This window comes from Brugia malayi (genome assembly GCF_000002995.4).
Source record: "Brugia malayi strain FR3 genome assembly, contig: Bm_v4_Chr1_scaffold_001, whole genome shotgun sequence".
NCBI lineage: Eukaryota > Metazoa > Nematoda > Chromadorea > Rhabditida > Onchocercidae > Brugia > Brugia malayi.
In genome coordinates, this window is record NW_025062475.1 from 11,894,618 (window position 1) to 11,966,706 (window position 72,089).

The 72,089-nt window shown below is 26.9% G+C and overlaps 7 protein-coding genes and 1 further gene across 11 annotated transcripts; 5 read left to right on the top strand and 3 right to left on the bottom strand.

Moving 5' to 3' along the window:
- Nucleotides 1–8,519: 8,519 nt before the first annotated feature.
- Nucleotides 8,520–11,727, top strand: Bma-egl-5 (homeobox domain containing protein; the record flags this gene model as incomplete). 2 transcript variants are annotated; one of them, XM_001893170.2, is made up of 3 exons in its annotated part: nucleotides 8,520–8,889; nucleotides 9,901–10,289; nucleotides 11,495–11,581. In XM_001893170.2, the coding sequence occupies 3 exons, from the start codon at nucleotides 8,520–8,522 to the stop codon at nucleotides 11,579–11,581; spliced, it is 846 nt and encodes a 281-aa protein (XP_001893205.2). The 2 variants fall into 2 exon arrangements, with proteins under 2 accessions (XP_001893205.2, XP_042933498.1); XM_043077564.1 differs by lacking the exon at nucleotides 9,901–10,289 and having other exon boundaries at nucleotides 11,495–11,727.
- A 2,323-nt stretch (nucleotides 11,728–14,050) lies between these two features.
- Bm8220 (uncharacterized protein) lies at nucleotides 14,051–32,090 on the bottom strand (the record flags this gene model as incomplete). Of its 2 annotated transcripts, XM_043077566.1 has the most annotated exons (26): nucleotides 14,051–14,185; nucleotides 15,021–15,144; nucleotides 17,211–17,272; nucleotides 22,080–22,290; nucleotides 22,478–22,909; nucleotides 23,069–23,190; nucleotides 23,415–23,543; nucleotides 23,890–24,001; nucleotides 24,309–24,451; nucleotides 24,541–24,622; nucleotides 24,791–24,889; nucleotides 24,981–25,079; nucleotides 25,360–25,477; nucleotides 25,809–25,993; nucleotides 26,328–26,615; nucleotides 26,747–26,916; nucleotides 27,114–27,941; nucleotides 28,048–28,140; nucleotides 28,350–28,438; nucleotides 28,940–29,029; nucleotides 29,157–29,246; nucleotides 29,783–30,089; nucleotides 30,613–30,714; nucleotides 30,977–31,059; nucleotides 31,495–31,573; nucleotides 31,707–32,090. In XM_043077566.1, the coding sequence occupies 26 exons, from the start codon at nucleotides 32,088–32,090 to the stop codon at nucleotides 14,051–14,053; spliced, it is 4,656 nt and encodes a 1,551-aa protein (XP_042933500.1). The 2 variants fall into 2 exon arrangements, with proteins under 2 accessions (XP_042933500.1, XP_042933499.1); XM_043077565.1 differs by lacking the exon at nucleotides 30,613–30,714.
- A 1,676-nt stretch (nucleotides 32,091–33,766) lies between these two features.
- Bma-hut-1 (UDP-Glc/Gal endoplasmic reticulum nucleotide sugar transporter, putative) lies at nucleotides 33,767–35,692 on the top strand (the record flags this gene model as incomplete). Its single annotated transcript, XM_043077567.1, has 5 exons — nucleotides 33,767–33,924; nucleotides 34,067–34,286; nucleotides 34,530–34,724; nucleotides 35,083–35,316; nucleotides 35,444–35,692. The coding sequence occupies 5 exons, from the start codon at nucleotides 33,767–33,769 to the stop codon at nucleotides 35,690–35,692; spliced, it is 1,056 nt and encodes a 351-aa protein (XP_042933501.1).
- A 439-nt stretch (nucleotides 35,693–36,131) lies between these two features.
- Nucleotides 36,132–41,765, top strand: Bm13691 (Periodic tryptophan protein 2 homolog, putative; the record flags this gene model as incomplete). The annotated part of the gene is made up of 18 exons (XM_043077568.1): nucleotides 36,132–36,149; nucleotides 36,381–36,493; nucleotides 36,605–36,699; nucleotides 36,889–36,988; nucleotides 37,085–37,231; nucleotides 37,352–37,490; nucleotides 37,830–37,963; nucleotides 38,220–38,372; nucleotides 38,631–38,844; nucleotides 39,027–39,175; nucleotides 39,253–39,446; nucleotides 39,709–39,845; nucleotides 39,921–40,060; nucleotides 40,170–40,317; nucleotides 40,383–40,566; nucleotides 40,695–40,913; nucleotides 41,155–41,386; nucleotides 41,702–41,765. The coding sequence occupies 18 exons, from the start codon at nucleotides 36,132–36,134 to the stop codon at nucleotides 41,763–41,765; spliced, it is 2,580 nt and encodes an 859-aa protein (XP_042933502.1).
- Nucleotides 41,766–43,902: 2,137 nt separating this feature from the next.
- Bma-mls-1 (CG11202-PA, putative) lies at nucleotides 43,903–48,379 on the top strand (the record flags this gene model as incomplete). Its single annotated transcript, XM_043077569.1, has 4 exons — nucleotides 43,903–44,279; nucleotides 46,604–46,746; nucleotides 46,999–47,129; nucleotides 48,230–48,379. 4 exons carry the CDS (start codon nucleotides 43,903–43,905, stop codon nucleotides 48,377–48,379), a joined length of 801 nt encoding a protein of 266 aa, XP_042933503.1.
- A 2,211-nt stretch (nucleotides 48,380–50,590) lies between these two features.
- Nucleotides 50,591–51,545, bottom strand: Bm17411 (Uncharacterized protein; the record flags this gene model as incomplete). Its single annotated transcript, XM_043077570.1, has 3 exons — nucleotides 50,591–50,620; nucleotides 50,801–50,855; nucleotides 51,454–51,545. 3 exons carry the CDS (start codon nucleotides 51,543–51,545, stop codon nucleotides 50,591–50,593), a joined length of 177 nt encoding a protein of 58 aa, XP_042933504.1.
- A 3,854-nt stretch (nucleotides 51,546–55,399) lies between these two features.
- Nucleotides 55,400–55,472, top strand: Bm15590. The gene has a single exon (XR_006227975.1). The product of XR_006227975.1 is annotated as a pre-microRNA Bm15590 (primary transcript).
- Nucleotides 55,473–61,847: 6,375 nt separating this feature from the next.
- Nucleotides 61,848–65,410, bottom strand: Bma-ceh-13 (Homeobox domain containing protein; the record flags this gene model as incomplete). 2 transcript variants are annotated; one of them, XM_043077571.1, is made up of 3 exons in its annotated part: nucleotides 61,848–62,054; nucleotides 64,436–64,593; nucleotides 65,044–65,410. In XM_043077571.1, the coding sequence occupies 3 exons, from the start codon at nucleotides 65,408–65,410 to the stop codon at nucleotides 61,848–61,850; spliced, it is 732 nt and encodes a 243-aa protein (XP_042933505.1). The 2 variants fall into 2 exon arrangements, with proteins under 2 accessions (XP_042933505.1, XP_042933506.1); XM_043077572.1 differs by having other exon boundaries at nucleotides 65,044–65,077.
- Nucleotides 65,411–72,089: the final 6,679 nt, after the last annotated feature.

The following is a 72,089-nucleotide window of genomic DNA, read 5'->3' on the forward strand; positions in this document are numbered from 1 at the left end:
AATAATTTTTAGAAAGAAGGAAAAAGAAAAAAGTGGAATAATTTCTTTTCTTTCTCTCTCTTTTACTTTACTAATTTTAGTTATTTAAAAATTAATAAATTTTCTTTTCCATTCCTTTTTTATTCTTTTTTCTCCTCTCTATCTCTCTATTTATAAACATATTTTTCTTTCTTTTTGTTCTTATTCCTTTTCCTTTTTTTTTATTTTTTAATTTATTCCAAAAGAAATATTATAATAGAATGAATTGCATATGCATATGCAACGAAAATATATTCAAAATTGCTGTTGCAAACAGGATTTATCCCATTATCTTTTTCTTTCCTTTTTTTCTCTTCTCAACTTCATATTTCAATCATTTCTCTCTTCATTTATAATAATTCCGTTTCTTTCTTCATTCTTCTTCTTCTCAATCATTCATTATTTTCATTTTTATTCTTTTCATGCTAATTTTCTACTCTTTTTCTATTGTTCCTCCACTCCCTCACTCTTGTCCCCTCTCTCTCTCTCCTTCTTTTTTCTCTTTCATTTTCTATCAATATATAGATATATTTATTAGGTCATCAAATTTATCCCTTCTTCTTTTACATTCCACTTTTTTTTTTCATGATTTGATAAGAAATACAAAAGATTTTGAAATTTCAAAATTTCATTTTTTATATTAAATGTAAGAATGGGAAAAAAAAAGAAAAAGAAAAAAGAAAAAAACCATTGTCATTTGAAATTATTAATTTTAAAAGAAAATTTAATTTTAAGACAGATCTCTTATTTTTATCTCTACACTTACTCAATTGACGGTATTTATGATATCTGTAATACTTTTAATTGAAATGATCATGTCATAAGTGAAAGTAATGTGATTTTCGTAAATGAAATTTAAAAAACTTATTGATTGTCGTAACCAGACATACTACTGTATCATACTATATTGCAACAGCAATCAGGGAGAAAGTACTGTATTTACCTTATTAGGTTAAACGAGTTGTTTTCATATTTAATTGCTAAAAGTTAATACTTAGTAGGAATGATTATGTTTAATACGATTAAGCTGAAATAATAATTAAAATAATAAAAAACATATCTATTATTGTAATATTAGATTATTCAATTACTTATTCCATACAATAATTAATATTGGAATCATTTAAGTTGCTAATTAATATTTGCAAAATGTTTTGGTCAATTAAAGTAAGTAAAAAAAAAAAAATGAATGAGGCAAGAAAAGAAATACCATTTAAATTAGAATATTTTATTTATTATGTATTAAATATCTAAATTCATAAAATACTTGTAAAATTAACTTAAAAAAGCAGAAAATGAAAAATTCAATTACATTTCAAGAATGTATGAGAAAATAATTTATAAAATTTTGATAACGAAATAAGACAGTAAATTATTTTCCTATAAAAAATAACAAAAAAGGAAGTATATTTTTCAAAATTCCTTTTTTTCTTTTTAGCAAACTAGTAGATTAGAAAAAGAAATTTTAGCTATAACATATATCCATTCAAAAAATAAAAATTTTTGGCTCCCTCAAAAAACTTTTTTCCAAACCAATGAAAAATTCGGGAAGAAAGAGAAGCGGGGGAGAGAGAGAAAGAGAAAGAGAAAGAGAAGGAAGAAAAAAAGGAAAAAAGAATCGAAAATGTTGTAAAGCATACAATCTTTTTGGTTAAATGTGAACAATGAGATAACAAAAAAAAAAAGAAAAAGAAAAAATTGAAATAGCACGAGAGGAATTATGCTTATTTTTCAAGGAAAACATAAGAAAAATAATAAATAAATGTTTGTGTTACATCACCATATGCCTCGGCTTGGTTCGAACTAATTTCTACTATTTGGGTGGTCTCAATTAGTAGCACTTCGGGTGGTCTATTTTTTCTATTTTCCGCCTAACCTCTCCTCTTCCCTCCTTTTTATCATTAATAAAAGATACTTGTCTCAAGAGAAATATTCCCTAGATGTAGTTGAAAATTTCAATAAATATAATTTTGACATTATTATCATCATCATGATCATCATTATCATCATCATCATCAAATGAAAAGATTATTTATAAGCCTCAGTAGAATAATAAAATGATCTACAAAAATTTTTAAGCAATCACAAAATTCTGAAGTTTATATTTTAGTTTAAATTCGTTAAAAATTTTTATTTTCAAATTTTAAATATAATAATATTTTTATAGATTTTGAGCTAGTCAGAAATAGAGTTGTAATCATAAATATCATTATTGTTACAGGAATCTCATAGATCATGTAAAATACCGATTAAAGGAAGGAAGTATATTTGATTTTAATAATATTCAAAATAATTGAATAGTCTTGAAATACATATGCAATAATTAAATAATTTTTAAAATATTTAACAATAGTTTGTAATATTTAAATTTTGGAAACTACTTTGATGTGATTAGGCATTATAGTTAAAGATGAAAGTTAATGTCTCAAAGATACAAATTTAACTTTAAATGAAGAGATGCTTTGGATATTTTAAATGAGATCTATGATATACTATTTGAATATGAAATTAAATTCATTAGTACAATAAAGTGCTGCTAGAAGCTTTTACAATTAGAAGGTATCAAAAGATGTAAAAAAATTAAAATAGTTGTTTTTTTTAATAAATTTATCTTTGCTAAAACTTCAGATGATTTTAGATGAAATCCACGAACATTATTTTTTTTTAAAAAAAAAGTCAAAATCACAATTATTTCTAGAAAACTTCAAAAATTTTTAGAAATTAATAATTGGAAGAATTCTGAAAATCATTTTCATGCTTTTACAAAAATTTTCACAAAATGTATCAAAAATATCACTTTTAAATTGAAAAGAAAATGTCATCAGTGAATTATTTCAATCGTTTTTTGTAAATCTTTGCATCAAAAATCTTTTTTTATTATTTTTATTACTATCTTTTTTTTAAAGAAAGACGAGCTGATATATATTTTTTCATAAACAAATGTAGGAAATTGTTTTCAGAAGCAATACAAATCTCTCTAAATGATTTATTTTTCAATTTCGGATCGGTTCTCGTTTCAGGATTTTGCTTTAATGGATATTTTTTTGCATTTAATACGTACAATTTTTCAATAAAAACCACCATCCTATTTTTTTTTTTTATTTTTTGCTTTTCAATTTCTGGCAAAATTGATATTTTCTTTTTTTCTTTTTTTTTTTTGGTTGTAAAATCTGATATGAATTCTTTTGGTTTACAAGAAAGTATGCTAAATTGTTTTTATTCTACTAATATTGCATTATCATTATATGATATCTATCGTAGTAACAGGAAAATATTTAGTAAATTGAGCGTAATTGGTTATATTTACTGCTTGCTTAGGATTAGTTAGAAAAAAGGCAATTGATTTATGTTTAATAGAGTAAACTAACTAAGATTTACTGTATATCAAAATTACTAAGATAGATTAAAAGTAGACTTACTGATTATTTAAGCCTGGAAAGAGTGCTGATAAACATTATTAATGAATGTTTCAAGATGATATTATTAATTTATCAGGAGTTAGTTTAAAAATTTGTCAGATAATTTCTATTGGAGAGAGAGAGGGAGAGAAATATCATTCTTAAAAATATGCAATATAAATAAGTATTAGTTACTGTTGCAGTAAATTAAATATTATGAACAAGGTCAACTGATATGATTTAGCATAAGTATTCATCGAATATTACTAGATTTCATTAATCCACTGATAAAAATAATCATAAGAGTAAAAATAGAGCAGCAATAGCAAAATGCTTGATGAGAATAAAATAAGATGAAAGAAGAGAGGTAATACTATTGTGCCGATCATCAGGGGAAGTATGCTGGTGAAGTGAACTGGTTCGAAATGATATGAAATGAAATGGATTAGAATGGAATGGAATGGAATGGTATCAAAATGAATGGAAAATATGAGGCAGGCAGCAAGCAATACTCATAAAATACCCATTTTCGTTAATGCAACTGCACCGGGACCAGTAGTAGGGGGTAATATTATATGGGCAAATTATATGGGCAAGTGATCGCGCAACGGGAAGAGAAGGTAGAAGCGAGAATTTGAGAATCCAAACAATGCTTAAGGGAGTAACGAATTGCTATCGTAACATTTTGATGCTCACCTGATAATAATAATAAGAAGAAATGATGATGATGATGATGATGGTAATTTTTGGTAATTCAGACGATGATAAGGATGATGATGATAACAATAATGATAGCATTTGATAATAATACCATTAAGAATAATGATACTAATTAGAATTAATCTGATTGGTTTTCGAAAAGAACAAAATTTTGTTGTCTTTTTTGAAATTTCCATGCACACATTAAGGGGTGATAACAAATAAAATATCAATTATTATTGCTTTATAAAATTCATCTAGCAATGAAATAATTATAATTTTCATATTAAATGCAATTTGAGAAATGGGAATAGTTTGTTTTGTTTGATTTTGCATTACTCATATATCACTGATTATGTAATTGCATTTATTAACTAATAATTGTACTTAAGAATAGGATATTTCTATGATTTAAATTGATCAGATATACATTGTGAAATTATCAGTTTTTTCTTACACTGAAACATTTCAAGTCAAAATAAATCTTCATGCTCTTCATGCATATTCAATTTTATCAACTTTTCCTATCAAACTTATCATTATGACTAGCAACTCAACTATTGAAATGTCCTATTTAGTTTCATTAATTTGAACTTTTTCTAGTTCCCTGCATTTTTTCTTTCTATAATTATTTAATTGCTTAATTACTCATTGACTCTATATTTTATTCAAATTCATAAATCATTATCAAAAGTAACTATAGAAAAATAAGTTACATTATAATATATTTGAAATGAGATACAGGAAATGGAACTTATGCATTTAGTATGATTATTTTACATCTAAAAGAAATTATCAGTTGGCGATAAATGAATTAAAGAGATACTGTGGTGATGTCAAACTTCATTAACCGGATGTGTGAGAAATAAAATGAAAAAGCAACAGAAACGGAAAATGTGACTCTCTCACAATATTCGATTGACAGGGTCGATGATTCGTTCATTTGCTAACCATTTCCTGTATCTCATTTCAAATATTCAATCCGGTGGGTTTGACTGAAAGGCCATATGCGCATCGTCTTCGTGGCGCCACTATATTCTACTTATTTCTTACTTCTTCATTTTTCTTTTCCATTTATGTTACTCATATCATTGTCAGTCTAACAAAATTAAATTTTCTTCTTGCCGAAATCAAAAATTTTTGGCCTGGACTTTAAGGCGCCAAAATTTTCTCGCTTTTTTTTTTTTTTTCTCCTTTTAAAATTCTTCTTTTCAGTGCTTTTGTATAAAACTTTTTTTTAGCAAATCAAAAATTTTTCCCAAAAATTGTACCATAAAATCCATTATTGCATTGTTCGAATCTTTTACCACTTTCAGTACAGACACACACACACACACATACACACCCATACCTGCTGCAAATCAGGGTGCGGGGATCTTTCTTTCATCCTTTTCCTATTTTCCGATTCTATGCCACATTTCTCCATCTGCGCACATGGAATTGGACAGAGGAAATGTTTGTTTGTATGCCTTTCAGTTCTATCCTGAATTAAAATTTTTTTTTTTCGTTGAATATACCCTATTTATAACCTATCCATGTTTTTGTTATAGTAGTGAATCAATCCTTCCTCTATAATTTGTTTCTTTTTCCTCTTCACCCATTACCCATCAAATTCACAATTTGTATTTATATTATTTTGATGATTTAAGTCTGTTATACTTATACTTAATCGAAGATAAAAAACACTTGCAAATTAATTATCTTTCTAATTTGATAGTTTTACAAAAATTTATTATTGCATTTATATTTCTAAGATGTTCATTGCTGTTTATTTAATTAAATTTAACAGACAAAATAAATTACTGAAACGATTTTTTTAAATGACTTTTAGATGAGTCGTTAATTTTGTAACAAAATTCTCAAATTACCAGACATTAAATCCAAATCCATCTGCTAAGCAAATCACATCGATTATTTTATTCACTATTGTAATTAGACACAATATTGATTTGCATTAAAATAATTCGTTGTTTGACTACCATTGATTAATTAAATTCAATTAATAATTTCAGTGATAAAAAAGTTAGTAAATAATATTAAAATTATAGCGAGTTTTTATGCTGAAATTGTGATTGGTCAATAAATTGCTAACTAAATTAAGAGCATAAAAAAGTGTGCTGACAATTTTTACAGTAACCAATGAAAATATTAGTTAGAAATATTTATAACTTAACTAGCTCTAGTAATGATATCACCGATTATATTGAATTTGTATTAATTCATACAGCTGATGGTTACAGAATGCAATAGTTTCCCCTAACAACGGTTAGAAAATTTTCCATCTGCACCTGCTTAACATGAACATTCAATTCTTGTGGCCCTGAAAATTGAATTTTTCTGATGCATTGATTTTTAAAATGATTTCGGCTTATTTTATGGTTGCAATTGAATGTGAGAACATTCCAGACGATGCTGCTAGTTTTTAAATTATCAACTTTTCTAATTATTATGAATTTTGTTTTACAAAACTTTTTTTTTTCACTTAAAATTTTTAAAATAATACGATTTTCATTAATAAATACGAAATATTTGGAATTTAATTAAAATGTTTTTGAAATTAAAGTGTAGACATACAGTTTGGCTAAAGCATAAGCACATAGATCAATACAAATATAAAATGACCTCATAATGATATAAAGGATTCTTCTGGAGGTGTTCTAATTTATTAGCCTACTAGAATGGACTGAAAAATTGTTATCTATCAATGGCTCATTCATTTGAATTGTAGCCATAAATTTTACACAATGCCAAATTATTCAGTAGTATACTAATCATTTCTGACCATCATTTAGACTATTCGTACGTTAACATTCAGAATTTTGAGACTGATATTTTGCTTTCGAGTGGAAATTTTCTGCCAAATATTTAATTTGAGCTCTCAAAAAATGAAGGAAAAACTACTTCGTTATATTTAAAATTATATTTAATCGTAATCATGCATTAAACGAAAGAAAAATAGATTGATGAAAGTTGTAAGTATCTTAAGTTTACAACACTAAGAAATTAAATAGCTGATGCTAATACCAACAAATTTTGTTAACAGAATGACTAAAGAATTCTTGTTGTCTTCCTTTTATAATAGTTTTAAAATACCGAATTAGAATAATAATAATTTAACCATCAAATAAAGTATTAGCAACAAGACTATTTAATTTATTAGTTTGGATGTAAAGAATTTTTTTAATTAGTGTCAGAATTACAACAATTGTTAACTTAGAACAAAAATACAGGATGCATTACACGGATGGCATATAGATGATCTCATTTTCTTTTTTTGTTTCTTTTTTTTTTTTTTTTTTAAAAAAATGATCTTATTTATTTGATCTCTAATTTTCATTTCGTTTGATTTGCTAAATAAAAATTTTATGCATGAATGAAAGGAAAAATAACGAAAATTTGATGAATAAAAGCAATCAAATTTTAATAGTACATTAAGCGCCCAATTATTATAAGTAATATTGCTATTGCTATACGTTATTGACGCTTGAGCTATTTGAAAGACAACTAAACTGTTCAAATGGTCAATTTTATTAGAAAATTTAAAGCGTAAATTTCTTGCCTTTTCTGCTACCTTTCTTTTCTTTTCTTTTCTTCTCTTTTTTTTTTTTTTTTCTTTTTTCATGCTCTAATATTTTAATCTAATATTTGTCGCTATAATATACATTCATGTATGATGATAACATTTCTAATCAGGAAAATGCGCTCAAAAATATATTTGATGTTAACTGATTGTCCTCCTTTTTCAGTGACATCTTACAATCATGTAATTCTGATTTGATTTTTCAGGCGATTTAACCAATCAGAATTTCATTAGTGAACGCCCACAAAAGACTTTCTAAGTTTGTTCATCTCATATCAACAACCAAGAGGAGTAGTAAGAGAGAAGAGAAGTGGAGCAAAGCAAAGCAGAAGATTGGAAAAGAACAGCTCCGCCTCTTTGGTTTGGAATACGGTATCTTGGGCTGTTGGTATTGCTGCTACTGCTGCTGCTGCTTTTACTACTACTACTACAGCTGCTGCTGATATGGTGTGCATGCCTTGCTTGCAGAAGAAGGTTATGCATGTGTATTAATGGCTAATTGCATTTGTGCACTTATGGTAGCAATATTCAAATGTGCAAAGGAGCAGTAGCAGTGCTATTTTATGTGATAGCAAAAGAAGAGGAATAAGAACAAAGTGTGATCTAATCGATTCAATTCATCCGATCAATCGATCCATATTAATTCAGCTGATTTATATTCATTCAATTCAATTAATCCTATTCTATTATCTCTTACTGATCAACTATTTTCATTTTTTCATCTCTTTTGTTTCTTCGTTTTCTTTTGCTGAGAATTTATTGTACATGGTAAAGGCAGCCATAAAATAACGAACAGCAACATGAATGCACCAACACTTTCAGCGATGGGTTTCGAATTTCCGGCTTCCGGTTCACGAACTTTTCAGGATGCGGCAGCAACAGCTGCAGTAGCTGCTGTTATTCCAACAGATGATCATCTACAACGGCTTGCACAAATGACTCAAGGTGTTGGTCATACTAATTCATCTTCAACCACTACAAAATCTTCTGGTTCCTCCGATAGCAGTGACCCAAATTCAACTACCACTCAACCGGATCCAACCTTATATCAGAGCGCTGCTGCTGCATATGTACAGCAATATGGTAATTGGCCTAATTATTATCAACAATTTGGACAGCCGATGAATCCAGCTGCGGCTGCATTTTCTGCTTGGCCAGCACAATGTTATGCACCTCCACATTGGCCAAATTATGGTAAGTTTAAATTTGATGAAATGTTTATGATGGCTATATGGCATTTTAATTCAATTTTCTCGCTCAATCATTTTTGTGTATGTTTGTCCAACTATTCGTCTCTAAGGGCCAATTTATGGGTGTATACACACTGCTAATACTCATTCTCTCTTTTTATTTTATTTAATTGTCCATAAATTTTTATTTAATACTCTTTTCACTCTCTTTTTAATGAAGCATTTCATTAGGCTCCATTAGATCATTCGATTATTGGGTTTAATTCTATTAGATCACTCGATTATTAGACTCAACGATCCATTTACATTTAAATACAATCTTTTTATTTCATATAATTCAACTAATAGCTCAACAGCTAAATATTAAAAAGTATTCATAGTTCAATTCATGTACTGAACTTCTGAAACATTTCTTTATGGTTATTATAGGTGTCATTCTATAGAGAATCTCATCACATCATCTTTTATTTAATGTCCTTTTATCATTACATTATTATTGTAGTTTTGTTCATTTGTTGACTAATGATAATCCTCATTACAGTTAATTACGGCGATAAACATTACATTGTCGCTTGCTAACTGATCAATTCTTTAATTTAACTAATTTGATGGAACGTGTAATATTTTAAATAATCACCAATGAGGAATTACCTTTTATAAATTTGTGAAATTTTACAAAGTAGTAGCAATTTTTGAAATTGAAATGAATTCGAAATTTTGTTCTTAAAATTCGACATCCTCCATTTTTCCCCTTAAGATATTCATTTTAATTAACAAATTAACAATATTTAATCTTCTTATTATTTTATGCCTTTTTATGAATCAGTTTTCCTTTTGAAATTCTCTTTTTATTTTTTGATAATGATGATAAATTTCAAAAATTGTTGAAAATTTGAAAATAAAATTTATGTAAATTTTGAAATTGAAATAAAATCCCAAAATGATAAAAGTGAACGAGTTCGAAAAAGGCTTTACGAAAATTTTTGGGAGAATTTTGTTTGAACTAAAATTGCAGCACAATCGAAGAAGGGTCGTCAAACATATCAACGTTATCAGACATCGGTACTCGAAAGCAAATTCCAGCAAAGCAGTTATGTGAGTAAAAAGCAACGTGAAGAGCTTCGACTACAGACCAATTTGAGTGACCGACAAATCAAAATATGGTTTCAAAATCGTCGAATGAAAGCCAAGAAGGAGAAGAATCGATGCGAGGAGCAAAATGAACATTCTGCTTTACTTCCAGCAAATCCACCTAAGCAATTAGTTGTTGATAGTGCAGCTGCAGCTGCAGCTGCAGCTGTAGCAGCGGTTACAACTGATGAACGTGTGGATAAGAAGGTAGCAAGTGGTGCAAGTTGGTGCATGCCAACAATGCCAACAATGCCCCAACCATGGCCTAATCAGGTACCACCTCATCCAGCATCCTATGTACCCTATCCTATTTGTCCACCAAATATATGAAATCTAATTTTAATTTTTTTTTTTTCTTTATCTTTGTGTATGTGTGCATTTTTCATGTTATTATAAATGCATTCAATCAATCAATCAATGTTTCTCTTTATTTTATTACCGGTGATTTTTATTGATTATTGAAAAGAAGGAAAATGCGACAAACTGATGCTAATTTACTAAAATGAATGATAAAAAAAATATATTAAATGAGAAAGCAATCAGTTTGTTTCGTACAATTAGCAAATAATCTTATTTTTAAGTGATTATTGTATTAATTAAAAAAATATTGCTAGCAAAGAAAAAAATAATTAATTTAGCCGAAAGTTAAAATTTTACAAATTTGGTAACAAAATCTTATCTGTTAATTTTTCAATTTAATTTATGCAATTGAATCAATTTTACTCGCAAAAAAAAAAAAAAAAAAAACTAATTTTCTTTTTTAGTTTGACGCATTGTATGTTTGATTGTGATCATAAGTTTTTAATTTGATTACCGTATATGAAAATGTTGTATGAGCGCCTTTTTTCCTTTCTTTTTTTTTTTGGTTTGAATGGACAAATGAAGAAGTTATGAATGACAAAAAAATTTGTCTCTCATTTTCTTTTCCAATTACAATTCAGTGAAATTTTACAAGAAAATTTCATCAAAATTTAAACTTCAAGCTTTAATATTTAATTTAACTTATAATTTCTATTCTATAATAAAATTTGAATAAGTTTTAACGATCTCTCTCTCTCGCTTGATTTTTTCTTTTCTTTTTTTTTTTTTTTTTTTTTTGTTATCAATAATAATGTTAAAGCTTTGAATTTCCTAGTTTAAAACTTTTAAATTTTAATTCAACTTAAATTTATTTGAATAAATTCTGATTATTTTGCAAAATGCAAAGAGTGCTACTTCATATTATGCTTTATCTTCCAAAGCTTTTTAAAGCGTTACATTGATTAATTTGCATCTTTTTTGCCTTTTCTTACTTAATATTTTTATTTTTATTTTTTTTTTTTTTAATATATATTTTCTTTTCTTTGAAAAAAAGAAAATTAAAAAGTTCTATTTATTTAAAATTTAAAATTATATAAATTTACATATGTGTATATATCTATGTTCCTGTGCTCTTCACTTCCCGCGATGAACCAGAAACAAAACGGCATTCATTGCAGATAATTGTAAGAAGAGAGGAAGACAAACGTATAGTCGTCAGCAAACGCTGGAACTTGAGAAGGAATTTCACTACAACAAATATTTGACCCGACGACGGCGCATTGAATTAAACCGAACGTTGGGTCTCACTGAACGACAAATCAAAATTTGGTTTCAAAATCGACGGATGAAGAAGAAAAAAGAGGATAAGGCAAGGGATGAGCACAGGAATATTCATAATTTTGAAAATTAAATGAAAAAAAAAAAAATTTTTTTTTTAATATCATTTTTTTATCAATCAATAATATATATTTATTATAATGCTAATTATGGATATAAATATATGTTGATAGTAAACTTAAAAACTTTCTTATTAATTGCTTCCATATTGTAATTTGTTTTTAGCTAATTATTCTTGCTTAATAATTTTAATATATATATAAAAGAGAAAGGAGAAAAAAAAAAAAAAACTTAAAAAACTTTAAAGTATATATAAACAGGGCATAATCAAAGAAATCATTATTTCCCAGTTTTTTGCTTTTGGAGCGAATTCTTATTTTCATCAAAATTATAATTATTATTATTATTATGGTGTGAAATTTATTGGAGTGCAAAAATTGGTAAAATTTGTAACAGAATCCTTTAAATTTTGTTCAATTATTAGTTTTTTTTATCAAATATGATATTGCGAATTTTTAATTTCCATTACTTATGTATATGTATTAAAAATACTAGTCAATGAATTTCCTAAAAAAATGCATTTAATTTGTTGTCATTTTTAAACAAAATTGTGATTATTAATTCATTAAAAAAGAAAAAAAATCCCATTTAGAATTCAATCTTTTCAAATATCAAATATTGAGCTTAAAAAAAAAGGAAAGAACTCCGTGGATATGATTAAAAAAAAAAAAAAAAAAACGCAAAATATTGATTTTATTATCATATAAGTATAAAAAGAAAAAAGCAAAAAATGTTAAAAATTAATTAAATTAAATAAAAAGGACGCGAAATTTGCATTTATAAATGGTTAACATTAAAATCCAAGTACAGATTTCATTATAATTAATGTTTCAACTTTTCCGCTAAACTTTTTAGCACATTTTGAAGTGTAATATGATAGTGATAAAAATGATTTAACTATCGAGTTTTTTTTAACAAATATGAAAACTGAAATTTTAAAACTAAATTTTTTTTTTTTAAAAAAAACTCGTCATCACTTTATAATTTCATTTCTGAAAATTGAAAGTGTTATTGTTATAGCAAATTTTCCTTGCAGCATAAAAGTAGTAGTAGCAGCAGTATTAATAGCAATAAAATTGTCGCACCTGGTAATTTAAAAATTGCGAATCAATTTTTTTTTCCCTCAAAATTTCATTGATTCTATAATTATTCGTTCTGCACCTTTTTTCACTAATATCTTTGTCCAGTGGTTTGTGAGCCGAATGAAATTCACACCTACTTCATGTGACCTTTCCAATTTTGTTTTTTTTTTTTCCCTTTTCTTCTCCCACCTCAAAAAACCTTTTCATGCAACAAATTCTTGAAAATTTGTTACATTTGATCGAATACTAAATATACACATCTTTCAGAAAAAAGAAAATTCGAATGCTTTTTACTTATGTAAAATACAAAATTAAAATTACACTTGATAAATAAGTATCTAGCATAGATGGAACTTATGCAAATTTTTGCTTTTTTCTTGATAAATCTTTCGGTTATATTGTTTCTAACTGTTCAGTTAAATAAATTATAAATGCTAGTTTGATTTACCTATAATTTGATACTAAATGCACTATTTTCGACGATGCAATTTAAATGTAAAATCATTTCATACACTAGCGAATTTAAAAAATATTCCTAACATCACACTTCTAAACGATATAACTGCCCAAAAATGAATATATTTAACAAAATTGATGCTTTCATTTTTAAAACCAAAATTGAACAGTACATTTTGTAATGTTTATCCTCTCAGCCTTTACTACTAAAGTAACTCATTAAAATAACTGTTGAATTTTGACCATTGTATTCACTACACCATTTTTACTCCCTTACATATATGCATACAGTAATCAACATTCTCATTTGCAAGTCTGCTTTGAATTACTGATGAGTTCGTTCATCGTTTTTAGCTTTATTAACTTTTCAAGTATTACAAGAAAAGAAAATAAGATAAACGAATAGATTTTACGGGAAAGAGATAATTTTTTTGGGATTGAACAATTTCATGATTTCAAATTATTGATACAAATGTGTAGCATAAGATCTACTAAAATCAATAATAAAATTTGTTTATTTCATCATGAATAAAAATTACTGATCTGCATCTGTTTCATATATTATGCAGAACAATATGCAACAAAACTAATAACAAAGAAACATTATATCATCGATTAATGATAGCGCTTTAAAAGATGTTGAAAATTTAAACTACGATGAAATGATGAACGGTTAAGAAAATTCGCTAGTAATAACATTGATGGCTGTAGTGAAATCAAAATAAATGTTAAGAAATGTTATAACAAAATTTTAAAAGACAAAACGAAAAAAAAGAAAAAAAAAAAAAAAAACAATGTTTAAGTATTCTTTCTAATTATTTCTGGATTGAGATGTATATTCGAGCTTACCGCTCCACCAGTTAAACATTTCTTTAGCTGTTCTAACAATGCCAATGCACTCTCATTCGATCCACCTATACGTTGTTGAAGTTCCTGAAAAATATAGACATAATTGAAAGTATAACATACCAGGAAAATAATAAAGACAAAAAACAAAAAAATAAATAAAGAAAAAATAAAATAAAATAATAATCTCATTTTCCATCTTAAATTTAAAATTACAATTCATTTTCCTATCAAAGAATATACTAATATGTTTATAATCAGTATTATAATTAACAACTCGATCTCATTTACCTTTGTGTCATTCAAGTCTTTCTGTATAAATCTCTTTTTACCACTCTAATAGAAATAGTTCTGCCTGAACCTCTCTTAATTTTTTTTTTTTTTTTTTTTTTAAATGGAAACGAATCTTAAATCAAGCAGTATTATTAATAGAAACATTCATGATTTGTGCTTTTGATTTATCCCATTTATAATTAGCATCATAAAATTTAACGAGAATAAAGCGGCTTATAAATATGGATACACAGTAATCTAAGGGACATAGATACACATAAAAACATCGAGAAAAGCTATATGAGCCTTTTAATTTGATTCAGGGAAGTTCATAAAAATTGCCTTAACTTGATTATCTAAAAATACAGCTTTATAGCTATATATGAACTTGCTTTCATATCTTGCATTCTAATAAGTGATTAAATTAAAAAAAAAAAAAAACGACTGAATATGGCTTATAAACTTTCATATAAAATATAAATAAGCTTTAGTTTTAAGTTTAACTATGAACAAATTCTCTCGCCATTTTTTCTGCCTATCAAAAACTTCATGACAAATTTAAAAACGGCATATGAAAACCAGCTGCATTTTTTTTGTCAAAAAATGTGAAATCAATTAAGCCTCTTCCCAAGTCAAATGCAATACTTACCAAAATCAAAGTGTTCGGTGCACTAGATTCTAGCCGTTGTTTATTATCATTGCTCAATGCATTCTGATACTCCTTGATATCGGCATCATCATTAATACATTGTTTAAATTCACATAGCTTACTCCTTAAATAAATAATAAGTAAGTGCGCTGATTACTGAAATCATAAAATCATAGTAATTTGAAATTTTCTAAAACAAAGTTTGAAAAAGAGCAAATAATGCATATCTTATTAGCATATATTTGTTTGCATTTTTTTTTTTTGATTACATATGTAATAAATAACATTTCCAAATCCACTACAAATCACAAATTTGATGATTACGGAATTGATTAAGAAACGTGTTCAAAGAGTGAATAGGTTATTTCCTTGTATGATTCCATAATGGTTAACAACCCCTGTACTATCTATTAAAAAAATATAATTAAAAGCATAAAAAGTCACAAAGCCACAAAAATTTTTTGAAAATTTTGTAGAAAATATATCAATATTTGTGGTTACATCATGATTTTAAAATTACTTCAAAAAAAAAAAAAAAAATTAATGATATACAGAAAACTGGTAATAGATGTACTATAACGAAATTATCATCAAACTCGTCACTGCTCCATGTTATTTCAAAATTATGGGAAAGTTAAAAATGTTATGTATTACACTGATGCTCCCTGTATTTTATCTTGATAAGACCGCTAATACAGCAAACTAGAAATTGTAGTATAAGAACGGGAAATTTCTATACAGTGACCACATGAATCTTAATTTGAATTGATTTTGTTCAATTTCAGGAATACATGCATACATAATTATGCATAGTTCCAGTTTTTGAGTGGAAATTCCCTCGCTCAACGAAACTTCTCTATGGCTAATTTTGCCCAACTGAAAAAACAGGTATGGTATTCATAGAAATTCCAAAATGTTCAGCGAAACGGAAAAAAATGAGAATAGTTGAGCAAAAAAAAGTGCTCAACTATCGTAACATAGCATGAGAATTTGTATTGTTATTTCGCTCATCCAAGGCCTTTTCGAAAACTTAAAGAAACACAAAAAAAAAAAGAGTAAAAATGAATAATGAAAGGAATGAAAAATAGAGCGCGACTATTTCTAACAATTTTGAAAATCCTAAAAATTAGAAAGTTGAAGAAACCAATAACTGAAAGGCATTTTCTTTAGCTTTTCTTTTTCATTTAATAATATCACTCTTCAAAGAGAAAATTATCTGATATCATTCAACCGAAACTGCTGTGCAATCAACAGTAACAATCGTTAAATATGGGCAAAAAGATTAAAATGCATTTCGTTCCTATATTCTTGGGCATTTTCAACGCTTAGATTTTCCCCGATTTTATTCTAAGCTGAAGAATACTCTAAAAATAAACATTCAGAAATAAATATTATTTATGTTCAGCAGTTCTATCACATGACTCTAGAAGTTTCTGACTTCATATCAAAAAAAAAATTAAGATGAAAAAGAGACAGCATAAACTACAAAAACAGAGAGAGAGAGAGAGAGAGAGAGAACAAAAAAGGGTATGGAATATGCAACACTTTGGATGAAGGAAAGAAAGGGATATTTTACCCGTAATTAGCCTCAACGAGTCATAAATCGTCTCCACTAAACGACCATAGAAATGGGATTTTCTGTCGTTTTCATCATTGCAAAACCACGGATACACATAGCACATATGTAGACCGGACATACACTTTTATGTAGCACAGACACAAATGTATCCATATAAATTTCCTAATATACTTAATTTGGGGGTAGAAACATATGCAGTAACGTTTTGGTTATCATTTGACGGGCAAATTTCAATCTTCATATTAATTCCGAAATCCGATACTTTTCTTTAATTGCGTGAAACTGTCACATTTCAAAGTTAGCCAATAAAAGAGTAAACCGTTAATGTTAAAAAAAGTGCCCTTCAAAACGTGAACTATTAAGAACCGTTTTAGCAACGCCACACTGTCTACTGTACAAAGATTTAAGTCCCTCTGAATTATCGCATTTTCAAAAGCGGAGATTCTTTTAAATGAAGAAGCAATATATGTAAAGAAGTTACCGTATATGTTATATTTTCACATTTTTAAAACTAAAAAAAGTCAACCATTTCAAGATTGAAATTTTTTGTATCCAAAGAATTCTCTTGTAATTACTTATTTTCATTAAAGAAAAAAAAGAATTATTCTTACTGGTTGGAGTGCATAATGACAGCTTCTCTTCCAGCATATCGTTTTCGTTTCAGCAATTTCCTCTGCAATATGAATAATTCTTCAATTAATAAAGTAAATCAGCAGAAAAAAAAAAGAAAAACGAAAACTTATGTGTATGCATAACTTGGGTTTACGGTACTATTATAAATAGAAGAATAAACAACTTCCAGATGTTAAATATTTGTCTCATGCTTCACTGGCACTAAACCACGGAAAAAAGTCTCATAAAATGCGCTGATTATCTAGTCTGAGAAATCGAGTCTGGCACACCTTTTCCACATCAGAATTATTTACTTATGATTTAAAAAGTATCACAAAAAAAAATATTACCATCTGTAAAAATTCTTTTTTTTGCATAGATAAGCAAAATAATAGTTCTATATAATAGTTCGATAAAAATCTTCCCCTCCATCCCATCCTCTCTTTCAACCTTTTCAATAGTAATGTAGAAAAAAACTCATTGATAAAGCATACTTTACATATTATTAACACTGTATTCCGCAAATTATTATAACTAATAGGGGAGCTGCGAACAATAAAATAGAAAAGGAAGAATAGATGATATTATATGATAACTTAAAAAGAAACATCAGTTACTTCGCCAAACTTTTGCTAATCACTTTTAGTACACAATCACTGTACACTTCTCTACAGAAGAAAAATAATATCCATAATTGAACAAAATATCGATAATTGAATATCTGATATATAAACAGTTTTTTAATTTATTCAGTCCTTGTTATCAAAAGTGTCGAGTGTGGTAGCTTAAATTACTAATATATATTTGGTAAAAAAACTAAAACGATTTGAAATGACGATTTAGCTACCATGATTCCTTATTCTTTTGACTTAGAAATACATTATGTCACTTTGATATGTTCCTTATGTAGCTTAGACAATTTTCTGTAACATGAAATCATTACAGTAACCAGAAATAAAAGGAATAGATCAATCAGATCATTTGATCATACTCAGGAAATTCCAAAAGCAGACAAGAAAACAATATATTAAATCTTAATCTTCAAAAAAAAAAAAAAGAAACTATTTTTCAAAAGCATCACCCAAACAAGTTATTCTCTGCTGGAATCCTATGACAAAAATTTGTTAATGTTTCAACAGTTCACATTTCCTTCTTGAGAAATTACTGACAAATGATACTGTAACACCATTCCACATATATCTTTCGAAGTGACAAAAATTCCCAGGAAACAAATTATTGCTAAAATATCTGTGAATGGAACTACGGTATTTGAAGGCAGCAGAAATACCATGGTAAAACTGGAAATTTTTACAAGAGTAGAGTAACAAATTCTAAGGATGAAATATATGAGCTAGAAAAAAGAAAATCATAGTGAGTGCCAGTTTAGTTACGTATACCAAGAAAATATTTTGTCACATGATGGAAAAGAAGAACAAGAACTGTAAAAAAAAAATCAAAGGAGAGAATAAGATGGAATATAAAATATACCCGAATCAGTATCCCAAAAAATAATTGAAAAAAAGTTTAGAAGTATTGGTAGTAAAAGGAGGTGAAATTCTTTAAAATGTAGGAGAACAAAAAGAATGTTTTAATTTTTCTCTTTTTTTTTTACCTATTTTTTTTTTTTTTATAAAATATGACAATGATAGCAGATGATTCGATGATGAGTAAAGAGAGGGATACGGTAGCGAGAAAAAGATTAGAAACGTGAACAAACCATCATCACAAGTTTTCCAACTCCGCTTTTTTGTCTGAAAGAATTTCTAACTATTCTCAATTTGAAAACATTCTTTTCAAGGTAAGAATAAATTTTAGAAATCAATAGCAAAGCAAACTGAAGAATGTTTAATGCAAACTACATAAGCAATAAATGGTAAAGAAATGGAATAACAAAATGCTAAAATGAAGTGTTGAAAAGAATGGTACTTCAATAATGTACCATTGTTAAATTCATTCAAGAAAAAACCACAGAAAAAAGTTGAAATAGTACTATTTTGATAGCCAATTTATGTGATTAAGACTGAGAAAATGTCTTAAAAGACAACAATTTAGTGAAATAAAAGTAGAGGGTTAAATATTTTTAACCATTTTTAACCAAAGTTCCCCCTATTCTTTACTAGTTAAATATTTTTTTTTTTTTTTTTTTCACAATGAATATATTACTTTTCCTAAAACATTCTAAATGAAAAACTCTAGCCCATTTCATATTCGGTAGGCTTCCAAAGTAGTATTATCCTCACAACTATATACTGAACCTACTTTTACAATTGAGTTTCCAGTCTTTCTCCTTACAAAAAGAAAATCTTTCGTAAAAGTCAAGATTAAACTTCTCCGAATTAAACGGATTATTTTTTACAAGTAAATAATACTGATAAAGCATGAATCATCAGAAAGACAAAATCTGCTGTGCAAGAAGTGACTGAAGAAAATGGATAGGTACAAATGAGGAACTACTGGAATGCATAAAAGCAAAAATAGATTAATAGATAAGTCGTGATATGATTCATTATGGTAATAAATGAAACGAATGTATTTGCAAGAAAGTTATATTACAGATTTACTAGAGCTGCTTAATGAAGTGTATGGCAAAATAGGTACCCTTTTCAGATGTTAGGTGGCATTCCGTATCACATGATTGATGGTAAATATCTGAAACATTAAAGTTGAGTAATTAGAAGTGAACTCTTAATGCAAAAGAGGTAGTGCAAGGGATAAGAGATAACTCAGAACAATCGCATTATCTTGCAGGATTGCAGTGGTCCTATACACTTGTCCCTGTTACAATGAACAACAAATAAAAGTAATTATACATATTTGAAAGATGAAATGAACAGATAATTCCTAAAACAGCCAATGATTCATCTTTCTTAGGAGATATAATCTTATACAACAAATTCAGAATTTGAAAACTCAATCCTCAAAGATTTTGTAATTTTATGGAAAGATCCCTTAAGTTTATTCTTAAAACTCTTCCCGAACAAATTCTTCACTTCAAACTGTAAATGTTATGAAAGCTTTAATCGTCAAATTTACACGTGTTTCTTGAATTTTTTCAAAGACTTGTAAAATTTTTAAATGAAGAGAATTTCAAAAAATGTCTAATATAGTAGGTGAAATTGTTTGAAAAGATTAACAGCACAAAATGTATGAAATAGTTTATATTTGAAATTGAATATACCGACCATGCAGAATAAGAAGAATGAAAATGACACTATGATGAAGATGGGTGGAAAGCTTGAAGGCACATGATCGGCGAAAGCAAAGTCGTAATACCCATTCCGGATAATGTTATGTGATGACCCTCTACGATAGCAGTAGCTATTTGGAAGATGATGAGACGAGAAATGTGGCAATTTTAACGATAAATTGCTCCAATTCAATGGGTTATCTAATACATGATTATCTCAAACAATACACATATACTATGCTTTCATTGATTTACGAATAACTGAAAAAAAACATAGAATGATCTTCAATGATCTTTTTTAATGCTAATATAGGAAGCAAAATTGTTGAAATTGAATCATGAAACATTATGAGAATGCATGGAAAATTTCACGCAATTTCAGATAGAAAATAAACAATAATGTCGCTTTATACTAAGTTTAAATTATCAAATATGGGATTACTACTTGCTTACATGAATCAAATGATCAAATCACGATTTTTTTTATATCTTAAGATCGAATGTAAAATTTTGGTGAGTAAAAGTGCAAACCTTTTACAAAGCTCATATATGACTATTTAGCATTCAATGGCGCTGTACTTAATAATCAAATCTTCTTTCTTCTAATATCGAATGAAGTTAATTCCAGTCCCACATAATTCCTTAGTTATCTGCTATATGAATTATCAATCACCAATATATTCACAAATCCACTTTTACTCATTTTAATAACAACTTTTCCGTACCCCATTTTAAGAGAAATATATATATATATTTCAAACAAAAATGTTAAACAGAACATGTTAACAATTTCTTAAATTGTATTCTATCCGTCCAGCTTAACTGCAAAGACTCCATAAAGAAAAGAACATTACGACTATATATTCAAATGTTTCTCACTTACACAAAACATTCAGTTTCATGTTTAGTTTAATTTCACTTCGAAACAATGACTTAGCCTAACCAGCTGGATGACTTAAAACAATCAAATTAAAGCTTCATGATCTGCGTGGCAGCGCGTTTCCTTTGATTGTAGCAAATAAAAAACTCATAAAATGGGAATATCATCAAACAATGGCACCGCGGCACAGCAGCAATAAATTAACACTATAATTGAGCAAAAAAAGAAAAAAAAAAATGGTCTTTTTCATTTCTCTTTTTTAGATAAGTTCATTTATTGACTGAGATGGACCAAGTGATGAAAAAACATCAAAATATTCAACGGATATCACATGAACGACTTTTGCTCAAATAATTCATACTGTTTCATTTTAATGGTGTGATATTAATTTCAAAAAAAAAAATCAAAAAATTTTTGGACTGCACGAAAATCACAAATGAGGTGGAATTAAACAAAATATTATACTACTTGGAAGGTTCCTTGAATATCAGTTTTAATCTTACTGCCAGTGAAAATACAAATAATCCTAAAAATCATTCAAAAATATACAAAATCATAACCTAAATTATCCTTCAGTTAAAAAGTCATAACGTTTAATAGTTAAAAGAAGATAATGATAAATTCATTTTTAATACTCAGATGTATGTCATTCGATACACTGGATAATTTATCCTTACTGGTTAACGACATTAATTGCAAATAACGCTCGTAAAATATGTATTTTGCTAGCATCTTAAGGGAATGGCATTCATTGAATCTATAGAACTGTAATAATTTAACAAAAAAAAAAAAAAAATCAACCTTATGTGAAGATGAATAGTCCTCCGAATCATCTGTTTCGCTACTGTCTGAAGTATCGGCAAGCAAAATTTCATCAACACTAGTGTCAACCGATCGCTCACGAGCTCGCCGCATTGCGATAGTAGCACGTAGGCGCTCTCTTTTTAGACGACGCCGTTCAGCCCTTAGATCGTTCATCAACCTTCTTGTTTTGCTTCGCAATGCTTCATATCTGGAAGACACTTGCAGTTAACAGTCTCACTAATATGGGAATAATACACGAAAATCTGAATTTATCAAATTGCAACATCAGAAAGAGGCAATCAGAAAAGAATTACCAGAAATTAATGTTACAAATTGAATTTTAATTAAAATTCAATGAGAGTTTATTAAAGATAAATTAATAAATGTGGTGATACCTTAATCTGCTCAATTCATCTTCTTCATCCTCTTCCCACTTTCGTTTAAGCATTTCTTTTTTTCTCCTCACATCCCTATCCTTTAAATCTATCTTAGCACTTGTACAGGCTTCTTGGACTCGAATTTCAGGTGTCGCAATTTGTTCAGTTCGTTCCATAACATCAACTGCCACTTGCACTCCTTTTGGTAACGGAACATCGGCTAAACTGTGCCCAGTAAATGTAGAATCATTACCACTTGGTTGATTAAATTCTTTTATTACTTCTGTTTCAGTGGCCGAATTTGAAACGGTCACTTTCGACTTGACATATCCGCGCAGTTCCTTCAACTTATTCATTGCCTCCGCGATATTACCCGATTTCAGTTTTTCTGCTTCTCGAGCAGTAATTTCATTGAAGTCGCTGTTCAAATCTTTAAGTTTACTTGAAATCCTACAAATATTTGGAAATGATTTGATAACATCTACATTAAAAGGCAATTCGAAACAACATTAAGTGACTTCCAAGGAATGTCGAAAAAAAAAAAAAAAGTGCAAAGAATTTTTATTAAAGATATTAGTTTGCTGGTTTCAAATTAAGGAAAAGGTTTACCCATCATCTTCGAGATCTACTGTAATTTTTGTTTCTTTTTTAGGATTCACCGGCTCATAATTTTGTTTCGCTTTCTTTTCCAAGTTAGAAATATTGGCATTATCACCAGGAACCTTCAATATCTGTAATATAACAACTCAAAGTTATCGAAAACAAAAACACTTTATGTATTATAATTGATAAAATTAAAACAACTCACATGCAGCTTATATTAACAAGTTTTTTTGGTATAATTTTTATAGTCAATAAAGTTTTTGTCTGTTTTTTTCAAATTCAATCTATTATAAGAAGTATTTTTGTTTGGATGGAAACAAATAAAACCGCAGAAAACCAGTTGTAAACATACCTCATCAACAAAATCGAATGACAAAACTGATGATCGAATAATGCCAGCACTGTTGAAATCCTCTCTAAGTTTGATAGCACTCTCTGTCGCTTTAGAGTTCACTGTGAAATTCACTGTAGGAGAAATACTCTGAAGAATATATTCATTCAAAAAAAAAAGTAAAAATAAAAAAAAAAATTGCTTTACAATTTCTTCTGTTGTGTAAAGGTAACTATGAAGAAGTTTCTATTTAAGCGAACAATAAAACAAAAATCTTTTTAATTGAACTTATATCGTTTGCCAAGATATAAAAGAGCCAATTAAATCAATTTAAATTAGGAATGCTGCTTTTGTATCATACTATTATTCTTTCCTTTCACTTTTCTACTTATTAGCTCTGAATTCTTAATTGTTAATGCATAAAAGAAACGCTAACTATAAAAATTAAAAATTTCCGCAAAACATTTAGCAAATTAAAATTTATCAAAACATCTACTTTTGTATTACAGTTTTCGGCTAGTTGTTCAGCAGGTTTTTTCCATTCTCCTGCATTACTGTTTTCCTCTTCTGATTCAGACGTTGCATAATTAACCACTTTTTCCCTTGTTCTGGAATGGATCAAATTTTGTCTATAAAATTGATCAAATAGTTCAGATATAAAATGATTAAAAGAATAAGTGTTTTAAATTATATATATATATATATTTAACTAATTTGATCTTATATTCCTATTATATTTTGAAATTGTCAACAGCAAAAATATGTACATAATTGAATATGCTGAAATCCAATAATAATAAATTGAATAAACAAAAACATATAACAATACTTATTTGAATAGTATAACGAATGATCAGAAAGCAAAAATGAAAAGAAAAAAAAAAAAGAGAAACAAGTCTATGAAATAAAAATTACCTTGGTGATGTATCCTTTCCCGTTATGATTTCACCATCTTCCAGCGTTTCGTTTGAGATCTTCTTCGTGACAACATTTCTTTCTGTGCTAGTATTGCGACGTTCTTTCTTCTTTTTTTTCTCTTTCTTCTTTTTTGCTCTCTCCTGCAAGAAATTGACAAATAAAGGCTTTAATTTATCATTTTCAACTTCAAATTTTCAGTGGTTAGAAAAAACTAATTAAATATTCTTACATTTTTACATTCATTCAGTTCTTTTTTCGTAATACAAGATACTTCTGCTCTTTCATCCTCAAAATGACTTAAGGATACATTCCTGAAATGAAAAAATCTGTCACCAATTATTAAAAATATAGATATATAAGCGAACAAACTGCGTTCTAAATGAAGGGAACATTAGCCACGGTAATAAGGTCAGTGGCGGATTTAGGAAAAGGAAAGGTAAAGTTGAAACAAAAATTAATATGAAAGTGATTATACTTACACATTCAAATCTGCTTCTTTCGACAGGACTGACGACGTCTTCCACTTGTCATCTAATTCACTTTCAACCATAAACGGGCTTGACTTTCTCTTCTCTCTCCTAAAAAATACCGTTTAAATATCATGAAAAATTTAATAAATTGGTGACAGCTTTGATGAGAAAAATAATAAAATCCACTAGTGTAACTCACTTCTTGTGGTGACTCTTTTTTCTTTTTCTATGCTTTTCTTTGGTTTTCTTGTGTTTCTTTGATTTTTTATCTGACATGTCCAGCTCTTTTACCGAACTCCTAAAAATCGCGATATTATTATGAGCAAATCTAAATTTTCTTTTTTCCTAAATAAATTACTGAAATTCAAACCAAGAAGGGAATATCCCTTCTTGAAGTTAGATTTTATCTTTTTCACTGACTTCGCCTCTTCATCATTCATGGATATGTCCGTTAATCTCTCCACATATCAGATCTCCCCCTGAAAGGCTTTGTAATCGTCATTTGACCTTATATGCAAATAAGTCATCTGGCGCATAAATTTGTACAACACTCAGTAATATAAATCTAAAAACTATACTTTTCACTGCCGGGGCTTGCTGAGTGATGGGATGATTTGTGCACATCAACAGTATCCTCAATAGATTCCAGATCTTCAGCTAGTTCTGGTGATTTTCCAGATTTATGCTCTATGATTTCTGGAACATCGAATTTGAACAAATTTATGAAATTACGAATCTGTGACAAATAAAATTTTTTGAAGAAATTTTTTTTTTTCTGAAACGTTATGCTTATCAAATCTATTGTTTATTTTTTTTTTAATGCTATGTTTATCAAATTTGTCAAAAAATCAGAATTTAAAAGTATGAAACATTACCCGGAGAATTATGGCGATCAGAGCTCGTTTATCAAATCTATTGTTTGTTTTTTTTTTTAATGTTATGTTTATCAAATCAAAAATAAATTTTTCTGAAACGTTATGTTTATCAAATCTATTGATTTTGAGAATTTAAAAGTATGAAACATTACCCGGAGAATTATGGCGACTAGAGCTCCGATTACGACTATCTGTAGTCTTACATTGTGAACCAGAACGTGCAACGGAGGAGTGCCGCGAAGCAATTGGTGATTCAGTCCGACTTTTTGACTGTTCGTAATAACTACGGCTTCTGCTTGATTTGTCACCTGCTGGCGTTAAATCCCGGCTTGTACTCCTGCAAAATTTTCAATGCCTTTTTTGAAGATGCCTTTTTTGAAGATTACTCCAATTTACAACAAATAGTTCAAGGAAAACTGAAGACATTTTGGACCACCATAATTTGCACTAAGGTAACGTTCCTTAACAGCAATGGCATATAGTAACTGAAACAATCCGCAAAATTTTCCCTTAAAAATCGAATTTGGTATTAACACCAAATGATGCTTAACGTTTTATAAAAATGTACTTGAAAATTTTCAAAACTTAAGTAATTTGAATATGTAGCCACCAAGATAGAGGAAACTTTAAAATTTATGAGAATGTATAAAACAACAAAATCAGTTGATGACCTTTCATGTCGTGAAGATCTGCCTCTAGAGGAGGAATGACGTCTTCGATATGGATATCTTTCTTCAGCTTCAGGGGTCCAATAACGTCGGTAACTACGACGATCATAGTGAGAACCTTCATGTCTGTAAAATCGATCTCGACTTCTAGACCGATATCTGCTACGATAGTAATGATCACGTGGTGTACGACTACGAGTTCGGCTTCTGTGTTTTATCCCTCGAGAACGACTTCTACGATGTGAATCATGACATGATGATCGACTTCGTGAGCGTCTATGCCTGCTTTCACTTAAAAATTTGCTCATCATTAAAATCCATACGATCTACCAGAATTTATTTACAAAGAAGTATACAAAAGATACATACAGAATGATTCTTTTGAAGAAACAACGTCAGTAATTTGTAAATTTAAAACCTACCTTCTTCGTTTTCTTCTTTTCCCTTTCGACCCATCACGATGGCGCATCTTTTTCTCGGAACGTTTTTCACGTGAAATCGAAATAGATTCATCGTTGTCATCACGTTTTCGCAATACCTGATTTTCGATTTTTGACTCATAGCCGACAGATAGCCTTGTTCTTGTTGCCACCTAAAACATGTAATTTCAATTCGTTTCACTGATATAAAATACTGATGAAATACTGCTGTAAAATAAGTGGACTGATCTTGAAAAGTCGTTATTCGATTCTAGCATAATCAAATAGTTTATAAATTGCTCATTTCAAAAGAATTCTAATCCTATGCTTCCACAGAAAATTTAAATGACATGGATTAGTATAAGGGAACCTTTTCTTCCTCAATATCTTCTTTATCTTGCGGCTCTTTTTCTGAGACAGCGTTCAGCTTAACCGGACTGTCTGTCAAAACAAACTTCGGCTGCTTTGCAGAAATGAATTCATTCCCCGATCCAGACATTCGCTCATCTAATTTCGTCGTAATCACTTTTCCGAAGGCTTCACTATTCGCTTGAAATTCATTTCTTAAATTCCCACACAAATCTGGGAATAATTTCGGATTTTCAAAGTTTTCCACACCACCACATGTTCTGACTTCTTTGCCTGGTATATTCATAATAACTGGAGCAGGTTCTGGTTGCAGGACGGCGTTTTGCATCTTCACTTCTAAATCATCACTAAAATTTCTGCCCAGTTTTTGCATAATCTGCGAATCCAGTGATTTCGGTGAACTAGTGAGTGCCATATTAAATGACTTAATAACTTCAGTATTATCAGGTTCTACAGCTATGGATAGGTCTGGTGTTGGAGCATGCGTCGGAGGAGGAGGAGGCCGTTCCTTTGGTGATTCTATTTTGCCAATATTTTCCGGCGAATCGCTTGGCTGTCGAGGTAATAGTGCATGCTCAGCGGATGTATTTATCGATTCATTAGAGGGCAACACTGCAACTGAGGAATGAGCTACATCACGAAACTTTTTGCGTGAGAATTTTAGTTGCATTTCAATCATTTTTTTGGTTTTTGCCTTCAAAGCAGGGTCAGGAGTTGCTTTTTTCTCCACATCACCAGATAAAGCAGATCCATCTGAAACTGGTGGTGGAGGCTGTGTTGATGGTGGAGGTGGGACACACGGCGGCAAATCAATGTCTTCAGGCCGAACCTGAAATTCGATCAGAAATACTGAAGTGAAATAGAAAACCAAGTCAGATTTTTTCTATTAATATCTCTTCAAGATTTAAATTGAAATTTTGACTGAAATTGTTCACCTTTTTTAGCAATTTCATATTCTTCGCTTTCTGCTCATACGTGTCGTTCGTAGCAGTCGGTTGCACTTCAGAATGACTTGAACTGCTTACTTTCTGAATTATGTATAGATTCAAAATTATAATTTCAATAATACAAAGAAAGTTTTACATTGGAAATTACATTCAAAGATTAGAACGAATGATAGCTAATAGAGAGATGGAAACGCTTTGTAGAACGACCCAATCATTGCAAATTTTTAGCAATTCTGCAGATCTAACTTGATTTTATATTATATTCAATTTAGAAATTAAAGACAACAAACTTGTTCTGCGGTGTTCTTATAATAACGATTGTAATAGTCGTTCCACTGCAAAGAGTACTGATATTCTTCTTCAGTGAGAGGAGTCATACCTGTAAAATATAAGAGTAGCAAAACTAAATAACAGATAACAAAAGCCTACCCATTAAGTCGTAATTTCGTTTTACCACTTTTCGCCTTTTTCAGGCACTGATACAGTACAGCCTCAGAGAGTTTCGGCTCAGGCGAGTAACATTCGAGGCGGATCATTGATTTGCTCGATTCCACTTCTAGCACACACACAGAAAACATCGATTTATGCCTACAAATCGAGCCAAATACCAATAATGCCAATTTACGCTAGTACTTTTCTAATCCTTTCAGTGCCTTCTGTTCCATTTTTCATAGAAAAGAATTTACAACGAAAAACAAATCATAGTAAAGGAAGAACAGAACATGACTGTAGTGATGCAATACGCGCCGCTATAGTAGCACTGGCCGCACTCCTCTGACTGTTGTTTTTGGTTGCCCAAACTAACCGTAGACTGAAAAGGCTAAACATAAGCTAAAATGTTTCATGATAAAAAGCACAGAAACACGGATAACAAAACTACCATCACTGGCTAAATGAATGAGAGGTGTTCCACTCGCATCGTACGGTACTACTGGCTTTCCCTGTTCATCCAACGGCATTACTGGAACACCTGCAATGAATCTTTTATATCATTAGGAATGATAAAATGCCACTGTCATTAATATAACAATTTATTTCAGAAGTGAGATATACAATTCAGCTTGTTGTTCAAGATTTAGAAGAAAATTAAGTAATACCATAGATATTCACAGGTGCTGTGGGCCTGCCATTCGGCCCAGAAGGAAATATGAATCGACCATTTGCATCACGTGGAAATATAGCCAAGCCTGCAAAAAAAATGCACTAAAATTAAGAATAAAATTTTAATTACAATACAGCTTCAATCAATTGCAGCACATTAAATTTATAGTATAAAAAAATGGATTAAAAAACTACACTTTAATTTTTGCAGTTCTTATCTCTTTATTATTATCACTGCTCCTGACAAAGATATTATCAATCTTCGGAAGTTTGAATGTATTAATTTTACAGCGCAGATGATCTATGCTCATACTTATCTAAACAGAACATAACATAACTGAATTTATGTAAAGAGAAATGCAGTTGGGATAAAAAAGCAGTTTATAAGTATGCTCTAAAAAGAAAGGCTTAAAATGATCAGTGACAATACTGATGGAAAAATAAGAATGTATATAAGAATTGTTGGAAAAAATCAGTGCAACATGCTGCAATTTAATCAATTCTGTAGCTAAGTGAGAAATATTGAGCAAAAAATTTCTTGACAAGTAAATAATTTTGAATTGAGATTTCTACATTAGTTTGAAAGAAACAGGCTTTAGATTTATTAAAGGAAATGAACTACCGTTTGTATCGATCGGTACAATGGGTCTGCCGAGAGCACCAGTTGGAAACACAGGTTGCCCGTTTTCATCTACAGGAAAAGTAGGCAAATGAGTTGTTGTATCGAACGGGAAAATTGGCATATTATTTGTATCCACTGGAAAAGCTTTTTCACCACGCGCATTTGTTGGCAAAATGAACCGTCCTTGACTATCACGTGGAAATATAGAACTGTGTGTTCCGCGATTATATTGATAACCATTGTATGGGATAAAATTGCCACTGCCATCCTGCATGTACCAGTAGCCATCTCTATCCACCGAATACATCTGAAAAAAAACCTTTTACCTCCAAAAATGTTACTAGAATGCTTCACTTTTTTACACATATTTCATACATTTCAAGACATCTGCAGGAGTTTTAAATTACAATTTAAAACTACCAGAAATTTTTCAGTCAGCTGATGGGCTATTACATAATATGAGCTCTGAAAGAGACAACAATAAAACAAAAAGTCCGTTTAAACTGTTCATTTCATAGGCAATCTAGATCGAACATCTCGTAGCACTATCTGATGCTGCTTAAGATTTCTAATGTAATTGATCTATTTCTGGACCGATCATGTAAGTAACTCCGTATATATGTTTATATAAATTCGTATTATGAAACGGTGTTCAGATAGATTCGGTGAAGGCCTTTCAATCTTCCGCTCTTTTTAACTTACGGAAAGCTTTGAAGGGAAGAAACATCAGTTTACAATATTATTTCAATAAACTATTATTGCTAAAATTTTTGAAATGGCAGTTCCAATGATATACAAGATTGGAAACTTATAAAAAATTAATAGCAAACCGAAAATGTAATATGACGATGGATATTTGGTCGTATGAATGCCCTAGAGTTAAAGAAACGCATGGCCAACCGACCGCTCACTACAGCAAGCAGAAAATGTAACTGAGCAAAAAAGCAACCAGTCAAACAAAATAAACGTATTTCCATAAATAATCATCAATATGGCTACCTACCTATTAAGAAGGAAAGTGTAGAAATTTCATTTCAAAATTATGTTAATAAAGATTACTGTTTAATCAAAATGTATATATTTTCTAACAACTTGAGGATTAATTTTTCGTTCAAACCATTTTGGGATATTCAAGTGAATCAAAAAATAAAACTGGTACAAGCACTAAAATTAGCCAAAAATACTGACACTTACCTCTCCTGCACAACCTATATAATATCGATATCCATCACTTTCGCCGTGATATATCCAACCTGGAGGGACATAGTGTTTCGGAACTGAAAGTAAAATGATTAAAGACAAAACAATCGCCATCTCAAAATACTTCCTTCACTCTTCAGACACATGAAATTGAATGCCAAGGTTGAACTTACTTTTCCAATTCTAAAGTTCATTTAAAATTCATTATATCTTACATCTGTTCTCCTTACATAATACTGGATGGTAATCTAATAGAGAACTAGTTCAGAACTTGAAATAGGACTTATTATCCAGTTAAAACAATCATTTCGGTAATACTAAGCAATTACTTGAATTGCTCACTCACCACTTTGAAAGTTAACCTCTTAAAATAAAACTAAATATAAATAAAGAACAATAAGTCCATGAAAAAAAAGCTGGGACTATTTAAGATTCAAAATACTTGAGTTTACTCTAATTTATTTTGCTCGTCCTGTTTTATCTAATTAAAGTTAGTTTAGTTAACTAAAAACCTTGTGAATGCGACTTTCCAGCATTATAAATATTTCGAGCTTCTGCTGTCTCTGAACTGTCATGAGTAGTTTCGACAACCTAAAATGAGTGCTTTAGATTTGAGAAAAAAGTAAATGATAAACAAAGAATTTATCCATAATACCTTCGCATTTTGAAATTGGATTTAGGCAAAATTTAATAACATACAGTATGCCAAATATAAACATGTCACCTTATTTTCCGATATTTCTGACGAGCTTTGCTTTCCAGTACTACCTTCATCATTATATTGATTTTCTTGAACACTCTGATTAATAGCATCGAAATGTTCAGTACCAAAACTTCCATTTTTACTTATCCCAGACTGCGAACATGTTTTGTCTACAACTGCTTCTTCACCATCCTTTGCTGCTACTGCAGCGTGCTCCGAGGAGTCAAATTTTTCATGCGCAATCTGAGGAGTTTCACTTGCACGGATACCACATCCGTCTTCAGTCCGAAGCTCATCTTTCTCATTCTTATGCGTAACGTTTTCTTTTGCATATATCCCTTCATTGTTATCGTCACCCCGTGTCTGCCGACTGCCTTCCATCACAGCATTTTCACTTTCATCCATCGAGTAGTTACAAGTTATGAATTCCGAAATATACTTGTTATCAGTAAGACCTGCACAAAAAGATGCGTAAACAAAAGATAAGCAAACATTCGAAAACAATAAAGACTACAATGATTAACAGCAGAAAAAATTTCATTATCTCATTAAAACCATACACTACAAGTCACATATCTATATTTGTGTTAAGAAACTAGCAATAAAAAATATGATTAAGTCTACCCATAAATTCTTTAGCTGAAGGTACAAAACCAACAATCAAATAAATTGAGAAAGTGCTATTTATACGTTCTCAAGTAAAATAATAAAATAAAGCTTCAAAACATCACTCTATTACTCCACGAATATGATATAATAATATAACCTATAAATGAATTAGCAGTAAATTATTATAGATGAAAATACATAAATAATAATGAATGGAAGATATAAAGTAATAAAGCAATCGAATTGTTATATTATTCTTCTCAATAAAACTCAAAAAAATTAGGTAAAAAAAGGAAAGAAGAAGGAAGAGAGAGGAGAGACACCGACAAGTACCAACACAACGAATCCCAATTATCGTCAATAACCATTGTTCCCGTAACGATTGATATTGAGCTGCATGAGTAGTTCTGGTTTCAAATTGATTTCCTATTTGCAGGATTTCATTAAAGGTTTGGGAGCAAGTAGCCAATTTTTTTTTCATAATGAATACCAAGAATATAAGTATTAGGTAAGGTAAATTTGAAAAAAAGAAAGGACGAAAGAAGAAGAAATCACTGTATTTTCAATTAAAGACATAACAAAACGAATGAATGGGCAATTAATATTTAAGTATTTAATGGGATATTTAATAGTAACATCGTTTTATTTGGACGAAAAGTAAGGATTTTTTTTTTGTATTGTTTTTTAATAATGGTTTAACTCTCTGCTATTTTATAACGATAGTTTTATTTTATTTAAATTACTTATTTAATCTTTATTTCAACCTTTTTTTACATCTGTATATACTGTTGATTTTTACCATCCCAGCACCTTTAATAATCTTTTTCTTTTTTTTGAAATTTCTTCGTTGTATTTTTTATCAGTTTTTAACTTTTTTTTTTTAAAAAAGCTTTAACTCTATATTATTTTAGAGAGATAAAGTATTTATTTGATTTTTATTCCAACTTTTTTACATTTACATATCCTGTCGATTTTTACCAGTCACTTTTTTTCTCTTTTGTGTCACTTATAATCTTAGGTACAAATCTTTTCTTTTTACATTTATAGTTTCAACTTATTCAATTATTTTATTATTTCCAGTTCTGAATTTATGCACATTCAAATTTTTAGTTTTCTCTTGCAATAAGCTACTTTTTTTTTAAAAAAAAAAAAAAAGGAAAAAAGGAAATTTAATTAACGCTGTGGTGAAAAACAGAAAGAGAGAAACCTTACGAATAGACTTTGTAGCAAATGCTTAAGTAAAATCTAAACATTATATTAGTGGTTGATTCCTTATTTAATTTATTGCAGATGATTAGCCAATGAAGATTATTTTGTTATTCAATGTTGTTGAAATGAATTGAATTGTAAGAGATTATCGTGTGATAGTTTCATCAGAATTGTATGGAACTAACAAGCACATATATTTTAGGGAACTAATATTCCAAAATCTCAACATATACATATATAAATACATATCGATTTTCACATCGATGAAAGAAATGCGTGAAACGATAACTGGTGATAGCAAGAAATTAAAAGATGAAGGTTATGTAAATGAAACATTATGGAAACAAGCAGCTAATCTATTATTTTGTGCCGGTGGTACTTTGCTTTGTTATTTTTGGTTTGGAATCATTCAAGAATCAATGTATGGTTCTTACTTTCTGGTTTTGCTTTTTTTTTTTTTTTTTTGTTTCTATCTTTGCGAACACAAAAGCATCCGGCTGAAGATGTAGCATTTATACTTTCAAATTAAAAAAAAAAAAAATTGATTGTATTGTCTATTTCAGAATAAAGGGTAAATATGGTTCTGATGGAAATGAACGTTTCACATACACACAAGCACTGGTATTTGTACAATGCGTTGTAAATACAATATTTGCATATGTTTTGACAGATAAAACGAAAGATAGTGTGCCAACACACACATATGCTATCATGTCTACTAGCTACTTATTTGCAATGATTACAAGTAATCATGCACTACAGTATATACCATATCCAACGCAGGTTAGCATCCTTTCAATGCTTCTTATCTTGTTGTTTATTTATGGAGATAAAAAAAATCCCTTTTGATCGTAATGTGGATTAGTTTACATTCATAAGCTTCTCTTGATAAACTTCCGGATATCCAGTTATATGAATTGTCATCGTAGGGAAAGTATCTGTTTGTGATATTTCTAAATAAAAGTAAACATATTTTTCTACAGTCTTATTTTGCATATTGTTTCACTTAAATTTAATCTGATTTAGGTCTTGAGTAAATCATGTAAACCAATACCCATAATGGTTTTCGGTTTCCTCTTCGCTAATAAACGATACCATTTGAAGAAATGTTTCTGTGTTTTGATGATTGTATTTGGTGTTGTATTATTTCTGTACAAAGAAAAAACAGATATAACATATGGAAAATCTGCTTTCAGTTTAGGTTTTGGTGAACTATTACTGGTATGTTACTGTTACTTTTATCCGTTGTAAAACCATGTTACATCATAGGTCTTTTCTGACTGGTGAACGAGTTTGCGGAATAATTTTTATCGTAGTACTTGTAATCACTAACATGTTGCACATGTTGCACTTGGAAATAGTTTATGTTTAAATATTGATGATTGATTCAATACTCTTTAATATCTTACAAGATTTTCATTTCAACATTTATAAATATCTGCTTGTTACAAAAGTTCATGGAACATCTGTTGGGCATTTGACTGAAACCGTAGTGTACTCCAGTTTTCTTCTAATGTTTATTAAAACTATATGTATTTTATTAAAATCTAATGGGAGAGGCTAAATGCTAAATTTATAGCTGCTATCGTTGGCAATGGATGGTACCACAGGCGCAATACAGGACAAAATTCGTCAGCGGCATAAGGCAAATGCTCACAGTATGATGTATAATATGAACTTATTTTCTTCGTTATATCTTCTAGTCGGTCTGCTTTTAACCGGTGAATTTCTCGATTTCATGATATTTGTGCAATCTTACCCGAAAATAATAATAGAATTATTTGCTCTTGCTGCTGCAAGTGCTCTGGGACAGGTATCATTTTTTTTATGTAGTTTTTTATTATTATTATTATTTTATTTTCATGAGTTAGGAACTTTATTTTAATTGATTTAGAAAACCAATTTTTTTCAGTCTTTGAATTATCTTTTACCATTTTCAGTTCTTCATTTTCAAAACTGTAGCAGAGTTTGGTCCGCTCACTTGTTCAATTGTAACAACAACACGTAAATTATTCACGATGCTCGGTTCAGTGATCTTGTTTGGTAATACGCTAACAGGGAGACAGTCTTTAGCCACCGTCGTTGTATTTACTGGTTTGCTGTTGGATGCTATAGAAAGTAAAAGGAAAGGATCCAGTGGCAAAGTTAAACTCGCTAAAGAAAGCGATGTTCAAAATAAATCGTTGTAAACATTGATAATAAAAGATTAATTTATGTTTTCTTTGCATGCTATTTATTTATATATACAACGTTTTATATATTGGAGAATAGTTTAGTTGTTTAAATTATGTACGGCTTTGTTTTGCCTTGTCTCATTGTTTTGTCTGATTGAGTTTTGTTATTTGATATGCTAATTTGTTACGACTTAGTTTATTCATATTTGAGAGTAATAAAAAGCGTCGAAAGTTATTTGTACAGGATATGTACAGATAAATATACAAGTCATGCTGGTAATTTGTTGCCACATAATTTTATCTTTTTTTTCTACATTCCTTGAGCTAAAAATTAAATTTTTTTTCTGAAAATTTGCTTGTTACTTTTTGAATCTTTTACAGGAATTGATCTTTTTTTCTATTACTTTTGGAACTTCATTCAAATCGAAATTCTATTTGGAAAGGAAAGGCATTTATGAACATCAATTTCAAAGTTAGTCTTTAAATTGATGTGTTCTGATAAACTTTAAGTAGGGGTAAGATGCTTGTTATAGTATTGTTTGCGCTGGGAAACTTTATTTGTTTGTTTGCAAAAATTTTGTTTACAAAAGTCATTTTATACAAGAATTGTTTTTGTTCTGGAATACTTCAAAATTGAGTTAGCTGATTGACATGCTCTAAAGTAGATTGGCCGTTGTGCTTAATCGGTTTTTTTTTTTTTTAGTTTTCAAGCCTTATCGGTACTGTTTACCGTGATGGCAACGTTACATTCTCAACTGATGGTAATTCAATTATCAGTCCAGTTGGTAATAAAGTCACAGTATTTGATCTGAAAAAGTGAGTCTGGTATTGCGATTCTCTTCTACTTTTATCATTGCGATTTTACGTGCTGTATGTTTTTCAATTGCTAAACATTATTGTGAGAATTGTAATGTTAGTTAATTACAGCAACCATGCAAATACTATTGCCACCGAATCAAATTTCAATATTAAGTTGGTAACTGTTCATCCATCCGGAATGCACGCTTTTCTAGTAAATGAAGGTTACTTTTAATCTTAGTAATCTTTATTATATTTCCCTCATTCCTTATAGTTTTTTGGTCCAAATGAACTGCTTATGGTGGCATTGTTTTCATCATTATATTTTTATCATGTGTGTTCATCATATCGTTTTTCTCATTAAAATACCTATTTACGTCGATGTTATTTGCTAATAATATTTCATTTTATAGCTGGACATGCTCAGTATATTAATTTAATTACACATACGGTTCTGTATCGACATAATTTTCGAGCTTGTGTTAGTGATGCCAAGTTTTCGATGGATGGAAGGTTTGTATTTAGACTGAAAGTTGTGTATTTTACTGTAAAAATGAGTCTTTCAAACCATTCATTTAATTTTTGGTGCGCAGAAACAAATTTTTTTAGGCGATTAGCTGCTTGTCGAGGTGGTGATGTACAAGTATTTCTGGTTGCAGGGATTGAGAATTTTCAGCTGAACCCATTTATGTTGTTGCATACTCATAAAATCACTGCTGAAAAAGCGAAAAACGTTGAATGGAGCTATGATGACAGGTATTTTGCTTATTTCTAACATTACCGGATTGGTTTCTCACTTCTTCCTGTTGATTATTATGTTAACTTTCTTCATGAAGTTTCATATTATACAACGCTTCATTTTTTCTTTTATTTCAGATTGCTGGTAGTGGGTTCTGAAGACAAGCAAGTGCGTGTGGTTTCACCCGTAGATGCTCTGAAAAATTTGTTTTTGCATGCTTTGGCTGCACATAAAGCAGAAGTAGTGGGCAGTCATTTTTGCCACAACTCATACGATGTAATTTTTAACTTTTCCCAATTTACTAATTTTAAATTTTAATTGAAATATTAACACAAACTGGAAATTATAAAAAACACTAAAATAAAAACCATCTTTTCAAGAAATGCTTATATTTATAAAGATATCTTAACATGGAGCTGGTACTCTCCTTTACAAAGGAATGAAATCCGGAATAAATTTGTCATCTATTGATGATGCAGTCGCTGTTTTGAAATTCTTTTAGTTGCTGCTCACTATTATCCTTTTGTTCATTGCTCAATACTTCCTTTCGGGACATATTTTAAATTGTTGAGCTCTAGTAATGTATTTCTGTCCTATTAATGGGTTTCATTCCAGTTAATATCAGTTGATAAGCGTGGGCTAGCTAATCACTGGGCTTGTGCTCTGAAACAAGAAGATTTTGTTGAAAGGTTGCATTCAAAAAATACTTCTAAAGATGTAAAGAAAATGTGGTACGATAAAACAAAGAGGTAATATTTTTGATTTGGTTTTTTCTTTGTGTTGCAGGATGTAAGATTAAGGAAAATCGACAAGACATTCTTGTAATTTACTTTGATTATGTGTGAATTCCTTTTTTTCTTTTCTTTTGGTCTTTTCCACATTTCTACGTCCTGTTGAGATTCATTTGTTTTTATTTCAGTATTAGATTATGGTTTTATTTAATCTTAACAAGACCACAATTACTCGTTTACTCGTCTTTTATTTTGATTGTTCGGAATTTTTCAGACATTTCATGATGGAGCATTTGGATAATGCACACGGCGTTAATCTCACAGCAAGTAGCTTCCATCCACCAACATCAATGTTGATCACCGCATTTTCAAATGGAGCATTTCTTTTGCATGAAACACCAAATTTTAATCTTATCTACAGTTTACGGTAAATTATTCCACGTGCCTCTCTGTAGACGGTATTTAGCGATTATTCTTTAAACAAAAAAAAAAAAAAAAAAATTAAGTAGTTTAAGATGACAACTTTATTCTTTGATATATCCAGTTTGTTCTCTAATAATATAGAAAATCTTGAAATAAATTAGTGATTTAGGTCCTTATTTTTTATTTCCCAAATTATAATAATTCAGATTACTTAGATGACTTTATGATTTGTGCAGGATTGTAATCTTTTTTTCAAATAAAGGGTGTCGGAAACAAAGGTGTCATCTCTAGCTGTTAACAAATCTGGTGACTGGATAGCAATAGCGTGTGGAAAAGGAACAGAAGGTCAGTTAGTAGTTTGGGAGTGGCAAAGTGAAACTTACGTTATGAAACAGCAGTCACATAGTCAGTCCATTACAACAGTTGCTTATTCACCTGATGGGTCTCAAATTGCTACCGGTGCTGAAGATGGAAAGGTTTCCTTTTCTTATGTTTCAGTGACTTTTCCAAACAGTTCTTCAAATAAAAATTGATGGTTTTGTATTGTTATAGTTTGTCAAAATTTCATTTTCTGAAGAAATACTTTCTTAAAAATAGATTCTTCATCATTGACAAGACATTTGTATCTTAAAAATTTTGACTGAATTCAATATTTCAGGTGAAAGTTTGGTCTTGCCGGTCTTCGTTTTGTGTTGTAACATTCACCGAGCATAGCAGTGGAGTAAGCGCGGTTTGTTGGACTTCTGATGGTAAAGCTTTATTGTCAGCATCACTAGATGGAACTGTACGAGCACATGATCTAATTAGGTTAGTCCAAGTTAAAAAATTTATCCTCTGACTTAAAGTTCAGTTAAGATTAACAAATATCACAATGAGCATTATAGATATCGCAATTTCCGTACAATGGTTTGTCCTGATAAGACTCAGCTTGGCTCTCTAGCAGTTGATTCGGCTGCCGAACTTGTAATGGCAAGTTCCAAAGAAATGTTCACCATTTATGTGTGGAGTCTCGAGAATGGAAAATTGCTGGATGTGTTGTCTGGACATTCAGCTCCAGTTGCTTCTATTTCTGTTCATGGTTAGTGTATGTCTGTCTCTGTGTGTGTGTGCTTAAATATTACTTGGAAAATTAATTTTATTTCTTTTACAATAAAAGAACTTTTGCCTTTTGCTTTTGCCCTCTATTATATTGTAAGGTCCTTCTATATTTATGGTCGTGGATTAACATTATGAAATTCTTCTATTATACATTCAAGTTTCAATGTGAAGTATGCATATGATTTGAGTTTTTAAATTTTATTTCATTCTTTCTCAAGTGGAATTTGAAAGTGAGTTTTTAGGTACACATTTGGCTTCAGTATCTTGGGATAAAACTCTTCGTATATGGAATGTTGTTCAATCATCTATAGCAGAAACTATAGATTTGCTCTACGAAGGTCTTGATGTTGCTTATTCGCCTGGCGGTGAGATACTTGCTGTAAGTTTTTCTTCTCTTTTAATTAAGTGGTTTTGATAGGTATAAATCATTTTTTTAAAAAAAGTCATATTCTAGGTATTATGCCTTGATTCGTCAGTGAGTCTTTTCGAGACTCAGACATCTACGGAGCTTGGTACAATAGATACAGCTCTTGATGTTGATGCTGCACGCAAAGCCACTGATCTTATTAAAAAGAAAACAGGTGAAAAGAGCAGGTAATTTTAGTTTTGTCTCAAATCTTAAAAGATGTTTGAATAATAATTCATCATTCAATTTTTGAGAATTTTTTATAATTTTGGTTTTTTTTTTTCTTTTTTTTTTAAGGACATTTACATGCATATGCTTTTCCGCTGATGGTACATTACTTCTTGCTGCTGGCCAATCGAATTACATATGTTTATATAGCGTTGCGGAACGTTTTATATTAAAGAAATTGAAATTAACAACGAATCGTAGTTTGGATGGAGTTAAGGTATGTTACTTAAAAAGTTACAAAAATTTGAATCAATTTTACATTTCTGTATGCCTTGATTTTAGATGGATATAAATCGGCGTAATTTCTCGGAGTTTGGTAATATGATGTTAATTGACGCTAGCGATAGCGAAGAAGAAGCGGATGGTAAGAAACGTATAAAACTCCCAGGTACTCGACATTCAGATCTTTCTGAGCGATCCTCTCGACCAGAAATGCGCGTTGAAGATATAAATTTCTCACCTGCAGGTAATTAGTTCATAATTTTGCAAATAACTTCGAAATTTCTGTACAATAAGATGATTCATTTCGAAGATTGGCATCATAAAGCTACTTTTTTCCTAATAATTAAGTATAGTTAATTTTTTTTCTTTCAGGTCGTAGTTTTGCAGTTTGTTCAACAGAAGGTGTTGCTATATTCTCCCTCGATCATCGTAATCTTTTCAATCCTTTTGAACTTGGGATACAAGTAACTCCAGTTAGTGTTGAAAACGCATTAAAAGAAGGAGAATATTCGGCAGCACTGAAAATGGCATTGCAGTTGAATCAATTGGAAATAATCGAAAACGTATTATTGTGTACACCCGTAGCACAAAGTAGATTTATCTTATTTGCAAATGTTCTTTCAAAATTTAGAGGAATTTCATGATTAGAATTTTTTATTGCTACTAGAAGTAAGTTAGTCCATATTTTTGTAGGTCATGAATTATTACTTCATATTTCTTAAAATTTCCATGTTGTTCTTACTTGTATTTGAATAAAGCATTACATGTGCTTTATTCTAAAACGAAGAGTTTATATTCAGTTTAAGAGACAATTTTTTGAATGTTATTTCAGTCGATATAGCTACGCGTTCTTTGTCTATTGCTTATGCGGAGAAATTACTGAAATGGCTGGCTGAAAATATTAATGGTTCTATTGAGAAACATATTCATTTCTGGCAGCTTTGGCTGAAAAGTTTGCTAATGGAATATGGATATCAAATAAAACTTAATCGAGCTGCTAACTTAACTTCCCTAACCGCCTTACAACAACGTTTATCCGATTATGCAAATCAAATAACAAAACTGTAAGTCTTAACATTATATGTAATGTGTATTGCCTCGTTATTCTAGCTCTTTCCCAGTAAAAGTTTTATATATCACACTGCATGTAAGAGATGTTTTGAATTTAACAAAAAGATTCCAATAATCGATTGAAATATTGTTATTAAATTAATTTTATCAATTTTTGTATGAACGATAATATGCATTTTACTATTTGCTATAGATTAGTTGAGTTCAAGAAAAAAAGGAATATATATAAGTAATTGATAAATTGTTCTTTTAGCGAAATTTATTGTTTAATTGTTATTTTAAGAAAATATATGGTTTATAATTTTCAGAGTTGATCAAAATAAATATACATTGGATTATCTACTTATAGCAAGGCAGATAAAACGAGATTAGTGATGGTAGCACTTATGCCATTTTATTGTTTCTATTGTAAATAAAATGACATTATCGTTGTTGTTGTTTGTTATTTCTGTAGTTGTTATTGCTATAAAATCATCACTATTACTATTACTGTTAGTATTTGCATATTTGCATTAGTAATAATAATAATAATAATAATATATATATATATATCAAAAGATCTTTAATCTTTTAAAATAGGAAATAACAAATAGGAGACTTTAAAATTTATTGTAAACCAATCAAGGAATCATTAAAAGTATTTTACGATGAAGTATTTAGAAAAGAGATCTATAATTTTTTCCGACTCATAAATCTCCATCAGATCGAAACATCTTGAAAACATTTTGAAATATTGGAGAAAGAATAAATCCCTTAGAACTGTCAGTATGTTACCAGATGTTTCGATCGCATCATCTTTCCCTTGTGGTTAATAGCAATAGCAAAGTGGCCTATTAATCCATCATGAACTACTGCTATTCTGTTGGGTAGAAAATAAAAAACAAAAGAAATGTTAAAAAAAAGTATATGCCAAATGATAGTAATAGTTTGATAAGATTTATCTTCAACTTCGAATTTTGATAAGGTTAAAATTTTTACAGTTATAAATTAAGATTATATGCCTGAAATAATTGATAAAAATTTTCAAAAATGAAACCTAGAATAATTAATAAATTTTTTAAAACCATGCAAAAATTTGTCAAAATAGATCAAATTTGCAAACAAATAAGATAGAATGCTCATAATTTGTAATAATACCAATTAAATTAAACTATTATAATATAGGTAACACATAGAAACGAAAAAGAAAAAGCAAAAGTTATTATATTATTCTGTCACACGAAAATTATTAAAAAAAAAGAGACTAAAAATATTGGTTAAAATGTACTACTTAATTCATAAATAATGGAACTTGAGAAATTTAGTGAGAAATTTTAAATTGTTATCTTTTATGGGCTTTTGCTGGATTAAATTAACTTCTACAAATATTCTGTAAATGTTATTTTTTTTCAATCACTTCGTGATCATACATATCAGTTGTTAGTGATAAAGATAATTGTATGATATCTTTATAGCAACATTTATTTCTATTTCATATGGCATTAATCTATGACACTTTATAATATGCGATTTAGCCAATTAATTTATCGTTTCATCAATGAAATCAATTAATTAATTACTTCATCTCATTTGTGAAACAAAAGATTTTTTTTTTTCATTTCTTTTTTCATTAAAAAATTTATCTATTTTTTCTTTTTTCTTCTTTTTTTTTTTTTTTTTAAATAAATATATTCAAAAAGGTTATTAAGATAAATTTGCTAAATGAAATTTTGTAATTTTTTTCTAAAAAAACGAAATATTTATATTGATATTAAATCAACGATATATAATACATATATATTATATATTTACTTTGCAACTTTTGTTATCATCTTTCTGCTCTTCTCCTTCTCCTTCTCCTCTTATCATTATCATTATCATTATCATCATCATCATCACTATTTATTTGATTGATGAGATCGATACAATGCAATTTCACATCTATCAATCGTACGGTATATTGTGAGAATCATATGTGAAAGCTATTATTAATACTACTGTAATATTGCTGCCAGATGGTAATAGATGATAGCTTAGTGGAAATAAAACTTTCCAATTCACCATGTGTTTTAGTCGTTCTATTTGTGATGACTTTGACATTACTTCTATCATCGGCTTTTATCATTATCATTATCATCATTACCTTCTCACTATCATTTAACTCTCCTCCTCCTCCTCCTTATCATCATCATCATCACCATCACTTATTCTTAATACTAATATTATTATTATCATTATCATTGTTACTCTCACATTCTCGCGACAAAATAATCAAAAATTCCATTTTTTTCCTTATCCTTCCGAAATCTGATCCCATCTTTTCTACACTTCTCAGAATTTTTTTTCCCGACGACGCCCCAATTTCCCGACAATAACATTAGCACCGCCAAACATCATCATATCACCATCATACTACCTCCCACCACCACCACCACTAGCACCACTAGCACCAGCACCCGCACCACTTGTAGTAATATCAGCTATCGCTGCTTTTAGTGTGATGTGAAACTTCCTCTATCAAGGCGTCAACATGTCTGCAAAGCCTTTCAGCATTGCATATTTGATCGGTGATACTGTAACCGATAATAGTAATGATAATGATAATGATAATGTTAATACTGAAATTCATAATAATTGTATGAACGTCGCCAAAAGTCGAATAACGGATACTCTAAAATTATTCCCTGTAATATCAAAAACTACACTTAATTATGATACTAATAGTAATGGTACCATTATTGATACTGAAAATAATTTCAATCATAATTTGACAACGAAGAAATCATCGATTATGTTGAAAGATTATCATTCAGCATTACGCAATGTATCAGTGCGTTTAGAAGGTGCCACATTATGGAATAAATTTCATGCATATGGTACTGAAATGATTGTGACAAAAACTGGAAGGTAAGTGAATGATTAGTTACAGACAGTAGCAGTCTTTTTCATTTTTCATTGTTATCTTCTATATTTTTATTTACATTCACCTTTTACAATTAATAAATTATATTAAAAGTTAAATTTTGAAGTGAATTTAAAAAAAAAAAAAAAAAACATGTTTGTTTATTATTGTTTAATTAAATAGACTGAATTAAATCATAAAAATTGTTATTGTTACCTTTTAGTAACTTGTCATTTTATTTATTATAGTTTTTCTCAGAATGGGTAGTGCTAGAAATGATTGACAGGAAGAATAAAATAGCAAGAAAATTTTGATTAATCATTTTATTAATTAGTTGAACTCTTTCGAAATTATTATTATTATTACTTATTATTATTACTTATTATTGTTATTATTATTACTTATTATTGTTATTACTATTATTACTTACTACTGTTATTATTATTATTATTATTACTCGTACATTATTATTATCAATATTATTTTTATCTATTGGTTATCATTTATGATTGAAATCATAACTATTATACTCGAAATAAATTTCATAACTATTGATATCATCAAAAGATTAATTGCATGGAAGCTATTTAATATTACAATATTATCATATGTCATTCACCTTTTCAACAATTGAATGTACTTTTGATAATCATAAAGAAACAAAAGAAAAAAAAAAACAATGAGAAAACATTTTAATCGAATTTATAAAAAATAAACAATGATTGGTCTTTCTTGAAATGTTGAACGAAAATTAGCATTAAATACAAATAATTCTGTAGGAAGTACTTGTTAATAAGTAATTAATATGCCTCAAATCATAAATAATAAAAATGAATAAGTATAAATTACAATTAATGAAACTGCTAATAACTATTTGTTTATGCACCTACAATGACACTTTCTCACTTTTACCAATTTTACTTTTTATTATAGTTCATATTCTACAAAATATATTACTTAATAATGTAATACACCGAGAGAAGTAAGTATTTTGACAAAATATGTATGACAGCTTTTGATGTAACAAATAGTACTTTGTGAATATCTCAAATCAAAAATAATACTTATTTATATCTAGATTTTTAGATGTATTAATTCTTATATTATCTACAATTAACTTTAAAAATTTTTTTCGCAATTAATTTAATTTAATTTTCTTGGCTTTAACTTTTGATCTTTTAAACTGTTTCCTTGCAATTGGATATCAACAGTTATTCTCAAGAGTGAAGTAATTATAATTTAAAAAAAAGAATGCTAGGACAAAATTTACTCATTTGGTGTAGAAGTAGGATTTCTAGGCTAATATTTCTTCTTTTCTCTATTTTACCTTAATTATAATTGGATATTAATAGTTATATTCTTAAGAGTGAAGTAATTTTAGCTACTCATAATTTTGATTACTTTTCCTTAAATATTAATTTTACCTTAACATATAATAATTAGCAAAGTTTTTCATAATATTAGTCATACAGGTGAAAACATGTAAATTTTCTATTATTAATATCTTCTTTCTTAACCCTAAATAAGGTTATTTATAAATAATCTTTTTAAATAAGCATATTGAGGCTTATTAGGATTGCATGCAAAGTCGATCTAAAAGCTTATTATTGCACTTCGATATTAAAAATTTCTTTCAAAATTCAGTTTTTTAATTTTACTAACTTGGAAATTTAGGTAATGAATGATAAATTATTAATGTAAGAAAAGTGTAGCATACTTCATTCATGCATATTATCATAATTTAATTATCACTTGCCTATCATTTGATAATACTATCGCCATATCATATAGCATAGGACATTAATTAGGTCATTACTAATTAAATGTCACATTGACCTTTTCTAAGTTTTATTTATTGTCACTGTTTTGAAAAGCCACAAAACTGAATGCAAAGTATTTCATATTTGTGAGGTAAAAAGTTAGGATTAGATTAATTATACCTTATAAATCAAATAGAGTTGTTAGCATTTATGATAAAAATCACTTTACATAATTTAAATTAAAATAAAATTAAAAAAAAGTATGAATATAAATTTAATCTAAATCTAAAAGAAAAAAAAAAAAAAAAAAAAAACATCACTATCAACAATAAGCAATAAAAATAAAAGCTTTATAAATGTTAAATGTATGTAAATAAATTTTTCTGAGTCTTATCTTCTTGCAGTTACTTTAATAAATAATAAATAATTGGTAACATTTACAGATAAATAATATATCATTTCAAAAATTTATGACAAATTTATTTAATCATAAAACTATTTTAATTTTTGTATTTTTCTCTCCTTCTTTCTCTTTCTCTCTCTCTCTCTCTTTTCATTTATTATTATAGACGAATGTTTCCAACATTACAAGTAGCAATCTCTGGCTTAGAACCAACCGTACGTTACTCATTAATGGTCGATTTGACGTGCATTGATAATAAAAGGTATCGTTACGCTTTTCATCAATCAAAATGGATTGTTGCTGGACCAGGTAAGTCTCATATTTTATTTTTCAATTTATATTTTACATTTAATTGAATAATAATTCATAAAAGTTTTTTTTTTGCTCTTTAATTTACTTAATTATTAAATATATATTTACTTAATTATGCTTAATTACTAAAATTAACTTAAACTGCAGATCAATAATCTACTGCTATTACTTTGTAAAATATTAGTAACAAATTTGTTGATCATAAGATTTAATAAATTTATAAATTCATTTTTATGCATCAATTTATAGGCGAAGCGGAATTGCCATGTCGAGTTCATGTGCATAATGAGTCACCAGCTCCTGGTGAACATTGGATGCGTCAGACAGTATCGTTTGATAAAATTAAATTAACCAACAATCAGCTGGATCAGAACGGGCATGTATGTTTTATCATTTATCTATTTACCTTAATAGCAAATGATAAAATAAATCTTATAATCATTTACTTTATTAGCAAATGATAAGATAAATCTTATAATCATTTACTTTATTAGCAAATGATAAGATAAATCTTATAATCATTTACCTCATTAGCAAATGATAAGATAAATCTTATAATCATTTACCTTATTAGCAAATGATAAATCTTATAATCATTTACCTTATTAGCAAATGATAAGATAAATCTTATAATCATTTACCTTATTAGCAAATGATAAATCTTATAATCATTTACCTTATTAGCAAATGATAAGATAAATCTTATAATCATTTACCTTATTAGCAAATGATAAGATAAATCTTATAATCATTTACCTTATTAGCAAATGATAAGATAAATCTTATAATCATTTACCTTATTAGCAAATGATAAGATAAATCTTGGTAAAATAATCAATAAAATTGTGAATTTTTGAGCTCAAAGCAATCAGAGAAATAATCAAAATTGCATTCAGCTTAATCTATAAATTTGACAATTTTGAAAATGATTGGAAACGATTTCTAACTTAAAATAAATTGTTTTTTTTTTTTTTTTTTTTAACGTATTAATTAAAAATAGATAAACTAAAAAGTGGAAAACATTATTCTAGCTTTAAAATTACTACAAACATAATTAAAGTGTACATGCTTCTCATTTATGTTCAATGATTCAATTTAATTGTTAAATTTGACTTATAAGTAATTTTAATTGATTTAAGAGAATTATTTTAAGATTAAAATTATTATTATATAAAAAACATTTCAAAAAAAAAAAATACTAAAATTTTAGCATTTTCTTTTTTAATGTATTTATTAGTATTATCATTATTTTGTTAAATTATTTTAGAAATAATAATGCAAGAAGACAAATTCTTTTCAAATGCATTTAAAACATTTAAATTATTTAAAATTTAAAAAATATATTTTTTTAAATTTTAAATAATATTTTTTACATTTAAATTTAAAAATTTAAAAAAAAAAACATATATTTTTATAATTAAGTATATTTATTTAGATAATCTGATAACATCTATGTGATATGAATGATAAGTGCTTGCAGATAATTGTGAATTCGATGCATCGTTATCAACCAAACATACATGTTGTAGTGCATGCTGATGGAAGTGGACGTCAATGTCGAACATTTTCATTTCCAAATACATCATTTATGGCTGTTACTGCTTATCAAAATCATCGAGTAAATAATTAAATTTTAAATTAAAAATCTAAAATTTTTAACTATATTGCTATTATTTTAAATTGTAATCTAAGCTGAAAAAAAATTGCTAAATTTTTAAAAAATAATTTATGCAAATTTGGCTAAATAATAGACAATAATAAATAATAGATATAGCTTTATTATCTAAAAAAGAATTATTAAAGTAATATTTTGTTAAATATTTTTTTATTTTTTTGTTAATTTTTTTTTTTGTAAATATTTTGTTAAATTAAATTTAATTCTTTCATAGTTAAATTATTTTCAGATAACAGAACTCAAAATTGAGAGTAATCCATTTGCAAAAGGATTCCGAGAATGTGAAATGAATGAATCATTTCCATTTCTTATTAATCCATTATTTCCATTTTATACAACATTGCTTGCTTCGCATTTTCGTACTACCAATCATTTCAATAAATAAAACTTTCGATGTAAAATTTGCATTATTTACAGTAAAACAAAAAAAAAAAAATTTTTTTTTTAGTAAAGTCAAAGTTTTGGAATCATTAAAAAATAAGGAAAGAAAAGGAAAAAACAAATTCATTTAAATAGAAAGAAAAAAAAAAACGAAATTAAATTTTTATATAAATGTTTTTTTTTTGCATTATAAATTTTAGCATAATTATTCATATCGAAAATGATCAAAAGATTAAAAAAAAAAATGACCGAAAACTTATATATAATCTTTATAAGCATTCTTTACATCGAAATAAGAAATAAAAAATATAATAAAATGGTATTGGTTTTCTTTTTTTTTTTTTTTTTAATGCCAAATAATTTAATTATTAAAGTAGTGTAATTGAAATAATTATTATAATTTATTGATTTCGATAAAAATGATAAACAAATGTTTGTTTTTTTCTTTAATTTTTTGTTAATAACAACTGCTGAAACATTTAATAAATTAATATAATCAATAAAACAAAATGAAAATTGTTTAACTTATCAGTAATTTACAACTATTCACTTCTATAAATTTGCTTTCATAGCATTTTAAGTTTTCGTTTCAAATTTTAAAAACAAAAATTTTATTACTATTACAAAATAGCATTGTCCAAAAAAAGAAATAAAAAAATAAAACGAAAGAATATGTAATTATGATATAAATTTTTATAATAAATTAAATCCAAATCTTAGTAAAATATTTTAAATTGAATTAGCTAATATAAAACTTTAAAATTTGAAGCAATAATTTAGAGATAAATAATCATGTATAATAACGTTGCAATATAAAAATATAACGTAAACAAAAACATTTGCTAATCTGAAATTTGAATAAGAATAAAAAATTATAATTAATCAATTGAAAATGAAAAAAAAAATTTGTATAGATTAGATAGTTTTGAATAAAATTATTCTTTAATTAGAAGAAAATTTTGCAAATAAATTGTGTTTTTCCTTTTTGTATCAGATTTAAATCATTATTAAATCATTCGGTAATTAAATGGAAAATAATTCATATATTTTTGAATATCATTCCTAATTCTTTTTTTTTTTTTTCAAATGTAAAATTCTATCATAAATTTGCATAATTTTGACATTAAAATTATTTCATTTTTTACTTAAATGAGAATATTTGATTCATTAAATTTGAAAAATGTTCATTTCTGATTTTATTCAAATATTTATTTCTGTACAAGTTTGTGAATACTTTTATTATACTTAGAAATGTTTGTCTTAAAAATTTTTCATACTGTTTTAGTTGAGAATATTTTATCATTTCAATTTTAAAATGATATAACTATTTTTTTTTTTGATTATATTTTTGAATGGTTGGATAAATTACTTCAGATTATCTTCTTGCAAGGGAAAAAAAATAAATTGATATGTACTGAAATAAAAAAAATCCTTTTGAATTTTAGATTTAGCTTATAAAAGTTGCATACCAGGAAAGTTAGAATTAATTTTGTAATAAAATTTGGATTGTAGAGTATTCTTCACAAGGTAAAAATTATTTTTTTCTTTTTTTTTGTGTCAATAATCAAAAAGATATCCTATAAGAGATGTCATCAGTGTGATAAAATCAATAATAAATTTGTTACTTAGTTTTATGCATCAATTTTAATTAATTAGCAAGATATATGTTAAATGCTGATTTATTGTAATATATTTACTGATGGAAAAAATTCCTGATTAATAATAATTTGCCTTTGACAATTTGCCCATGTTAATTCGGGTAATTTTTTCCAATACATTCATAATTTATAATCGAAGTTGATAATGGACTGTCACCTAAAATAAACATAACTATTTGTCCGAAGAAAAAAATAAACAAAACTAAACGCAATTTAAAAATTTATACAGCAATAAATAAAATTCACAGTTAAATTAAATCATTGAAATTTTAGCATAAAATTATCAACAAATAAACGAAAATATCACAAATCTTTCCATTTTCTCAAAAATAATTACAATTTTATCATTTTGATTCCAATATGTTAGAAATCCTTGCGGCAATTTGTTGACACTGAAATTTTTTGAATTATTTATTTCATTTGATGGCATAAACAATTTTTTTTTTTTTTTGAAAAAACACAAAAGGTAAACAATTTTTGTTCTTTTTTTTTTTTAACTAAGCTCTATCACAATTTTTGATCTGTATAGTGAAATCAAAAAATAAATAATTCTCAAATTGCCTATTCTTTTTTTTTAAAACTTTCTTCTTTCGGTTTTAAGGAGAAAACACAAAAAAAAGTTAGGTCAAAATTTTTTTAGAAAAATAAATTGATAAAAGAATGTTGCATCAGAAAGAAGTAATTTGTAAAAATAATTAGATTCATTTTATAAATTATTAAATTTCAATAACATGCTATTTTTAGTAATATAATTTCTTCATGTGAAAAATTTTTATAAGCAAAATTTTATAACTTGTCTATAATATTTACAGAATAACAAAGTAAGCATGATAAAGTAATAGTAAAATAAAGTAATAATGTAATTATTATCACAGAATAATTTTTGTTACTAAAAAAAAAAAAAAAGAAAGAAAGTGATGAAGAATAGTTGAACTGAGCTAACTGTTAAGAAGTACTCAACTGCAGCGATTAAATAAAATTTTATGTTACTTTTCATTTCTTGTTACATTTGCGCTTCCGCTAAACAACAAATCTAATGTAATCAATTGCGCTTCATCATACAATGTGAAAACTATACACATTCCTGAAATAATCGTAATTATTATTATCATTATAAAATTTAATATTTGATTAAAATTTAATATAAAATTTCACTTTAAAATAATTTAGAACAGTTATTCACTGTATGATACAAATGAAATATTGCAAAAAGCTCTTCATAACAAACGTTGCCATAAAAAAAAAAAAAAAAAAAACTTAAAAATAAAAGTAAATGAATAATAAAGTGGAAAATATTACTGCTTAAATAATTTAAATAATTAAAAAATATTGTAATTATTTTTTTCTTTTTTTATAGAAAAAGAAAAAAGAAAAAATATTATCCATTAGAAATATTAATTATTTCTAGCCATAGCATTATTTTATCAATAAATGCTAATTACAGTTAATTTTTCTCTTATCTTATTGAAATTTTGAAATTCAAAATAATGAAAGGCAAGAAAAAAAAAAAACAGAAAATTGGCAATAAATACAGGAGAAAAACTTTTTTTATAAATATTTAAAACTTATAATATATTACGATAAATTAGATTATTTCAGTTTTCCACAAGTGAAATTTTACTGTAAACAACAAAACTGGAAATCATTCAAGCTAGTCACTTCAACCTTTCATCCAAGTAACACTTACGTGAAATACACGTTGGACATACGTTAACGTGATAATAATCATATTACAATAAACTTTCACATTTTGACTTTTTCTTTTTCTCTACCATTTAACCATTCTTTTTCTTGTCCAATCCATTCTATTTTCATCTTTACTCGTCATCTACACCTGTTAATTTGAAATGATAAATTTGAAAAAGCAGCAAGAATTCATCGAATGGAAGAGTAAAAATAATGCTAAACTTTTATTACCTATTATTATGGGTAGGGAAAAATTCTTTCCCACGGGTAGAAAATGAATTTAATAATTATTTAATACTGTATCATCATCATCGTCTGTCATTAAGTAATATTTGTTAGCAACATTTCAAACAAACTTTAAAATACGCTTTTCTTCTAGCTGCTATGAAATCTTTTTATCACTATCATCATTTCTTCTGCCATCGTACTATTTCAATATTTTCTCAATCTTTTCCCATGCACTATCTCTCTCATCTTTTTCTTCCTTCTCTCACTTCAATCAGTACATATCTTACACATATTCGTACATTCCTAGTAACACTATTTCAACACTATTTCGCTCATTCCATGCATTCTTTCTATTTGCTTTATTTTCCCTCTCTCTCTCTCTTCTCTCTTTCTCTAATCATCCTATCTTTTTTAGTGAAATTAATTAAGAAAGAAAAAAAAAGAAACTTAGCTTATGATAGATCCATTTTGAAAAAATTACGCAAAATTTTAAATTTCATTCAAATAAATTTTCAAAAATTTCAAAAAAAAAAAAAAAAAAAAAAACAAAAATTTCCTTTTAATCAGATAAATAATTTGGTAAATCCTTTCCAATTTTAATAGCATTTCTCTTTTTTTTTTTCTTTTTCGAAATTCTGATTAATTTTTACGTATGAAATTCTTATTAATTTTTTACGTATTTTACGTGTAAAACGTAAAACAATAGCACGAGAATATATACGTTGTGCTTATAATTGCTTTTAAAGTTTTTTTATTTTCCTGCGATGGCTAATAAGTATGCATCAAAGTGATGGACGATGGATATTTGAACTCTATGAATTCAGGATATTTAAAATTGTAGAATAAAAATATGAAAGGTTATAGAGAGAGAGAGAGAAGAAGAGAGAAGGAGAGAGAAGGAGAGAAAGGGAGAGAGAGGGAGAGAGAAGGAGAGAGAGAGAGAGTATTACAATGATTTCTTAGATTTCAAATAAACAAAACTTATTTTGGTCATTCGAAAAATTTTTATGCTTCATTAATCAGTTCGATGAATGAATGAAATGGAACGAATTCAATAATAATTTGTTTAAATTTTTTAGTTTATTTCATTCTTAAATTTATTTGGAAAAAATTTTCTTACATTGAAATGAAACAATCAATTTTGAAATGTTTTATTAAAAAGTTGAAATTCAATTAATTAGTGTTTTTGCTAATTGATTTATCGAAAATTCAATTTAAACAAAGCTTAAACAAAATAGTAATACTATTATGAAAAATTGTTTCTGCAATGATGCAAAGTCACAAGAAAAAGTGAAATATTATCAGCAATTATCATTTTTCATTTCTGTATGCAAATTAGCTGATACTTCTCATTAAGCGATTATCAGATATGAACACTTCAAAATAAAAATAACAATTATGTTAAATTCAACCGAATTATCAAGAATTATCATATCTGTTGGATCAGATTAATCTTTATCAACAATCAATAATGTGGTCTTCATAATTAACTGAATAATTATTTAATTTATATAATAGCAGTTTTCATCATTTAATTAGATAATATTAACTTTGTTTATTTTTTGATTAGCTATAATAATTGTTATGTAATTAAATCTGCCAATTATTAAATTTTATTTTGTTTTATTAAAACAAAAAAATTAGACGAATCATTTTTAATTTTTTGAATAGAAAATTATTGGACTAAAAATGAAAATGAAATAATAAAAAAATGAAAAATAAAAATGATAAAAAAATAAAAATGAAGATAATATTACTTTTAGAAAAATTCTTTCTTTTTTTATTGTCATTCAAAATATGCTAACTTTTGAGTTTCTTTAGCTTTGCTAATAACTGAAATGTTTGTTGACAAATTTGAATTTGATAATATGCATTATGCACATTTGTGTTTTCATCATTTATTCGTAATTACTTTACAACAATCATTATCAAACATTATCATCAATTTCTAATTTAAAAAGATTGATAATATTGCTAATATATTGTTTAATGGTCGATATGTTTGGACATATAATCCAATAAATGAATCAATTCAACACATATGACTCAAAAATTATTAAACAAATGATTAAATATAATTTATAGCAGTAGAAGAGATCAACTTATCACATTACTATAATGATGATAAACGAGTGATTAGCAGGAAAATAGTGACAATAATTAGCAAAATTTAATTTAATTTGAAAATTTTAGCAGAAAACTAAAATGCAATAGAAATGCTATTAGACTCTTTATGCATATTTTTTTATTTGTAATCTTTTTCCGCTTTTTTTTTTTGGATATGATTTAACTCTTTTATTGGTAAAAGATTGATAAAAGTGATAAAAGATAATTAAGGAAGGAAAGAAGGATTATTACATCAAATAATTGCAATTATGACATATAATTCTTTGATTCTTAAAGTATATCTAAAAACTGTAAAAAATATTAAGGAATTTTTTAATATTGAAAATTCTGATTTATGATGAGTTAAATTAAATTTGATTATTACTATTTACTGATTAAAATAATATCATTATAGACGTAGCATTCATTTTAAGTAACTATTTTTGATACCTGATGTGATTTCGAATTGTTATAACAAATTAATAGTACTAAAGTATCGCAATCATAATTCTATTCGATTATCAATATTTGATTTTTATTATTTATTCAAATTTTTAAAATGTATGAATACTTTGTCAATTTAAAATTGATAAAATATTGATTAAAATTTTAAATATCAATGATAAGATTTTTGTTATTTAAAAAATTACTAAATTTTTTTTTTTCCTTTCATACTTCTCTTTCAAAACTTTTTTCTATTTTAATTATATATTAATATTTATTTGCAATTTGCTACCATTTTTCATTTATTTTTATTTCAACTATTATAAAATAATATTAATATATCAATTATTGAATGATTTTTTTTTTTTTTTTTTTTGATTAATAATTTTGCAAAAAAAAAATATATTTGGTAATATTTAATATTGTATATTGTGAAGAGAAAAAAGATCGGTCCCATTTATCAAATTGGATTACAACAAAAATATCATCACATTGAGCATTTTTGCTAGTGCTTCTGTTCTAATGCTATTGATGTCAAAGATTGAGATCTGGTGCATTTGCGCCCATTCCCTGATCTCATTTACCCGCTGATCTCCCCACCCTCCCTCTTGCCCATCCTCACTGATCATCAGTTAAAGCGGTCATTTTCCTTTTATCTTTTCTTATCCTCAAAACTTCTTACACATCAATCTGACATCCACACATACACACACACACACACACATACAAATATACGAGAAATAGATAATACATAGTTTTGAATATATGCGCTAAAGTTAAGCTATAATAATCTTTTTAAGCTTAGCTTAATCTCTTTCTCTTAGCTCAGCAAATTTATCAATTCTTATCAATGAAGCCTCTGACATATTAAATGAAATAGAAGAAAAAATATTAATATGGATTAAAGTAATGAAAATAAATGAATGTATGATATGATATAATCTCACTTTTAACAAATTTTAATCAATCAATCAATCAATCAATAATCATTTATTCATTTTACTCATTACATTTTACTTTTATTTCATTAATCCTAAAATACAATCAATCTTTTCTTTGTCAATTCAAGTATTCAATTACATTCAATTCAATTATATTTCTGCAACAAATGTGTCTAATTTATATTTTACAGATGCTATTTACATGCCTCAATGAACTATTTATTCGCATTGTTTATTTGTCTCATATATGATGCAATTAGTTTTAGATATATTACGGTATCATCTCTTCATCATTATCTTTTGTTTATGTATTAATTTTTAAAATTTTGAAAAAAGAAAAAAATTTAAGTGTTGCTAAGATAAATGATAAAAAAACTTTTCAAATGATAATATTTATGAATGACATCCTGCAAAAAAAAAAAAAAAAAAGGACTAAAAAGTTTTCAAGTTTTCATAAATGATTTTACTTCTTATTAAACATTTATTATTTATAATTTGTTAATTGCATGTTAACTTCGAGAAAAAAATTTTTTTTTTGTTTAAATATTTACGATTTCCACATGAATTGTTTCATCTTCAATCAATGTATTTAAAATAAAATTTAATTAATAGCTAATATTGTTAATAATATATTTCACAGATTTATTGCTAGCTTTATCGTCAAGTTAAAAAAAAAAAACAAACAAACAAAACAAAACAAATACAAAAGAGAAATGGCTTTTTTTTTTTCATTCTCTATAAATATTTGTTGCATATATAATTAACAGAACAAAAAATAAAATAAAACAGAACAAAAAAACAAACAAACAAACAAACAAAGAGAAATAAGAAAGAAAGAATGAGGAAAAAAAAAAGGAATTCTAAAAGGATATTTTGATTATAATAAAGATGAAGTATTAAAGATTAAACATTTTCAAGGCTTTTTTTTTTTTTTTTCACTTCGTTTCTTTTCTCTTTCTTTTCTTTTGAATTATTTTATTTGTTTTCTTGTCTGTTTAGACAATTTAATTATCACAAAAATTCATCATCGCATATCAAAGGATAAACTTCTTATATGCAAATTCCGCATACTATTGTGTCGGATTTAGTAGTCATCAAAAAGCGAAATGCAAACAAAGCTTACCATATGCAAATGATATATAATAAATACTTCCCAATCTTTCCATCCCTTTTTTTTTCTCTCTCTCTCTCTCTCTCTCTCTATAGAGTAATTTGACACTTTATCACAAAAGAAAAAAACCTTTTATTTATAAGAGTAGAAAAACAACAAAAAAAGATTAATGAAACAAAACTATATTTACATTTGAAATAGTAGCATAAGTTAGAATTGAAATAATTTAGTAAATAATACAATACTTCATTTTACATTCAATTATATTCAATTTTATTTCAATTTAAATTACATCAATTTCATTTTTATATTAATAAAATTCTTATTTAAATAATCAAATTTACTATCAAAAGGATTATTGAAGTTTCATTTTTTTTTTTTTATATGACCATCATTGATTTGTTAATATAATTGTCAAGTTTCAAAAAAAAGAAAAGAAAAAAGGTAGTATAATTTAAAAAAAAAAAAACATATAATTTTTAGAATATTTAGCAGAAAATTTTTTGAATATATTCATAGATACATTTTAGATAAAAAAAATATATGCATAATCTAAGCAAGAAATTGTCATTAAATTGTCGAGAATTTATACAAAAACAGCTTATGGTTAAAAATTTTACAAAAAATTAAAAATTAAAATGAAGATAGAATAGTGAATTATATGTGTGTTTTTTCTTTCTTTTTTTAAATATTTCATTTTTAAAAATAAAAAAAAAATTTTATTCTTTTTTTACATTTCATTGCATTCATAATACAATTGCATTTTATTTAAATACAAATCTATATTCAAAGAAAAAAGTTCATTATTATTATAACAATTGATGCGAGCAAATAAAAACATTTCAATTTTAACTATTATATTAAAATTCGAATTCAAAAACACACCAAAAACAAACCAATTCAAATTCGAATTCAATTAAAAATTTCAATGTGTTATAGCAAAAAAGAAAAGAAACGAACAAATGAAATTTAACGCTTGAAAAAGAATATATTTAATAAAAATTCTTTAAAAAAATTTTTTTTTAATTTGAAATTTTATCAAATTTATCTCATCGATTGAAAAACTGAACATAGGAAATATTGAAACCAAAAACAAATGGAAAACTTTTCAGTCCATAAATTTTTAATAATTCGTTGAAAAAATAAGCATTTAATTAAATGAATGAATTTTAATCCAAGTTTCTGCTTAAAAAACGAATTGTATATGATCCGTCCAAAATTTTTTTCAAATTAAAACAATGAAATTTGAAAATGAATGTTGCATTAAAGAACAATTAAATCCTCAGATTAATTTAATCAAATTATTTCCTTAAACCAATAAATATTTAAATTGTTTTAGAATTTATTTCACTCAAAATTTTTTTAATTTTGCCTTCCTAAAATTTTAAAAAATTTTTCATTAGCCATTATAAAAATGAAAAAAAAAAAACTTTTTTTACTAAAAATTTTCAAATATTTTAAAATAAGAAGCAAATGCTATTTATCAACAGCAAATTCTATTCACAGCTTTATTAAATATTTTAAAGAAATTTGAAAAAAAAAGATAAATAAAATCACAAAACTTTTTTCTACCTTCTTTTATATAATCTAAGTATAGCTATAAGTAAGCTTATACAACCTAAGTATAGCTTATATAATCTAAAGTTAATTTTAAACATAGGTAAGCTATACTTAACCTATAATTTGAGCATAAGTTTTATGCTAAAACTTAGTTCATTTCGTTTAAATAAAAAAGTTACGATGCTTAATTATAACTATAACTATAGAATATGGAAATTTTTCTCGGGAAAAATAAATTTAACGGAAGAAAGAGAAAGAAATAGGAATAAACAGACAGAGAGGGACAGAGAGGGTGACAGAAGAGAAATGGAAAAAAATGATTGAAAAAAAAAGGTTAGAAATTTTTCCTCTTAAAATGAAATACATCGACAAATTTCATCTTATCTATAATTTTCATCGAATTGTTATAGTCTTTACTTTATGCATTTTACTTATTCATACTTTTGTAAAGTTAAATATGTAAAAATGATATTAGTATCTAATTAGAAAATCATCTTTTTATTATTTTACCCCCTTACTTTTCAAACATTTATTTTTGTTTTTTGAAAGAAAGGAGGGAAATTTCAGGTTGTTTGTTTGTCAAACTGGAACTAATTGACTTTGCCCTTGTTTTTTCATCTTTTTCTTCTTTTTTCTTTTTTTTTTAACTTTAACACATCAATCAATTCATTTCTTTCATTTTGGGTGGTAGAAATAAAAGTGTTAGCAGGGATAAAAATGAAAAGAGAAACAAAGAGAGAGACAGAAAGAGAGAGAGAGAGAGAGAGAAAAACCCGAAGGAACTTGCCGAATCTTGAAAAGCGGAACTGTCATCTAGTGCATTCTTTTTTAAAAAAAAAAGAAATCCTTTGATGTTACCGTTCTATTACTCACATTTATAATACACAAATCAAGATCACTGATTTAAACTCATCATCATCATGCGAAATTTTCATTCTTTTCTTCAACTATCATTCTCTAAACATTTTCCACTTTTTTTTTTTCTTTTAAATTTCTTCAACCTCTCCTTTTTTTTTTCTCTCTCTCTCTCCCTTCCACTATCTCTTCCTCTTTATTTTTTCATTCCTATTTATTTTGCTATGATCTGCTGCCAGAATTTAAAAGTAGGTACTTTTCAATCATTCCAAACAAAATATTCCTATTTTTTTTCTCGTATTCTCTATTTTCCCTTCTTGTCTTTCTCTCCCTTCCTCTCTCTCTCTCTCTCTTCCTTTGATTTTTACACAAATTTTTTTTTTTTTTCAGAAGAAGGTATAATCTTTTTCAAACTGAAAAATATTTGATGATATGATGTAAAAATGATTTTATACGGTATAAATTGACATTAAGCATGATAATAAAGTTAAAAAAATAGCTTCATTTGATCATATTTGTTTTCCTTTTTGTTTTTGTTTTTATTTTTATGATTAATTTATTCTGAAATAAATTCTGCAACAAAATTACTTTTTGTTGAAGTAATTAATTATTATATTTTATTCATATTTGAATGATGATCTTTCTCATTTAAATGCAAAAAAAAAAAAAAAAATGAATTTTGATAAGGCAATAAACATCTGCAATTATATCAAATTTGAATTTGATATAATTGCATGCTGCATAATTATATTAATTGCTTAATCAGAATACTGAAATTTATTTCAGATATTTTAGCCAAATTTTTACATTTTATCCTTTTAAGAATTCCAATATTTTTGATAATCTTTTTTTAAAAAAAAAATTTAACTTATAACTAATTCACACCTGAGTGTTGATAAATGAATCATGCAAACTTGAAACTTTAAGACACTTTGTTAAAAATATCAAAAAATAAAAATTATCACAAATCATATAAGACAGCAGACTAGTGCATTTCAAATTTCAAATTTAAATTCATTGTTATAAATGGAAGTTAAAACAATTTAATCGGTTCGTTGATACGTAAAAACTTGTTTTCTACTTTTTTCTTTCTTTTTTTTTTTTTATGTAACCTATCGCCCACTATCATTCCTATCAAATGTTCAGAGCAGTTCATTTCTTCAATTAACATCCTACAAAAAAAAAAAAAAGAAAAAATAAAAAAAAGGTATGAAATATTTTTGTTCAATTTTAAAAAGGATAAGAAATGAAAGAAATAATGCGCCCTTTTTCATTTTTTTTTTTTTTTTTTAAACTGTCAATCTGAACAATACTTTTTACCTACCCTAAATAATATTATTCCGTAAAAGTGAACAAAAGAAAAAAAAGAAAACAAACATGAATAAGATTTCAAATTTCAAAGCAAATGGCAATCATATCGTTTGCAATATTAAGACAATAAAACGAAAATGAAAAATTTTACAAATTTAGCAGGTAAAGATAAAAATGATAACCTGAATAGAAAATGAAAGAATACTTTGCAAAAAAATAATTTTTTCTATTTTTTTTTTTTTTTTTTTGTACATAAATTAATTTAAATCATAACAATATTCGAATGCTCTTCTTTTCTTTTGGCAACCAAAATTCCATATCTTTTTGTTGATTTATCAATTTACGAAGCAAATATCAAAAAATTTTAACTTTTTAAAATTTCAAAGTATCATGTCAAAGTCAAAGTTAATTTCATTTGAGATTTGAATAATACACATAATTTTTTAATCGAAAAAATTTTTATCAAATAACTTTTGTGATTTCTGTTGCTGATTTTTTTTTTTTTTTGAAATCAAATAATAAAATATGATAATTAAGAGTAGCAAAAGCCTTCAATATGTTTTACAAAATCATCGAGTCAAATTTAATAAATAATTTTAATAGTCTTAAAATGTAAACAAGTGAGAAATGATTTTGAGTTTGAAATTTTAAAACAAATGAAGAAATCCGAAGGGAAAATTTGCTTAGCAATGATTTTGAAAGGAACAAAAGATAATATTAAAGATTATTTGAACAAATACAAGAATGAGTTCTTATCATAATTATTTAACATTACCAAATTTTATATTAATTTGACAAATTTATCAATTAAAAAAAAAAATAAAAAATACACAATCACTTTTTAATTTTATCAATTATTAGACTGAATTAACAAATGCAAAAATCCCAGATAATTTACTCAAATCTGATAGTAAATATTTTCGAATTTAATAAAACACCTAAACTAATAATTGAGACCAACCCTCGAAAATTTGAGGTGCAAAAAAAAAAAAAAAAAAAAAAAAAAGAAAAAGAAAAATATATATCCGATGAAATGGATTAATGTTGAAAATGACTACACACTACATTACATCGAATAGTTGGCGGCTGAAAGAAGCAATTAATTAGCCAATATGTCATCCAGCCCAATATTTATAGCTAGCTCATAGAGATGGTGGTATTAGTTTTGGTGAATCGTTGGGAGTACCAGAAGACGATTCGGAGGACCAGGTGGTACCATCCCTATTAATTGTTCTCTGTTGTGGAGGTGCTTTGCATGGTGTCAACGGTATACCACCACGTGCCAGGAAAGCTTGCTCTTTTTGTCGTTTTTTCTCTTTCATTCGACGATTTTGAAACCATATTTTTACCTGAAATTTATTTCTAATCTTTTAACTATATATATAAAAACATTTGTTTATATATTTACTTGTTCTCACTTACTTTATTGTTCTTATCTTTTTATTTATGCTAACTCTTTTGATCTCCCATGAGACAAAGCAACTTTGTTTAAAATCTGTTTTTGGTTCCTTCATTATGATAACATTCCCAAGCGATGATTTGTAATTTTAGAAATTTCTTTCTTTCCCATTGTCTTTTTTTTCTTTTTTTTGGAAAAAATAAAATTCATGAAATGGTTTAAATTTATGAATAATTTTTTTATTTCATCTCTAGCATCATAAATTCTTATAATGAGTTATAAATTCAATGAATAATTTTAATTGCAAAAATTAATGAACAAATATTGATGAGTATTAAATTAATGAATAATACTAAATGAAAATAATTCATATTTTAAGTTCAAATAATTTGTATTGATCTATCTGGTATATAATTTTCGTATAATGAAAAAAAAAAAAAAAAAAACTGCTATTAATTTCATGATATCTCATGATATGATAATAATGATCATAAAGTATCATCGTATAAATTCTAAATAATTACTAAAGCTATGAAATCTTCTTAACTTTTATTAATAATTTAAAGACACAATTTTTTAGTTTTTTTTTTTTTTCTCTCTCTCTCTTTTCCCTTCTCTTTCTCCAAAGCTTTATTATAAGTTCATTCATGAATGATACTAATATTATTTCCTAATAACAAAAAAATGAAATTATACCAGATGTAATCATTAACGTACCAATAATTATTAGCTTATTACCGTATCATTAATTTTAATCTAACTTTTAAAGTTAATTTCTTAATTACATTAATAAAATTTTCATCTTATCATACTGTATGTTCAATCATCCATAGGCTAATTTCTTTCTTTCTTTCTTTGTTTTTTTTTTCTCTCTCTCTCTCTTTTTTTCTTCGTTTCATTTTGAAATGTTTCATGCATTTAGAAATGAAAGATAGTATAGTATTAGCTAAAGCTAAAGCTAACAATAGCTACAATGAGATTAGTCTTTTTCTAGAACAAATTGGAAATTTGGTTTCAATCTGACAACCAATGAGAGCATAGATTCATCGTATGTCAAACAAATTGAAAATTGATCTAGTATGAGTGAAGTGGAGAAGATAGCTAACAATATTGGATTTTTTTTTTTTTAGCTTTATGTTGAAAAATTTTATAAATAATTTAGCAAATTTTAAAATTTGGAAAAAACAAATCATATGAAAATGAAAGATATAATTAGAACAAAAAAATAAAATAAACATTTTTACATTTTCATTAGTATCAATTACACTTACTAATATTGAATTCAATCGTAAGTAGATTAGTAGAGTTAGTATTTAGGGATTATAATCGATTAGAATTTCGTAGTATTTTTAGTTTTGCTAGAAAAAAAAAAAAAGAAAAAGATGAAAGTAAATAATAAGTGTTAACAGTAAGTGTAATATTAGATTTGTAGACCATAGCTTAATTCAATGACTAATGCCTCGAGAAAAAAAAAGAAAAAAAAAAAACGCTTCAAAATTATTTCAATGAATTATCGTCGTTAATTTTAAAAATTGCTATATTTAAACATAAAAGATAATTCATTGACGATGAAAATGACCTAAAGTACTTTATTTTAATTCGCACTAATTTATTTTGATTTGACAACACTTTTTATGAACTTTTTTCAATAAATTTACTCTCTTTTTCTTCTTTTTTTTTTTTTTTCAGTTAAATCAAGGTTATTAGACATTTTGACATGCGTACAATACGTAAAGATAATTTTTCTGCTTTTGATGGAAAAAATAATCTTTGAAATGTACAAATATTGATTTCTTTCTGATTAACGTATGATATTAGTTTTTTCCTGAATGTTAATTTAAAAGACAAATTAATAAATAATTTTGTCATTTTTCCCTGATAATTATATATAAAAAAAAAAAAAAAGAAAAACAAAAATATCAGAAAAAGTAGAATTTAATTTTTGAATTTCATTTTTTTTCATTAAATAGTTTAAACAATATGTTATACAAATTTTGCATATCTAAAATAGAAAATGTTATTATTACATTAAGAATATCAAAGAGAAAAACATTAAGATGTGATAAAAAAAAAAAAATAATTTATATCAAAAACTAATTAAATTTAATTTATTTTGTATTTTTTAATTGCAATTTATATGCAAATATTTTTACAGTAAATAGATAGCGATAAGATGATAAGATTTAGTTATTTTTACTACTCTCATGTTTACTTCTTATCTATTATTCTTTAACCACTAATACTTTTACTTCTATTATCTGAAAATTTTTCTGTCAATAATTTTATAGAAGAGATAGAATAAATCAGATACGGTAACAGCATGATATTTACTTGAGTTTCATTTAGTTGTAGGATTGATGCGATTTCGGCTCGCCTTGTTCGATTTAAATATTTCGATGTGTAATATTCTTTTTCAAGTTCTGTTAATTGATGAGTGGTAAAATTTGTACGTATCGCATTCGTATCCTCTACTACACGTCGTTTTGGTACTATAAAAATTATTTATTTGATTATATGATATTGCTTCTAATAGTCTATTTTTTTTCTTTATTTGTATTTTAATTTTTTTTTTTTTTTTTTTTTTAAATATCAATTGAAAAAAAAATTTTTTTTTTTGTAAAAAATTTAGACAGTACTTTATAAATATTTATTTTTTTCTTTGCTCTTTTTCTTTTCTTCTCTTTTCAATGTGTTAATGAAATAAATTCGAAATTTTGATTAATTAGGTATTCATTTAAAGCTTTTTCTTTTCTTTTTAGAATTAATGCTTAAAGTGTTAATTTGTTGTATAATAGTGCTATTTTTATAACGATTACACGTATTGACGCTAAAATTTGATCACGTAGCATACGTGAAATATCCGAAATGATCGTATTATTTTGATCACTGATCATATTACATGAAAAATTACTTACTAAAAAGTATGATAAAATGTAAACCTGATGATTTAGTGACGGTACGTTTAATATGCATCCATTTATATGTATTTGCGGTGCTTGCAGCAATTGTAGCAGCTGCAGCTGCAGCTGCAACCGTAGCAGCAGTAGTAGCAGTGGTAGAAGTAGTTGAATGAGATTGTTGGATAGGATTAGCATTAGTTGTCGATTGATTTTGACCATAATTAGCTGTAGCATTTGTAATCCAATGTGAAGTGCTTGGTGGAGGTAATTGATGACCATATGATGAGGTTGGTGGATAAGGTGTTACCGAGGTGGAAATGTAACCACCGGACGATGACCAGTCAGCATAATGTGGATAAGTGGTGGGTGGACTAGAAGAACCAATGTAAGATTCGGTACAACTCATCGAGAAATGAATTCACTAGCCTAGAAGAAGGAATATTTTTTAATAAATATACTTTAGCAAAAGTTATGTTTTAAAATGGTATAAGTTCACTGCATTTATAATAACAAAGAAAAAAAGTTTTTTTAAAAAAAAATGTAAAAAGTAGAATTATAGTTGAAAAGAATGAATCATTGATCGTTTAAATAATTAGAATGTACTTTGTGATGTACTATTTTTTGCAACAAGTATAATCATTGATGATTATTTAAGAGTATCATTTATTAATGAGTTAAAATTATACATATAAGTGAGTATGCTATAAGTGTTTTTTACAAATACAGTTAAAATTATGAGTACAAGTAAGTATGCTAAATATGTATTCATACATTTTTGTTTATAATTATAAATACGATTAAGATTATAAATATTTGATTAGTATTATTATAAGTACAGATGTATGAATGTAACACTTCATATAATGCTATAATTATTACTATAAATAAAGTTAAAATAATAAGTATGCTATAAGTTTTTGTTATCACTTAAAATTGCTGGTATAGGTAAAGTATACACAATAAGTATTTTTATAAAATGAAGTATAATAAGTATAAATATGAATATATCATTAAAGAATTATTCAACAAAAGGAAAAAATATATATATACGTACATTTATATATGTGTTTATATCAGTATGAAAGTCATTAATTATTATCACTGATAAAATCTGTTATTATCAGTGTAATTTAAATGACTATTTATTGCAATTGTAATTTAAATAATTAAATAACTATATGAATTGATTCTTCATTACTTCCTTATTCATAGAAAGGATTAAAATTAAAACGCAATTTTTAAATTGAAAAGATTCAGCCCTATCGAACTAAACAAACGCTACGATGCGATGCGATGCGATACTGCTACTGCTACTGCTGCTGTTCGAGCAATAAATCACACCGTCGTACAACATATCACTTAGGCAGTCTGTCATTTAACTACACCACACACACACACACACACACACACACACACACACACACACATACACACATATATATATACAAACACATACGTACACACATACACGTACGTACATACATGCATATATAGAGAGAGAAAGTAGGAGTAAAAGACAGGATAAGATTGATGCGTGCATGCGTATGTTAGTGGGCGTGTAATTCTGGTGGTTGAGATAACCAATCACATAACTGTCACACTACGGTGATTTCTTTCATATCTTTCATTCAAACATTTTTAATAAATTTATTCCTGAATAATAAAATATTTCTGATTGCTACAAAAACGTATATTATTAAAAGTATAATACGTGAATTATAATTGTTATGAAATGGTACGTTACGTGTTAAGAAAAGAATACGTACGTGTCCGTTACGTTATAAATTTATCATTCAAAAAAAAAAGTGAATAAAAAAAACAGTGAAATTTTATAAAAGAATAATAAAATTTATGAAAAAAAAAATAATGTTGAAATAAATGAATATTATTATTAGATATTATCAGATTAAAATTGAAATATTTTTTTTTTTTAAAGTGGCGGTTATTGTAATTTAAACTGTTACATATTGCGCTTCATTTAAGCTCAGTCTCATTAATCTTTCTTTTTCGTCACACACACACACACATACACACACACACATACACACACATACAAACACATGCATACATACACGTACAGATTGTATGTAGACATCCATGAAGAACACAAATTATCTTATATCAGCTCCAATTTCAAATATTTTTAAACATCAACATTACATTTCTTTCCGGCGCCATATTTTGTCTTTTCCGTACGGTTCAAGAAAAAAAAAAAGAAAAAGAAAATGATCTAAACGATTCACTGCGGTTAATTTTTCAAGTTTTTTTTTTGAATTCTCTCCCAATTTTTTTTTTTTTTTGTTTGTAAATAAAATAATTTCAAATCATTAATTCGTTTCAAAAATTTTTAATCGTCTTTGCTCATTTTTATTTTTAAGTACTACAAGCTAATAAATTATATGATTAGCAAGATTTTCAAGTACACTATTTGATTGCGAATTGATATCGCTTAAAAAATTGAAATCTGTATATATGTACTATGATAATAAATCCTTTCTTTATTTCTTAATTTTTTGCCCTTAATGATGGGTAAATATTTCGCTCATACAATTTAATTTCGTTTGTATGATTAATAGCAAAAATCTCTTACCAGTTTTTTATATTGTTATTAGTGATGTCGGACATTAAAGATACAAATTATCATTACCATTCTGTATTTATTATACCTAAGCTATACCTGGTATTGCTTAATATTCTAATCAGAAAATACTAAGGTAATAGTTTAAAGATTAATTCAAAATTCCAACTAAGAAATATTTTTACCTTTCATTTTAGTAGTTAAAAAAAGTGGAAACAACAGTTGATTTACATATATATTTATAAATTAATTAACATTCTAAACGATTAAACAACTACCCATTAAATTAGCCATGAAAATGCGCAATAAAATTTTCCATTTCATAGCATATCTAAACTCAAAAGGTAAAAATTTTTGTATTTCCCTTTTTTCCATCACTCTTTTCACTTTCAGAATTTTGAAATAAAAATTGTCTAAAGTGAAATTGCCCATTCAAATTGACACAAACATTTTTGCTTGTTTAACCATCGGAAAATATAAGAAATTTATGTCTAAAAATAAAAAGCAATGAGTGGAAATTAGCTAAATACTTTTTATGTTAATATCATAGTTTAAAATAAAGCAAAAAATAAAGTAATTATGAAATATTAGCCCGAATTTGCATTACTATTTAACTGTGGACAGTGACATATATGTCAGTCAATAATTTAGTTGAAAGAACAATGAAGCGCTAATTTTCAAACAAAAAATTCAGCTTTTTTTTTTTCTTTTTCTTTTTAAATTTTAAATTTCTTTGTATTACATACATCCAAAAAATTATACAACTAAATAATTGTTTCTTCTTCTTCTTTTCTTTATTTTTTGCTTTTTTTTTCTATCAATTCTCCTAAAATTTAATTTATTGTCTATTTTTCTAGGAAATGATGAAATTTAGAGAAAAACCTGATTTGCTATTTTTTTTTCGTTTTTGGTTTTTCGAATTTTATTTTAAAAATTTTATCCGTGAAAGGAAATACTGAAAAAGAAATGCAAGAAAGGAAAACTGTGAAAAAAATTAAAATATGAAACTTTAATTAGTAAATAGTTAGTTAATCAAAATTAAATTAGAATAACTCACTTTTTTTTTACTTTAAAATAGATAAATTTTAAAGAAATTGCTGAATTTTAAAGAAACATGCATCTTTTATCTTGTCATGAAATTGAATGAATGAATGAATGAATGAATGAATGAATGAATGAATGAATGAATGAATGAATGAATGAATGAATGAATGAATGAATGAATGAATGAATGAATGAAATGAAATGAATGAATGAATGAATGAATGAATGAATGAATGAAATGAATGAATGAATGAATGAATGAATGAATGAATGAATGAATGAATGAATGAATGAATGAATGAATGAAAATGAATGAATGAATGAATGAATGAATGAATGATGAATGAATGAATGAATGAATGAATGAATGAATGAATGAATGAATGAATGAATGAATGAATGAATGAATGAATGAATGAATGAATGAATGAATGAATGAAAATGAATGAATGATTGAAATGAATGAATGAATGAATGAATGAATGAATGAATGAATGAATGAAAGAAAATGAATGAATGAATGAATGAATGAATGAATGAATGAATGAATGAATGAATGAATGAATGAATGAATGAATGAATGAATGAATGAAGAATGAATGAATGAATGAATGAATGAATGAATGAATGAATGAATGAAATGAATGAATGAATGAATGAATGAATGAATGAATGAATGAATGAATGAATGAATGAATGAATGAATGAATGAAATGAATGAATGAATGAATGAATGAATGAATGAATGAATGAATGAATGAATGAATGAATGAAAATGAATGAATGAATGAATGAATGAATGAATGAATGAATGAATGAATGAATGAATGAATGAATGAATGAATGAATGAATGAATGAATGAATGAATGGCGAATGAATGAATGGGCGAATGAATGAATGAATGAATGAATGAATGAATGAATGAATGAATGAATGAATGAATGAATGAATGAATGAATGAATGAATGAATGAATGAATGAATGAATGAATGATGAATGAATGAATGAATGAATGAATGAATGAATGAATGAATGAATGAATGAATGAATGAATGAATGAAATGAATGAATGAATGAATGAATGAATGAATGAATGAATGAATGAATGAATAATGAATGAATGAATGAATGAATGAATGAATGAATGAATGAATGAATGAATGAATGAATAATGAATGAATGAATGAATGAATGAAATGAATGAATGAATGAATGAATGAATGAAAATGAATGAATGAATGAATGAATGAATGAATGAATGAATGAATGAATGAATGAATGAATAATGAATGAATGAATGAATGAAATGAATGAATGAATGAATGAATGAATGAATGAATGAATGAATGAATGAATGAATGAATGAATGAATGAATGAATGAATGAATGAATGAATGAATGAAATGAATGAATGAATGAATGAATGAAATGAATGAATGAATGAATGAATGAATGAATGAATGAATGAATGAATGAATGAATGAATGAAATGAATGAATGAATGAATGAAATGAATGAATGAATGAATGAAAAAAAATGAATGAATGAATGAATGAATGAATGAATGAATGAATGAATGAATGAATGAAATGAATGAATGAAGTGGAGTGAATGAAATGAAATAAATGAATGATAGAAAATCCTTCAGCAACCGAAATGACAAATTTATCTGCTTATCTTTCATTGAACATGTGATAGTTTTGCTTCGTTGTAAAAACGAAAAACTTTCGTTTTTTTGTGTTTGTGTGTGTGTTTGGATGGATAAAAAATTTTTTAATTTTTTTAACAAGTTAATTTTTAGATAAATTTGAAATAAATATTTTTTTCTCATCTTGTTCAATGTGATTTTTCCCTTTTTTTTAGTTTCATTCACTTTAATAAAAAGAATAATTATTGGATGAATTAATAATAAATGCGTATAATGCATTTTTTTTAAGAAAAAATTGTTAATAAAAGTGGAAATAAAATGAAAGAGAACAGCTAAGAGGAAAAGGAAAAAAGAAAGGTTGAAGTGAAAAGTTATGCTAAAATTGATTTATTCACATTTAGTTTTAATATTTTACAATAACTAATTATGTGATTTTTACAATAAGTAATTTAAAAATGAAAAGGAAAAATGTTTCTAAAAGATTTCATTTTGAAATATTATACACAACAAAAATGATCTTATCAAACTGATTGTGAAATATTTCTCGACGATAGCACTTTTATTTCTTTTTGTTGAACTTTTCACAAATGTTTACCTATCATTTCATTATGATTGAATTATTTCGTACAATGAAATAAATAATTTTTGTTTCTTTAGTAATTCCTCCCTGAACTGATGGAAATAGATGAATGGATGGATAGATTGTTCATCTTTTTCCTCTTCCATTACTACTTCGTCGCTTTCTTCTTCTTTGTCGCCTTTTTCTTTTTAAATAATCATTTTGGTTTAAATTTTCATTAAATCACTACGATCGTAACCAACTGATCACATCCGTAATTTCGCATTCATTTGATCATTTGTATTGGGCGTTTCCAAAATTTCTTACTGTCTGAACAACTAATTATTGCTGTTAGTATTAAGATGAAAAAAGTTTTACTATCTTTTCGACAATTTCATCCAATTTATTCAAATCTAAATTTCTGTTAAATACATTTTGAATAGCATAAGTGATTGAATAATGTTTTTCATATTATTTTCTGTTGATATTTTATAATTAACTAACATTTGAAAAAAAAAAAAAAAGACTTTTGTTTCAAAATGTTTATGCAAATTTTTATAAATTTCAAACTTTCAAACAAATGAAATATCAGTACAGCTAAGCTTTTTACTACATTGATTAAGAAGATGAAAAAAATATACATATCAATTAAATTTATTGAATTATTTAAGTAAATTGAAAAAAAATTTTCCTAAGATATTAAATTGTATTTGATTGAATTATAAATTCAAATGATTGAGTGAAATTTCACCATTTTAACTTTAAACAAATCATATATAATTTGATTTCGTTTAAAAAAAAATTATTTGAAAAAGGTGTAAGACATGTAAGTAAGATATAATTTCAAAAAGATAAGTAAACTAAGTTTTTTTTTTTTTTTTTCTCAATTAATGTCAACTTTAATATCATATGAAAAAGAAAGAAAAAAAGCGACAATTGTAATAGTGAATGATAAATGATAATTGTGATAGTAACGATACGTTTTGCTAGAATCAACATTTTGGCAATCAAACGACAACTCTTTATCATACCGATATCTCTCTACTATCATTTTGATTATCCTCTCTTAACCCATTTCCTTTCTTGCCGATATTGGTGTATTAGTATCAACAACTGTCACTCATCACCATCAAAACTTACCCTTATAACATTTACTGATCACATTTTCTGATTACCGATATTGTTACTACTACTACTACTACTCTTCCTGTTATCACTATTACTATTCTCATTATTTACTGACCTTTGCTAAAGC